General features: G+C 39.6%; 2 protein-coding genes across 5 annotated transcripts; one reads left to right on the top strand and one right to left on the bottom strand.

The window, feature by feature from the left end:
- The first annotated feature begins 44531 nt into the window (after positions 1–44531).
- Positions 44532–57771, top strand: scmh1 (Scm polycomb group protein homolog 1). Of its 4 annotated transcripts, none has more exons than XM_004078282.4 (16): positions 44532–45321; positions 46333–46410; positions 46563–46640; positions 46733–46806; positions 46891–47125; positions 47356–47444; positions 47595–47838; positions 52625–52869; positions 53916–54101; positions 54306–54432; positions 54538–54738; positions 54838–55008; positions 55379–55495; positions 56030–56161; positions 56784–56917; positions 57050–57771. In XM_004078282.4, the coding sequence occupies exons 2-16, from the start codon at positions 46386–46388 to the stop codon at positions 57167–57169; spliced, it is 2178 nt and encodes a 725-aa protein (XP_004078330.1). In that variant the 5' UTR covers positions 44532–45321; positions 46333–46385; the 3' UTR covers positions 57170–57771. The 4 variants fall into 4 exon arrangements, with proteins under 4 accessions (XP_004078330.1, XP_011483918.1, XP_020565942.1 ...); XM_011485616.3 differs by having other exon boundaries at positions 47592–47838; XM_023964364.1 differs by lacking the exon at positions 44532–45321 and adding an exon at positions 45441–45463 and having other exon boundaries at positions 47592–47838.
- Positions 57772–65121: 7350 nt separating this feature from the next.
- On the bottom strand, positions 65122–67480 carry LOC101165342 (cbp/p300-interacting transactivator 3). The gene is made up of 2 exons (XM_023964246.1): positions 67264–67480; positions 65122–66553 (listed from the first exon to the last, which is right to left on the bottom strand). The coding sequence occupies exon 2, from the start codon at positions 66546–66548 to the stop codon at positions 65790–65792; it is 759 nt and encodes a 252-aa protein (XP_023820014.1). The 5' UTR covers positions 66549–66553; positions 67264–67480; the 3' UTR covers positions 65122–65789.
- Positions 67481–72089: the final 4609 nt, after the last annotated feature.

The following is a 72089-nucleotide window of genomic DNA, read 5'->3' as shown; positions in this document are numbered from 1 at the left end:
AACCAATATCAGTAAATAATAATGTTATTTAACCTATCTAAACACCATTACGTGCAGATCAATACATTTTATTCAGGACAAATGAAGTACAAAAATGTTATTATCAAGCACATGCCTCCTTTCTTGCATCTGTTTATAAAAGCTACCAAATATCATTTATTTTTGCCTGTTAGTCTTAAAGTTTATGCAATAACAATACTGTGACGCTTTATCACAGTGCAGATTTTACATACGAGTGAAAAATAACTTGTGTAGAAATATGAATTAAAAGTCAAAAACTAAAATCAAATACAACTTAAAGACCCACTCCAGTCTTTTTTTAATATCTATTTTAATAGTGTTTCAAGTGGTCTTTTATTTTAATTATTATAGTTACAATAAAAAGACAACTGGGACTTAATTATGATTATGCCATCATCAAAACTGTGTTGATTTTTAGGACTTAGTTTCTGTAGAGCAGTAGGTATTTGTTAGAAATTTGGCATTGAGATGCAGGTGGAACATTTGGAGAAACCCTGCCACCCTTCTCGTTCTTATTGCTAAGCCCACTCTGTTTACACACTGTCCCACCAACAAAATGACAATGTTGGTCCTTGTGTAAGATGGCATCTGAGCCAGCCATGTTGCTGAAAATGACCAAACAGAGGAACAGGATGTTCTCGGCACAAAAGGCTTTATTGCAAAGGATTATACCTTTTGCATCTGAATTTTAAAGGCGTCCTCCAGCATTTTTCTTTAATATAAGTGTATAGCGAACAGTATCTAACTTTCACCTAATTTGCAGGTATATGTAAATGCTGAATGAAAAGCAGAAGCTATAACATATGATTCAGTTCATTTGCATTAAGACAGACACGCTTTCAAGGCTGCGAGTAGATTAGAGGGAGATATGCTGTTATTAGAGGCTGCCTCCAGATCCATATGGCACTCCAAAACCAACTTGCAGGCTCGCCTGGGTGATAAAATCTTTATTGAAACGATACCGATATTGAGAAATGCAACCACGGCCGTCATGAAACCAAGGTGTGGCACAGCTGCCGCTGTACATCCCAGTATAAGTGAGATAATGTAGCTAAAAGGCTTCCCCTTTGGCTTACACAACGTTCTGACACCCTCATTGCTGAAACGCATATCGTAGCCTGCGGATTGACGGTGGGGATCCTTTCATACATGCTTTGGTGCTCACGACAATTAGCTGATTCTGGGTGGTTTGGATCTAATTGAAACACAAGGGATTGAGACTGTTGAAAGGTTTGCCTCTCCAGTTTAGATGGAATATTCATTAAAGTGTTGGCAGGACTTATCATGTTCAACAAAACTCTCCAGTGTTTGCTCAGGAGAAAAAAATCCTGCATAGAACAAATGTATGTGAGCAACATCTCGTACAGATAAAACCGGCTGAGCAAATAATGAAAAACTTTATTTTTATTTTTTTTGTATTTTTTGATCAAATGATACTTCATCAGCTGGACAAAACCTCAGATTTACTTTTTCAAGCACCTACTGTTAAAGTAAATCATTGTTTCAACCTTTTTTTTGCTTGTTGCAAAAATAACACATAAAGTAAAAGGATAATACCGGAGAGCATCAAAATATACTATGTGCAAAAATAAAATACATTTTTTTGCAAACTCTTTTTACTTTTTTTGCCTGTCAAATTCACTATTGTGGTTTCATTAAAAGCCCTGAGGTGCTATTTTTTGTCATAATCAGATATGTCAATGATCAGACGGCAAACATAAAGGACATTTCATTAAATGTAGTCTCTGCTTCTGCACAAACCATTCCTGCTTTCCTTGGTGTTGCCTGGACACTGGTTGATGTAAAAGGGTTTTAAGAAAATGTACGCCTATGAACGTTATTCTGTTGCAAAGTCATATTATTTCTCAGCAATACTGCTCCTAAGAAGTGTCTTGCCAAGAGCTTCAGCCTTTGATTTCTTTTCTTTTTTTTTTTTTTACCATTTCACTGTCTGTCATTGTGATTGACACCAGGCTGAAATCACAAAAATCTCCTAACGCTCTCTTTGCTGTCATTCACCTTGTTTCTCCCTTTGACCCAGAAATCAATCTGGGCATGCCATCATGAAGGACTTAGCAGGTTTTAGAATGCATAAAAGGCCAGCGAGCACAGGGGCTTCACAAATGTGTCATTTTGATTGCTGATCTTTGAAAGCGCACACTTTGCTACATGAGAAATATAGTTTCTGGTGAAATGGTAATTTTACATGCACGCACAAAAAACATTACAAATCTGATTTTAACAGAAGGAACAGAGTGCATAACAGTAAAACAACAAAAAAACACTATTTTTAGATGGACTACTTTTCCTTCTTTTCATTTCAGTGGATGGAAAATTGGACTTTACTGTGACTCACAGGCCCTTCTTAACACAAAAGAAGGTATCACATAAAGAACATGGTTGGAAGATGTATTCAAAATCCTTTTCTAGAAAATTCATTTTTTGTTAAAATATTTGTTAATAGCAGCAATTTTTAAAAAAACGAGTGTCCCTCCTGAGTATCAGTGCATGCATTTGTGTAAATCATGTCTTTTGTTTTCTTCTTTAAATCAGGGAACTTAGATCATTTATCTGGAGGGTTTTAAGAAAATGTGGCTTTCATCCAAAAGCATTTCGGTCTTTATTTTACATGAATATAAAGATGTGTGCACATTTGTGCATTTAATATGAATCTGTGCCCGCCTGCGTCTATGTGCATACATGAATGCGCCCCCTTACTGCGGGTGGCAAAAGCTAATATCACATTAGGGATGTAAATTGGCAAAGTGGCTCTTTCTCATTATCACTAATAAGACTATGGCCTTACTGTTTGACCCCCCCTTTTTTTTTCTTCATAGGCCAGTTGGACGATAAAGGGTTGATGGAGAAAGAGAAGGGCAACGTAGCTTTCTCTGATATGGCTCTACTGTTGCCATCAAAGCTCTAAACACAGACATATTTAGCTGATCATCGGTTGTGTATTAATGTCATCCTTTTCCAAATCTTGTGGCATCTTTTAAATGACAAGCACAGTCTGTTTTAGGGTTAATGGTGTTGCATGCCAAAAGCAAAAGCCTGATCTTGTAAAAACCTTCTTTTTTTGCCCATATTTTAACTTTTCCACCTTCTTTTTAGGTAGGCAACATCATTTGAAGTCTTCTCACTACTAATGCCTTGGTCACATGCAACCGTACAGGAGTTGACCCGTGTAGTTTTTGGGTTATCGGGGTCGTAGAAGGTTGTAGAGAGGAGGGGCTGCATCTTAAGAGGAACACAGGTGTGTCTCACAATTCTCCTGTGACTCGTGTGGCCACCTTAAGGAAAGTCATGACCATGAAACATGCGATTGTCAAGCATGAGATGAGTGTATGGAGAATATTAGTAAGGATAATTTAAGTTACACGCATCTATGATGTACGGGTGATGCTGTCATCCGGCGCCCTTTACACAGCACTCCAGTGGCTAGTAAGGTGAGCGCACTACTCCTTACTGACCGCGCAAACAGGGTGTGCAGGTGATACATGAGTGCCTGTAGGATGCCCACACAAATTATGCTCTGGTTGTCTAATTTCTAATAGTCAGGCTACATGCAGAACTTAAGGGTTCGGGGGGTTGGAATTCATAATGGAAATAGCACATTACACCTCCATCTGTAGAAGAAAATGTGCAAATCTGTACCCCGTACAGATTTTTTACTCAAAGGTCTCATAAGGGCAGCTGTGACACTTTGGAAAACAATCTTATGAAAACTACCTAATGAAATTGCTTGATGTTAATCTGTCAGTAGCCGCGGTTACAAGTGCAAAATATCTTGATCAGATTAGAATTCTACCGTGTACATGGGCCCAGAAAAATCTTTTCCGATTATAACAAACGTCTACATGGGCCACACTTTCGGTCGGAAAAAATCATTTGCACATGCGCACTTCTGTTTAAAATACCGGAAGAGGAAATGAGTCGTAAACGAGTTGTACGAGTTGTAAACAAGCTGAGCGATACGAGATGATCTTCTAAACGTGCTTTTATTATTGTAATATTTACTATGAAGCGCCTGTCCGCTCATCATTTTATTTTTAATCCGTGGGGTCGGTGCTTTTTTTTGTTGCGGAATGGAGCTGGAAGAAGGGTCAAGAGAAGGCTAACGCGCGCTAACAACATTTAGTTTTGGATGAACATAAAATCCATGCGGGAAATGCAGCAATTTGCATCTTGGCTGCACATAAGTATGTGGGAATAACATCAGCCTTTATTTGGTCGGGACACGACTAGAAACAAATCCTGGTGATTGTTTGAACGGTTACTAAGGACTGCACGGCATTTCTGCTTTGAAAAGTTCACACACCGCCCCAAAACCGGTGTGTGAGCTGGCAGTCCGAGCTCTGTTCGAGCAGCTTGCTAACCCAGAGCGGCGGGACAGGTCCGAAGTCTCCCACACGTAACAAAACAACAAAACGCACACGTAACAAAGCATCCTTCCCTCCCCTCAGACACAAAGTTATAAGTCTGGCTGCTCTGCTCAGAGACACGGTTGGCTCGGTCCACCGGCACCCGGACCGCGCAGAGTCCAGTCGTCACGCGGCACGAAGCGCTCCTCCCCGGCACCCCCCTTGCGAGGGGTGTAAGAGACGGGAGAGGCGAGGAGCCAGCGGGGCGAGGGCGGGGCGAGGCCGCTGGTCGGTCCTGTTTGAGCTCCAAAGCCTTCTGTGAAGCACCGCAGCGTCTATGCATGACGTTAAACCAGAGCAGTAGTGACACAGGATCGGAATGAACTGTTTACATTCACAACGATCGGATCAACAGTCAGAATAACCCACCTATCTCGATCGGAAATACATTTTGATCCGAACGAGTCTGATCGGGGCAGACTATTCCGAACGGCGTGTTTACATGACAAATTTTTCTTCCTATCAGGCGTTCATCCGGATTATTTTTGTCCATGTAAACACAGCTAGTGAAATGAATGGCAAAATCAAATTCTTTTAAACAATTTCTTTCTTTTTACATGTGTTGCCCAGAATAAAAGGGAATGTCTTTTACAGGATTAACATTATATAATTTAGGCCATTATCTGCTCAGACTGTTTGTTGTGACAATACTAAAACTCTTCATGTTGTTTTTATTTTTTGGTAATTTGTCACCTCACGTCAGCACAACTATTGGAAGCATTTTCCAAGGGTGCTGCCTCAAAAGGAGAAATTCTTCCTTTCCTTTTTTTTCTTATCTCATGTCCCCAGATTTTTCATGAATGTAAACTTAAAGAGGATACCACAACTTCTTACGTTTACAGTAAATTATAAAACATAAATCAGTTCTACTTGAATCCAATTTGTTTTCAACAATGGACAAAACTTCTCTTCAGCAAAAACTCTTTTTTTTCTAACAACACAGTTTTAGTCAATGAATGCAGAAGCTTTTTTTTTCCTCAGCATTTTCCTCCCTCTGTTACTCCCCTCTTCATCTCGTTCTTCTGTCTGTGGACCACATGCACTCAGTAATTACGTTTCAGCCGTTATTCTCCGCTGACATTTCTGTACAGTTAATCATGCTCACTTTGCCATCACGTACAGGTCAAAGTATGCGTGAATGAGAAGAGGGTAAGTATGGGAGAAAAGGAGACGAATGAGAAGAATGAAGGTAAATGATGGCAGCCAGGGTATGGCAGCCTGTGTTGCACTTGGGTGTTTTTTACATGTATCATCATTGTTGTGTGATCTTCTACGACATGTATGTCCAAAAGTGTGGGTTTCACTGCAAAAATCTATGACCAGTCTTATAAAGTGTGAAGGGAGTTGTTGCTCTTATCGGGAGGGTAACAACCCCCTGGCCTCAAATGCCCCCCTCTATACACTTGTTTGTGTGTGTCTGTGTGCAAATGTGCTGCACACCAATCTGGCTGGCATCTGCTCCCTCCTCTTTCCACTACAGGCCGTCTGTTGTCTTTTATTTCTGCTTTAATGACCTATAAAGGGACTGTTACTTTTTAAATAAACCATAAACCAAGGGTCATAAAAGGGGAGTTCAGTGTTGGGCACAGGCCAAGCGCTGAGAGAAATGCGTGTCTCGTGTGTGAATGCTTGGGTGTGGGCATGCAAGCATGTGTGCATGTTGACGTGTATTTCCATTCGAGCTGAACCATCAGCCAGGCACACATCACCATTTGGATTAACTGCATGTCAAACACAACTAAACCAACATAAGTGGTAACCTTGCTTCACATAGAGATGAGTAGGTGGGTGAGGAGCAGGTCCAAGGCTAAAGCTTTTTTACCGAGCCACCGTCTTGCAGCTGTTGGAGTGGGTGTAGAAAGAAGCAAGCCTGGGGCAGCATCAGCAGCTCTTCATACTTTGAATAAACCCCTTTACAAAACTTATATCGCAAAAGACTCTTTTATATTCCCACGACTGACATAGGAATCTCATGAAAGTGCTTAGAAATGCAGAGAAGGGGTTGAAGCCAGTTCAACCAAGCGCTACTGACAGTAATATATGGGTCTTAATAGGTGCATGCTGGTGATATCTGCAGGAGGTGTAATTTCAGTAATGTTTGTGACGGAAAAAAAAAAAGTTTAGAAAACAGTGAGGTGCCTATCTCAGAAGGTCTTTGCACCATGCATATTTACATGTTAGTCGGAGGAATGTGTGGGTGCAAGTCGTAGCTCCTTGTCTCTTTCCTCAACCACCTCCTTAAGCACTGCGATTCCAAAACTGAACATAAAAAAAGAAGGGGGTGGGAGGTTGAGGGGGGGGGGGGATAATTGCCCGCTTTAGCAAAGTGTTACGTTGAAAATGCGTGTCGCTCACACAGAGCTTCAAACGAGCTTGGCGAGGAACAGAGAGCAAATCTTAATACGCCGCGTTTAGGACATCAAACGGGCCGCAATCAACTGCTTCGCAGGAAGGAGGAGGGGCTCTGAGGTGGGAGCAGCAGAGGGTGGGATCATTTCCTTTGACATTCATGCATTTCTTTCCCATAAGGAGAAGTTAAGTTACTTCAAGCATCTATTAAAACTCACTGTCAGCCGAGGTACAAAGTGATGAAGAGCGAGGTGGCTGTGGAAGGTTATGAGGAAGGATGTGAACAGCAATGGACATTGGCGGGTGGCAGAGTGAAATCCTTCACCTCGTGACAGATTTCCTTGAGATGTCATCATCTGTTTGCACTCGATTAAGAAATCCTTTTTGCCATGCAAGTGACAAAAATATTCAAATTCTCCCTGTTTTTTTAATCTCTCACAGGAAACTGGTGATGGATGGAGTCTTACGTGTCACAAAAAATGTAATCTTACGGGCTCAGAAATGATTTCTGACCTGTCCAATACAAACCAAAAGAACACAAAACACTTTGCAAAATGTAAAAGGGAAGAGGTGACAAATCTACTTTGATAAAGGGGCAGATCCATGGAATTTCAAAAATGTTTTTCTGCACACAAAAGTTACATGTCTTAAGGAATAACAGTGTGAAGGAATTTGTTTTATTATTATCATTGTTTAAATGTATTTCTTTAAATGTTAACTCAGATTGACCTTTTTACCTCTTCTGAAAACAGTTCTGTGTGTTTGGTCATCTGCTTATCATGCCCAGCCAGGAACAGGGGGGTTTTACGACACACTGTCCTCAGCTGATAAGTGATACTGTTTGAAGTTAGAATCCAACCAAAAGGGTCATTTGACGACACCCCCTAATGAACTTTTTGTCTTTGTCTTGAATTGTTACCTCCCACTTGTGTTCTTAATAAAAGCAGCACAGGGAGGGGCAGACCTTTGAGAAGAGAAACGTGGTGGACCTTTTCCAACACATTTGCTCCTCTCCCTCGTGCATGAGAAACTTGATTCTTGCTGTGGTCTATTATTTCTAATTGTGTTTTTCTTTAATGTTTAGATGCATTTATCTGACATTCTTTGGTCCTTCGAGCCGGATGACAACATATCTGCGTCCTTGGGGGAGGACCATGCCGATTGAAGTCTGTGCACAGCCCGTGAGACTAGGTCTCCGGAGGAAAGTCCGTCGTAGTGAATTCTACGCCGGCCAATCGACTGGTCTGATCCCTGGGTCCGGATTGACGTTATTCGTTAACCAGTCAGACCACAACGACAAGGCAAGTACAGCGCTTTTTCAGGGGTTCAAGTCCCCGAAGTGGCCCAGAATTCTGAGGGACAGGTTCAAGTCCTGTTGCCTAAAACACGTGTGGGTTTGGAGTCCCGGAAAAGTCCAGAATTCTAAATAAAGGTGTAGGTTCGAGTCCTGCAGCCTAAAACGCGTAAGAGGGTTCAAGTCCCTAAAAGGCCTAGAATAACAACAAAAATAAAATAAAAAAAGTTTTTTTTTGGTGTGAATGTGAGTGCATGTGTGAATGGAGTGAACTTGTTCGAAACAGTGAGCAGCTGGAAACCTTGCGGTGTTAACACAAGGCTGCTTGTTGGAGTAGAACAAGATTTCATCTCATTAGGCTTTAGGTGAAAAGAACCCAGAGTCTAAAACGGGTTTTGCTCCTGGGAGGACCCTAAACGTGTGACCGGATCAGACAATAGGTCTGACCTAGAAGCTTGTTGCACGGGGAGTGAAATTCGGTCCTGAGAGAAATTCTCTGTTGGTTCTGATCACACTCTGTGACTAACGTAAATAAAAAAAAAAAAAATGGGGGAATTCAAATAAAAAAGTTGAATTAAAATGAGATTAAAAATATATGGAAAGAGGTTTATCCAGGTTCAACTACATTCTTGATAAAATGGGATAAAAACTAGGATTTTAAGGGGAATGTACTGGATTAGTTCAAAGGTTACAAATTAAAAACAAAATAAAAAATACAAAAGAAACAAAAAAATAGTGAAGAACAAATTTGTGCAAAACTGTGCTTAAATGAAGCAACGAAAAATAAAGAATGGCATTCAGAAAAGTAAACCTAGAGAAGCATGTCTGATTCCTAAAAAAGAAGAGGATAAATCAGTTGTGAGACTCAGACCCCTGCAACAGCAGGCTGCAGCAGGCTGCAGACCGAGCAGGAGCAGGATGAAAGGGGGGAGAGCAGAAACCAGCTGATTTCTCACCTCCTCCCTACCAGGGGACAAATGCTCCTCTGTTGACGGGTTTTTACCCACCAGTGACTGATTTAAATACACCAGAAAAAGGAAAAATAATGTTAGGAGGAAAAGGGAAAAAACATGAATGGAAAGAAACTTTGGGGGTTGGTTTGGAAGAAGCTGGAGAGTCATCTGAACCCAATGATTGAAGTGCCCAATCCCAGAGCTGGAGAAGATGGCCAGAGGCCTACACTTCTTGTGTTTAGGACCTGGACATTAGAGGATGTTAGGAAGGCAGTGAGGGGAGTTATCTCTCACGGGCAAATGATGAAAGTTCAGAGAGCTTATCATCTGAATGGCATTAAATGTCAGAAAGCATGTATGACTGCTATGAAAGCAGACTGGGCAAAAGTAAAGGAATCCTATGAATGATGACGATCCACCCAGACCTCTTCTACATAACAGTCTAAGAGTTAATTCAAAGTCTTACACTTTTAGGACAAAGAATTAGAGAAGCCTTTCCAATGAGACCTGATTATGGAAAGATTGGTCAAACTAAACAAAAAGATGGAGAGTTAGTGTCTGATTTTAGAGTCAGATTTGAAGAAGTTTTTAAAGCTAACAGTGGACTCAGAGATGATGATAATGATGATGGTGCCTATAGACAGCAGCTGAAACAAGCCTTACTGCAAGCTATGAGACCAGAGATTGCAGACTGGATAAGGAAGCATTACATTGATCTACCAACAGGAGCACTACAACAGTTTATGAATTTTGCTGTTCATGCAGAAAAAGTGATGGTGAATAGAAAGAAATTTAGAAATCAAAGTGTAGATACCTTTTGGCAGGAGGAAAGTAGTGATGTGTTTTTTGGAAGGAATGTGAAGAGAGGAAGAAATCGTGGTCGTGGTAAAGGAAATTTTAGAGGAAGGTCTAGAGGAAGTAGCAACAGAGGGTCAGAGCAAGTTGATGATGGATGTTGGATTTGTGGACAGAGAGATCATTGGGAGAGAGAGATTGTCCTGAAAGGAAGAAATCAGATTGACTAGATGGTAGAAGTAATGTCAAGATTAACAATGAATCTGAACCAGAAATTCAACGAATTTGTGATGAATTTTTAGATCTCACTGAAGTTTGTCTTATGGAAAAGCCAGAAATAACTCTTTATGTTCAGGGACAACCGTTTGTTTTTCTTTGTGATTCAGGGGCTTGTAGAACTGTGATAAGAAGTTATTACAATGATTTTCCTAAGTCAAATAAAACAATACAAATGAGATCTGCAGATGGTCAAATTGAAACTAAACATTTGAGTAAACCAGTTTGTTTTGAAAATCCTGACACTAATGAAACAACAAGCATTCCTGTGGTTTTAGCACCAAACTGTCCTTTTAATCTTTTAGGGAGAGATGTCATGATAAGATTAAAGTTAGGAATTTACCCCACCAGAGAAGGGGGGATGCAAGCACGACGTTGCCCAGATACAGACATCTGTGTGCTAGAAGGCAGAGGTGAACCATACTATTATTGGACTTTAGATCTACCTAAAACTGATCTTGGACAGACTGCAAAAAACTTAATGGAGAAAGCAAAAGCCAGAGTGTCACCCCATGCAGATTTTATGTCTTCAGACATTCTGTATGTCATGTTAAGATGCAAAAAGTCTCCTGGCCCTGACAGGAGATATGATGAAGCAGTGAGTAAACTAGGATTTCAAAAATGTACAATAAATGATTTTTATTGGAAAGATGAAACTAGTTTCTGTACTGTGACAGCAAAAAATTTAATGTATACAGAAAGAGTGACAAATTAGAAACAAATGGCAGATGCAGTTCCATTTATTTCTTGTACTAAAGGTTCACGACAAAAAATGGGAAGAAATGAAAGAACATGTGCAGGAAGTGACTTATACTTTGAACAGGCAGAAACAAAGTGGGGTTTAGCTGTTGTAACTCAAGACAAGGTTCTGAAGGTAGGACCCCTGTGTGGAAATTCCTCAGCACAATCAGCAGAGTTGACAGCTTTAACTGAAGCATGCAAACTTTTTAAAGATAAACCAGTTACAATCTACACTGATAGCCAATATGCATTTGCTACAGTGCATTTATTTTGTCAACAGTGGAAGATCAGAAGGTTTAAAACATCAACAGGAAAACCAATAACGCATGTAGACTTACTGAAGGAATTATTGACTGCTGTAATGTTACCATCTAAAGTGGCAATATGTAAATGCGAGGGACACACACGAAGAACAGATCATATTTCTAAAGGAAATGCCTTTGCAGATGCAACAGAAAAGCAAGCTGCAACAAAAGATGTAGAAATATGCACAAATGAGAATGTGACTGCAGATGCACCCGCTGATGTTTTAAAAGAAATGCAACACAGCGCACTACAATAAGAAAAAGATTTGTGTTTCAAAAAGGGAGCAAAGTTAGAACAAGGTCTTTATGTCAGCACAGAAAGAAAACCTATTTTACCAAAATCCATGTACAAATGGGCAGCAATTTTGAGTCATGGGCTTTGCCATGATTCAACAGGGGGGAGGATGAATTTATTAGAGAAATATTAAACAATTTATGGATTTATTCTCTATTCAAAAAATTTTTGTAAACAATGTGTTACATGTATGCGTCATAATCCCCAAGGCAATGTTACACCTAAGAGAGGAAAATTTCCTGAACGAACTTTTCCTTTCCATACAATCCTTATGGATTTTATTGAATTGAATAAAAGCAAGGGATTGAAATATTGTTTAGTGATTATTGATGCATTTTCCAAATGGGTTGAAATTTTTCCATGTGCAACACAAGATGCTATTACAGTAGCTAAAGCTATTTGTAAAAGAATAATCCCAACTTTTGGCATACCACAAGTGATAAGAAGTGATAATGGTACACATTTTGTAAATCAAGTGATAGACAAAATGGCTCAACATCTTTGTATTGATTTAAAGAGACATTGTAGTTATCACCCACAGAGTGCAGGATTAGTTAAGAAAACTAATAGCACTATCAAATCAAAGTTAAAGAAATGCATGTAAGAGACAAACAGACAGCGGCCTGACTGCATAGACTTAGTTTAACTAAGCATGCGTATCACACGCACAGCAGGTCAACCTTTAACGCCTTTTGAAATGTTGTATGGACGTTCTTATAGGTTACCAGACCTTGATCCTACACAGCAACATTCTCCAGATGATGATGCAAATTTAGTGGATTATTTGAGAAAAATGTTTACCACTAAAGATGTGCAAAGGACAAATCAAGTGCCAGATTCCTTTTTATCTCCACAGGACACTTCACCAGTGCAGGTTGGTGACTGGGTGTTTGTGGAGGCCATAAAAAGGAAATGTTGGTCCAGCCCACGGGGGGAAGGGCCATTCCAAGTCCTGCTGACTACACCAACAGCTGTAAAGATTGCTGAAAGGACGTCTTGGATCCACCTGTCACACTGCAAGAAAAAGCATCTGGGTGAGGCTAATTCCAACTGCTAGGTGGGGAAGTCTGACTACAAAGGGAGGCAGCCGTATAGAAGCTGCTTGTCTCAACGTCAGCGAAGCCGAGACATCCACCTAGTCTTAGGGAAGAAAGCACACCAGAACTCTTTTGCACTACACGGATCCTACACTGTTAGAGGACTTGAGGAGGTGATGTGCTAGTAACCTCTCCCTCCCGAAGATAGGTACATATCCACCATGGCGTGTCCAACTGGGCTAAGAGACAGTTTATTTTGTTTACTGTTCCTGCTATTCCTGACAGGAGCAACCACATGGATTCGATTCTTTTGGAATCATTATCCACCCGCAAGAAGAACCACCAGTGAGGAAAGAAACATTTCTCGACGATGGCTGAGTATTGATGAACATGATGTTTTGAATAGTCCAAAAATGAACATAACTCACCTGTATATGACAAATTCTTGGTATAGGTATGTTATGTTACTGGCTAAGGAAAAGAATAGATCTGATTGCTATGTTTGTTCTGTAATTGAAGCTTCATCCCTACATCCTAATTTACAGGCAAAGCAATTTTCTGAGTGGAAGAGCGACTGTGTTATTGAATATCGTACCAGAGGGTATATTAGTACTGGAGCCGTTACCACTTCAAATGGTACGCTTGTAAGACCGAGTTGCGAGAGTTTGTATCAGTTTAAAAAACGGAAATTGACAAAATCATTAGCTCCATATGCTAGTGTAGAACCAGGAACTGTTTCCACATTGCGTAACTAACGATGGCACAGAGTTTTTAGGAACTTTGCCGATAAAGATGTGTCATGAACTTCTTGTTCCCTTCACAGTCCAGATAATCAATGACAGAGTTTCCCATGGTTATGCTGTTCCCTGCCCCAGAGGATGTTGTGTTGGATCTAATCCAGATTTAATGCCAGGTAACAATGGTACTTATGTGGTTGATCAAATGTTTTGGTTATGTGGGCAGGCCCTCTACCTCAGTCTGCCTAGAGACTGGAGTGGGATTTGTGCTTCTGTAAAGGTCACAGGTCACACTTTCATAGTTTCTGCAGTCCATGAGCCTCACCTGCGCTACAGACGTAACCTTATTGATGTCAAGCCACATGATTCCATTTGGGGATCACATGTACCTGAAGACCATGAACACTGGAATACTGGGGAAAAGGTAACTATGGCATTGTTTCCCTAGGTTGGAAATGCTAAAAATGCCCTCAGAATTGAGACCATTGATTATTGATTAGGATTATTTTTGAACGCTACAATTAAAGCATTTAAAGGCTATAGTGAAGAAATGTCAAGCATGAGACTTATGGTTCTACAGAACAGATTGGTTTTGGACTTATTGGTTGCTCAGGAGGGAGGTGTTTGTAAGATGTTAAATGATACCTGTTGTACATTTATTCCTGACAACACCAATGAAGGTCACAGCATCACTGAAGCATTACATCAACTTGAATAGGTTCAACAGGCAATGCAGGATGACAGGAAACCCCAATCTTGGGATTTCTTCTCCTGGTTTGCTTTTGGTTCCTGGTGGCAACTTTTGTTAAAAATAGTGACACCTATTCTTATGGTACTGATCATATGTTGTGTGTTCACTATGTGCATTTTTTCTTTGTATTCAATCTATGATTTCCAGAGCAGTGAATGGTGGACTACAAAGTGTTCCTATGATTTAAGAATACAACTTGTTATTAAAGGGAGAACAAGATGACTGTAATGATTTTGAAATTGAAATTACTTGAAAAAAAAAAAAAAAACTTCTCATCTGAGTGTAAATTGATAGTGTTATGAAAATGAAGATGTCACAGAAAACTGAAAAGAGATGTGATATTGGATGTGAGATTTTAACATTTATCAATGATAAACAGGAGGGAGTATGTGAAGGAATTTGTTTTATTATTATCATTGTTTAAATGTATTTCTTTAAATGTTAACTCAGATTGACCTTTTTACCTCTTCTGAAAACAGTTCTGTGTGTTTGGTCATCTGCTTATCATGCCCAGCCAGGAACAGGGGGGTTTTACGACACACTGTCCTCAGCTGATAAGTGATACTGTTTGAAGTTAGAATCCAACCAAAAGGGTCATTTGACGACACCCCCTAATGAACTTTTTGTCTTTGTCTTGAATTGTTACCTCCCACTTGTGTTCTTAATAAAAGCAGCACAGGGAGGGGCAGACCTTTGAGAAGAGAAACGTGGTGGACCTTTTCCAACACATTTGCTCCTCTCCCTCGTGCATGAGAAACTTGATTCTTGCTGTGGTCTATTATTTCTAATTGTGTTTTTCTTTAATGTTTAGATGCATTTATCTGACAAACAGTTTACTGGATAAATACTTTCATCTTATATTCACACCAAAGTCAATATGATCATGTCCAGGTATTGTTTTTTTAATAGTCTGTTTTGGACAGGTGTTAAAGCTTACCTGAACTGAACTGCAGACTGAACAACAAACTCTGATCTGCCTATAAGAAAACTTTCAATTGCAAGTGAATCCTGGTGTAGTAAATTACAGCGCGATCACGAATGGTCAAAGGGAAATAAAAGTAAAGAAAGAAGTCATGTGAGTGGCTTTTACTAGTAAAGATAATTAAAAGGGCAACAAAAAAAACTCTTATCATGTAAAAACAATGTATTGATGTATGAGTACAAAAACAATTTTATGTGGGTGTTTTTGTTGTTGTTTATTGTAGGGCTACGTTCTGAAATAACCTGATTGGTGAAATCCATAAAGTAGGATTAATGATGTATTAAAGCTGTGAAACCCCTCTCTCCACACACTTATTACACTTTTATCAGATATACAATAACATTTTCACACTTTTCGCTTTTGTTTAAACTCTCAAACTTCAAAACTTTGCAGAAAAGTAGTCCTAAAATATAGAATGAAAACAAAGATCTGATTGCGATTAAAGATTTATGTTAACATGGCAAACTGAACTCAAAATTACACCAAAAGAATTGTGGAAACAGCGAGATGGCAAAAGGCGATATAGTGGGGGACCACTGTACTTGTCTTGTGTCATCCAGACAAGTTGTGGTTTGATGAAGACACTCCACCTTACATGTGGTCAGGAGATTCCTGGTGTTTCAGTCACAGAAAATCAAAGTAAAGGAAAGCTATAAGCATATTAGACTGACGCTTATCTTACATTTTCTTCTACTTATATGTTTTAGTTGAATTTGTTTCACAAACTCATCGAAATAATACAGTACAGTTTGTCAGTATAGCAAAGAGTTTTGTCTTTTTTTTTTTTTTTACAAAATAAAGATGATAAATACTTCAATTTTTTTAGAAAAATTAGACAAATAATTAATACAAAACATATATATTCAAAGGTTTATAGAGGCTGTGTTGAAACAGCATTTTACAGTTTGTATGGCTCTTCAGTGGCTGTCTGGCTTTTTGGAAAAGCTCTTTCTTGGAGTCAAACCAGCTCTGAACTGGTTCTGGCATCAGCCCAGAAATGCGACCGGGTTTACACTGGTCATGAGTATGTGAGCCAAAATCCCCTATTCTACAAGTACAAAAGGGGGTTTTTGGCACAACGCTGCATACCTCCTGGGTGCTTGAAGAGGGAAACATCTGAACAACTGAAACTGCAACAAAACTTGTTGTACAGAACAAATTTACTGTTTGATCAAAACTTGTCGGGTTGTAGTCGTCATTAGAGCTATTGTGTGAGCTTATTGAAGAGCAATGTAATGTTGTAAAACCATAATTAGCAGCTATCAATAGTGTTTTCCGGTTTTCAAAATCTTTTAAATAAAAGATTTAGTTTTTCATGAAAACTTGAACAGCTTTAAGTTTTCAGTGTTAGACAAAGGCAAAAACATTTATTGTAAATGACATGACCTTTTTGATCAAGACGTTTTTCCTCTTTAAGATTTTCCAATCTGTTTTTCAGTCATAGTCTTCATTGTGTCTGAAATATGTGTATTTAACTTGACAAAGCCATGGAACGGCCTTGCTCACAACACAAGATTCATAACATTTTGCATCAAATAATGACACTGTCTTGAGGAGCTGCGATGTAAGATCAAAAACAATAATTAATGAATTATAGTGCTTTATTTGACTTTTTTAACCAAACAAAGTATTAGACCTGGTGCAGCTCAAGTGGTCTTTTAAATTGTGTTGTCGTCATATCCTCGGAGATGCCTTTTTAGCATAACTCGGGTGACAAATCTGTACTTAGAAGAGATTCTCTGACATTCTCTGACATTGACATCTGGCCATTTCCATATAGGGAGTTGTCACAACATTGATAAACATCTTTGTCCCTTCGTGATCCTCAAAAGCACTCAAGCAGCAGAACTCTCCTAACCATGTCAAAGCTTTTTTTTTCTTTTATCACTCATTTATCATTGGAAAAATATCAAAAAATTTAAATTCATATGAAAATCCCAAAGAATATCTATATTGCATTGCTGTGTACTACTTTTTAAGCTGCTAAAAAAAGCACCCTTTTTTTTTAGCATTGCAACACTGAGAAACAATTTGTTGCAAGCTGTTGTTCAAAATGCATTTGATATTGAAGAGAAAATGCTTTTCTGTGGGTGCTTACTTCAGGGTAACAGTTTTTTATTTTGGCAAACTGCAGTAGATTGACAGGCTGGAAAGATGAGGTACTTTGATCCCCCTCGCACTCAAAGCTGCACCCATTCTTGTGTTCAACTTTAACATTACAAAGATCCTTGTCTCCAATCACCTCTTCAGACGCGTCATCTCTCAGCAACTTGCCTTGTATTTCTCCATCACGGTTCCCTTCATTTTGTCGAACTACTTGATGCCTTTCTCTCTTAATATTAATTTACCTGTGATCTTTCACTGCTTTGAGGCTGCCCTCTCTTTTTTTCCCCTTCCATGTCTTCTGCACTTCTTTTGTCCTTGATTACCTAGTGAGCTCCTGGCTGTGTCTCCCTGCCACTGGGTAATGGACTATTTGCATGCAAATGGTAGTGCCTGGAAAGATTAGACAGGGTGGAGTGGATGGAAGAGAAAGTAAGGGAGGAAGAAAGCGAGGACGGCAAGGGGAAAGGCAGATTTTACTGAGGCATGGAAGGAAAGGTGGAAAAAGAATCTAAAAAGCAGAGGAAAAACAAAGAATCTTAGCAATATTTTTGGTTCTATAGGTCTGTATGATTTACATCATGCAGTAAATGTTGCTTTTTATGCACATGATTTTCTGTGCAGATGTGTGAGTATATGTATAAGATGCTCAAAGAGTGTGGAAAACTTTGCATGTCTTTGCCTCAGTATTTGCATGTTTATGTGCGCCTAACTAGCTAAGATCCAAACTCTGGGAAGATAGAGCACTGCAGCATCTCTATTTCTGAAAAATTAAAGCAGGAGACCAAAGGTTTTTTGTCTGGAGAGAGAAGCCCAGACCTCGTTGCCTCCTCCCCCTCCTCCGACTCCTCCAAATAAATAAGAATTTTTGATTACAGTAATCAGGGCCATTAATAATGCAGACGCTGTGATGATGCAGAGGAGATGAAAGATGGCTCTTCTCAACCTTTCTGTGTTAGAAGCAAGGGGAGATTGCTGCTAGCTAGCCAGACACACATATGCACAAATGCACACATGCAGATACTCACCAACAAGTATATGTGGAGACCAAAGCCACAATCTGCAAAGAAGATAAAGTTTTAGGGCTATTTTCATTTGACTCCTAATTATTTTTAGCATCGTGGTTCTGACTTGTTTTGCGGAGTAGAAGCATTTTATTTCAATCGTTTTTTGTTTTTTTTCAAAGCACGTTAGAAACAAAGAGCTACAGTAATAGCTCTTTATTTTCTATGTTCTTTCACACAGAGAATTGGAGATAGAAGACTTGTGAATTGGATTTGCAGCATCTGATTGTTCTGTTTAGCACTTTTTGAATGGTTCCTCTCGCGCCTACATCTCACATACACACAAAGAATCCGAGCATGTTACATACCTTAGCTTCAGCGCTCTGTCTCTGCTGTGCACACACACACTCCTCTCACTCCGTATACCTCCCTTTCCCTGAGGGTGAGTTGGCAGAGGACCAGCAGCTAGGGGAGAATGCATAAAGAGCTATTGTGGCTGTTGTCATTAATCAGGCCCGTATGGTTTCTGACAGCAGCATGCGAGGAAGCAAGACTGTCTCTCATATAGTGTCTCTGTACCCTCGCTCTTCTCCATTAGCTTACTCCAGCCAGACAGTCAGTCTCCACTTACAAAATGCTGAAGTGTAAAAGCACACAATAGTGAAAGAGAACAGGGGTTTGAGGCGATGCAGGCTGTGGAGAGAGGTGTGTAACACCAGGGTGGCATGTACTGGATGCCTCGTCACCCCAGAAGTACCCCAAATTCACACTGGAGCCACCCTCGGGGTGATTCAGCGGTGAGCGGGTTAAGCACAGAGCAGTGGGAGCAACTTATTCTGACTCCTTAAGTGTCCACATGTTGACCTGGCCTTGTGCAAGACATGCCTCTATGTGGGTTCAAGTCAACAGCCAAGCACTTGTGCGCATGTGTGTTCATCACAGATCCACCGAGAGCAAGTCAAAGACGGCGTCTGCTACAGGTGTGAGCGCCGAACATCTGGCTGGCACATTTCAAACACTCAGAAAGGCAGGCGGGATGGGGCAAAGCCGCAGCGAAGAGCCGTACCACAGTCATTAGACAGCAGAAGACTTGAGGGCAGGGATTGGGACCACAGAACCAAAACATACACCTGCTCCTTTCGCATCTGTCTGCCCACAAACAAGTATTCTTGCACTGCAAGTTTGTAATTTTGGAAACTAGCAAACTCTGGGAGCTGTTAAAGTGGTTTATCAGGAGTGAAAAGGGAAATGCCGTCTTCCATTTATTACACATAGTTTCTTTAGCAAAATCCACCTTGCTACAAGGATAAATAAAAGTCCTGTGGAAGTAGAAGTCCAAAATAAAAGTTAACATAAAATTGAAGACATTCATGGACTATCTGACTGCTTGAAAATATTACATTGACATGATGTAAGCTACATCTTAAAAAAAGAAAAAAGTCACAAACACATTTGTTTTTTTATTATATTTTACTATTGTAGATACATTTAGAAATTCAAATTTAAAAAGGACATTGCATGTATTGCATGTTAGGGACATTTAAAAGAATTCCCTTTTTTCTTTCACAGTTTATGCATGCAGGCTAACTAGCAGTGGACTTAACTTGACCTGTATTAAAATAATGTTAAATCATCTCTGAGGATTAATGGGATCCAGGGAAGGGAGTTTTTACATGCATGATAAAATAGCTTCTACTGGATTTAATGTGTTCATAACCATACTGGCTCCTGTAAATAAGGGGTGTCCAAACTTTTTACAAAGAGGACCAGATTTGGTGAGGGGAAAATATGTGCCGGACAACCAATTGGTCAACATTCATTTAACCTCTTATCATAACATTAAATGCAAATTAACTACTTAAGAAAAATGTTATTGCAGTGGGATACCTTTCACTTCTTCATATAAAACAGAAATGCATCTAAATACATTTTAAACCAAAATTACTGGGAATTTCATATTTCAAGAAAAAAAAAAATCTGTTTTAGGAAACAAATATTAAATCTGGGTTCATGTGAATTGTTACATTTATTCACTAATAAATGCTCGCTGTAAGCTTCCAAAAACTAAAACCATGTGAACAGGAAAATAACACAGAAAGTTATCTTATTCAGAGGTACAAATCACTAGTGTTTAGATTAAAAAAAACACATTCTGTTCTTCTCGTTTGGCCCTTAAGGCTCTGAAGGTCAGGTAGCTGCAGGTTGTTGCCACAGGTTTAGAATGGCTTATGATGGACTTATAATGACTGATGAAGCCACTCAGATAAGCGGTGAAACATTTCAAAATGAAGAATTTTTTAAATCCAGTTGCCATGACTCAACCTCAAGAAATGAATGACCTTGGAAGAATTTTAGGCAGGCCGCTCAGCAGTGCGTTTACCTGTTTACACCTCCTCGTGGACAGTTTAGCCCAATTACCTCACCTGTTCCGTGACCTACTTAAAGAATCAGGTGTGTGCTCTAAGCCCCCTGGCATCCATTTGCACGAGTGCTGCATTTGTCGCCGCACCCTCATCCACCTGCGGGCTCCGTTAGGGGGTAGTTTTATACTTTTCAATGGAGATCTTGTTTAATTGTATCTGAACTTATGCCAAACTTTACATCTGGAAAATAAAGCATTTTCTACAGCATCAGTTGTCTGACTGAAATGGCTTTTGATAAAACTTAGCCAATCACAAACAGTTCTTAGAAGGTGCTGGGGGCCCCATATTGTTGATTTTTATGACAGCCTGCAGGCTGGTAGAAATTTGAAGCTGGGCTGCATTTGGCCAACGAGCCAGACTTTGGACATGCCTGCTGTAAATCAACAAGTCAAATATGCTCAATGTGCGCTGGATTCACATAAAAAAATGAAGGATGACGCTAAAACCCATTTTCTTTTTTTTTTCTGGTTACATTGCTTCTGCTGAAACTATGGATGCCTTTATGGACATGATAGAAAAAACACAGAAATGAACACAGTTAACAAAAAAATATAGATGAATATTTACACTATTTGTTTCTTTATTTAACTCATTGATTCACTTTTTGCATTGGGTGCCAGAAAATTAATTTCAGGCTTTTATAAACTAAATTAATAATATTATGTGTGAATAATTTGAACATCAAAACTAGAAAATTGATTAGAATAACAAAATAAACACAATATGCAGAAAACACACGAAGTAAATAAAAAATAATGTGAAATTATTTTAAAAAATTATACTATTGCAAAAAAACCTGTGAATTAGTAAAAAGTTAAATGAAAGCAGTTGAAAATTAGAGCAGAAATATCAATTTCTCTCACACTGTATGCAATAATTATTTAAAAAAAGTCCATTTATTTTCGAGCTTTGTAGATTTGGTCCTCCTCAGACAGGTTGGTACATGCTTGGACTCCTGATGCTCGCTTCTGTCGGATCTTTCATAAAGTTAAGACTCAAAGAAGCTCCCAGTTCACCAGAATGCCTAACTGGGTTTGGCTCACACCAGCTTCAATTGTGATTCAGGCTGAACATCCACCCGGTTTATTATCTGCTTTCATTTGACAGAGTCATTCTCTCTGACAGCAGTCGCTCCACCTTGACCCAGCATGAATGTGCAGGTCCTGGGTTCCTCTTGAAGCATGTCATCGGATCGGCGCCTGCAGATGTCACAGTAGCTACCTCTGTCGTAGAGTAAGACAGTCTTTCAAGCCCCCCTCCTGTCTTTGTTTCTCACCCCTTCTTTATTTCTACTTTTGGTCACCTTCACATGCATCCTGTCAGAATCCGCCCCTCGCTCTCTCCTCTATTTTTTTACACTCCTCTGACTGACATGTTAGTCAAATCTGCCTATTATGTGCTTCGTTGGTCATGCATCGCTTTTTACATCTGGCATAAAGCAATCAATGACAATGAAATGAGAGCATATGAAAGGAAGGTAAAAAAAAAAAGTTGTCACAGAGAAAAGGAGTCTGGTGGTTTGGTGTCTTTTCAAAAGACGCATTGAGGAGCCATCAAAAGTGAAATGGGTTGTTTTTCTGAATGCTTCGTCATCGTTGGTGTGCAGGGTAAAACAGAAGGCTTGTTACAATAATTATACATTCTGCTGTATGGCCTATCATTTGGAACAAAAGATGGGAGCATTTCTCTCAACAAGAGCAGACCACTACTGTTTTTTCATAAAAGAAAAAAAACTATTTTTTTTTTGGTGGTGTCAATGCTAGAGCATTTTATACTGCAAGACATAATATGGTCAAAATGTTTGTAGTATATTGTAAGACTAGGTGTCATTTGACATTGACAGTATTTACATTATGCATGTCTTTCACTGTTTTCCTCCTGGAGATGTATATAACTGTACTTTGATTTAAACCTTTGAGGGTTTATTGTCTTTTTTTAATCTAATATGGCATAAAATGGTGCAAAACGGACCGAAAAAGGAAACAAATGTACATTTTAGAAAACTACTAAGTGAATAGGTTGCATGGTGGCGCAGTGGTTAGCGCTGTTGCCTCAAGTCACGCCCGAGGGACCTGAAACAGAACACCAATGGGGGAACTTTCTATGTGGAGTTTGCAAGTCCTCCCCGTGCATGTGTAGATCCAAAAACAAGTTTCATAGGTTAATTGGTTTCTCTAAATTGTCACTAGGTGTGAATGTGAGAGTGCATGGATGTGTGGTTTGTGGCACTGCGACAGACTGGTGACCTGTCCAGGATGTCCCCTGCCTTCGCCCACAAGTAGGCTCCGGCAGCCCCATGACCTGGAAAGGGAAGAATCGGGTTTAGAAGATGAATGAATGAATGAACTAAGCTAATAACCATAAATGTTTTCTGTACTAAAGAAAGAAAGGACAGGGCAGACTCTGTTGGGTAAAACCTTAATTTCCTTTTGAGTTTATCACAATGCGACAGATCCTTCACCAGACTGTGTTGAAGAATACAGTTTTCCTTTTTCCATTTATTTGTTTTGACACAAACATCAGAGCTGGTGATTTAAAGACACATGAAAAGGAATGGATTTGTGCTAGAAAGTGTCAAGCAGCAATTTTACATGATTTGAATCAATCAATCAATTGCTGAACTTTACTTTTGTGCCTTTCAAAACATTGCCAACATTTTCTGTTGGACATGTTTTCGTTTCTTCATTTATACTTAATTTCTTTAACGAAAGACCTTGCCATAAAGTGAACATTCGGTTTAATTACTTGTATCATTTTTGGTAAAGCATGCTGATAAATGGTAGACCCCCTCCAAGCTTTGGAAAAAATCTCTAACTCTAACTAAGTAGTGGTCCCTGAACTCACCGGTGGGTTAGCCAACCACATCTGCTATTTACAACGGTGCAGAAATGAAACCAACCCTTCCATTATTATTCTTTTCATTCAAAATGTAACATGAAAGTTTCAAAAAGTTTTTAGCTTTGAAATTTTTGGTATAAAACAATCATACCAAGAGTTATGACATAATATTATTATTAATAATAGTAATAAACTTTGTTTATATAGCACCTTTCATGGTAAAAATCACAGGGTGCTTCACAATAAGTCAAGTCAATTCAGCTCTGTTGTCAAATATACTGTATATACATGATATACAGCAAAGATGAAATTTCTCTCCTTTCAACACAATAAAACACAAAGTAAAACACACAAGAGTAAAAACAGAATTAGGAAAAAGCTATTTAAAAAAGACGTTTTTTGTTAGCTGCTTTACAGAGTGGGTCTACGGATCTGAGACTGAAAGGAAGGGAGTTCCAGAGGGATGGAGCCGCTGCTGCAAAGCTCCATCACCTTTAAGTTTTAGCTGGGTTCTCTTAACAGCAAGCAGACCCTGGTCACATGATCTCAGGGGCCTGCTGGGAGTGTATGGCTGCACAATGTCTTTTATATAGACCGGTGCTTGGTTGTTAAGAGCTCTATATGTTAAAATATATTTTAAAATGGACATGGAATCGGAGCCAGTGCAGCAGGATTAGTAATGGGGTGCCATGTGAATACCTGGAAGATTTGTTTCAGCAGAGTTCTGGACAACCTGGACCCGTTCGAGAGATTATTTTACTTAGACATCATTTTTTACGTAGTGATACCATTTTGGAATAATTCTTGAAACTTTTTAGGCTACATAATCCAGTGGAGCTTCGCCTGGTTTATTAGACATTTTTTACATTGTATTGACCTTGTTTTTGCTTTGTATGTGTATTTATACTTTTTTTTTGTCCCCGCATGTTTTATCTTTTGTTATAAAACATAAAAGCACAAAAACAAGAAAACATCAAATTTGGATATTTTTGCAGTAAAAAAAAACAACAACACATTTTGCCACTCGGAATAGAGGTTTATGTGTTTAAGGTATATTGTGAAATAACTGTGCAGTTAGCTTTACTGCCAGTAATAGGTTTCTGTTTTGTTATCCTCTTGCCCTTACTTATTTCCGGTCTATCACCATTTTTGCGTTGTCACATTTAATTTCAGATTTTGCTTTTGGTTCCCTTTTGTTTCTGTTAACTTATTAAATCTAGTTTCTGGCAAGCTTTTCCACACCTTCTGCATATTTATTTTAAAATAAATGTGATGAATAAAGTTTGAGCGAGAACCTACGCTGAAATAATTGTCACCCCATTGGCTTAAATATCTCAAATTGTAATTACTTTAGGTTCTAACATCTTATTTTAAGGTTGTCCATGTGTAGTTGTAATTGTTCTGGTTCCCATATCTGCTGAATGGAATTGTAAAGTATTCTTTCTATAATACTTGAGCAGAATAAAGCACAAAAGCACTTGGTGCTGAAGTGTTTTTCACATGGCGCCTCAATAAAATATGATACAAAGGTATTTTGGTCGTTTTCAGTATTGCATATTCAGGATATTTGTAATGTTTATTATTTGAAATGTGGTTGCCACATTCTTTACTGCATATTCCTCTTACTATCAAACTCCTAAAGGTGCCATTAGCTCTCAGTTTTTATGTCAGGTGAGGAGTAAGGTTGTGTGAATTCTAATTTTAATTTCTGGGATGCCAATGAGCAAATTGCTGGAGGCATAAGAGCAATTCTGGTTCATGCAGTGTTGCAACTTTTGGAAATATAGAGCTTTGATTGTGGCTATAGTTGCCTGTGATGGAAGTGAGCTGTGAAAACTATAATTAGTGTCAGCTCACACAGCCAGACTTGACACCACACACTGTGAGATGCAATAGCTCTCCCTCTTGAGCACACACAAACACACATACGCACATCATGGAGGAACGCTCTTTCCCAATCCGTTTCATTTTTTTTCTTCCCAGTTCTTCAGTCTTCACATCACACCCACATTCTCTCTCTGTGTCACACACACACACACACACACACAAACATATATGCAGATTCAAGCTGGGATGTGTTGCGGTGAGTGACCAATCACACAGGCAACAGAAGGAGTCTGGACAAAGAGGTTGTCACTCCACATCCAGCACATGGACTCTGTGGCGCTTTTGCCAGCACAGAAATGGCAGGACTTGTATCTGTCTATGTGACAGTGGGTGTGATTCCCCAATAAAGAAAAAAAAAATGTGTGTGTCTGTCTGTGTATGTGTGTACTTGTGCATTCCTCGCCTTTTATCTGGGTATTGCCTCAGAGCAATTCAAAGCCTGTCACTCAATCTGCAGGACTGGAAGTAAGAGTGAGAGGCAACTAAAGTTATAGGGCTGCAGGAAAAGGAAAAAGATGGACCATACAGCAAGAGGGAGAAAAGGAGAGATTAGCAATTAGGAGCAAGAGAAGGACAGGGAGAGGCTCAGAGGGAGGACAAGTGAAGGAAAAAGAGAGATGATGATATACGGAGAGCAGCACAGGCAGTTTGCTCCTTTGGGTGTGTAGGTTAGGGCAGCCCGCGGGCACAGTTGGCATGCAGCTGGGCACTCTGTCGCTCAGTCCCCACGGCAGCCCGTGTTCACACTGCTTTCCCTCTGAGAGCAGAGGTCGAAGGAAAAGTGGAGTGTGTGTGTCTGTGTGTGTGTGTGTGGAGGGGGAAAAATGTTTGTGTGGCTGCTGCCTCATCAGAAATGCCAGCACTGCTACACATATCTGTTTATGGGCTCATTGCTCAGTCCTGTTATTGTTCAGAGGGACCATTTGCAGTCACACTTGCATAATGATAATAATAGGTTGACTTGGAGTGGTTGTGAAAGTGTGTCTGTAATTGTGTGTGTCTTGACGCCATGTGTTTATGTGAGCATCAGCGGCTTCTTTTTGCCAACATTGATTCACTCTCCTCTGGCCTCGTGTGCCGCGCTGCTGTCACCTGCACCTACATTGATCTCAACAAGCCCCTCCCATTTCCACTCCACCGCCCCAGGTTCCTGCCCTACATCGCTCTTGCACAGCAGTCAACCCACACATGTGCCCAGCCATGACCTTGTGGATAGACCGCAAACTGCAGGGGCACGGCCCTCTTAAGCCATCCGCTGAACAAAAGGTGGTGATTGCATCACAAGTTTTTCTGACAAAAACCTACGGCCCCAACCCATCATAAGCCCGGTTGCCAGATACAGAACCCTAATTTGAGTTCTTTCCCTTTTTGTCTAATTTTAAAGAGCTGGGATCATTGTAACCACAGTTTTATTTATTTATTCTTTTATTTAACTGCAGGGTGGTGAAGCATTTGTTTTTGTTTGCAGTTTTATATCCGCATTGTTTCAGCATCCGTACCCACATTTGTGTCAAGACGCTCCAGAAACAGATAAACGTGTGCCACGCAACATTCCTGCCATCTGACTAACCCCATTCTTGCCATAACCTGGCAATTAAACACTGTTACCTCCCACCACAAAGCCGAGGCCCGTGGTGAACTAAGAGCACGGAAAGCCCATTAAAAGAGAAAGAGCATGCCAGCTTCTTAATCGAAACACATGTAAGCCATTAAGAGTACACTTTGAATTCCTTTCTGTGAGTTAAAGGCAGACGAAGAGCCAGAGACAGACATCAAGTTAGAGAGCACAAAATTTGGATTCACTTTAAATCTCACTTTAAAGAGCCTGAAAGTCATCTTAAAAAGAAAAAGATTAAAGTAAAATAGACAGTGACTAAAACCCAGGGAAAGTACAAGGAAACTTTGGTTTGAGACTAGTGGGTCAGATGATAACTGTGATTCCACATTGCTGGGGTTTAACATCTTCAATCCCCCCTCCCCCTGTTGCATCGTTCAAATGGTTTGGCTGAGGCTTCTTTGAATTTGGCCCCTATGGCGGCAGCCCGGCTGGCAGCCAGAGAAACACTTTTTCCTGTTTGGAAGTGGCGGGGATCACAGAAGGGACCACTTCTGAGACTCTCTGCACTGCCTTTCAGTCTTCTGGGTTAGCAGATCGCCAGGATCTGTTTTGGTGCTAGCTTCTTTAAAAGGCTTATGAGCTCTCGCTATTGGACTTGTTGGAGAGTAACGATTAATCGACTTAATCGATGAATCGATTTATATGCTTACAATCCAACCAGATCGATCTGTCAGAGGCAAGTTGTTATTCAAATTGACCTATACCCTAATCAAATAATTTCAAAAGGAAATAAATGGATTATGATCAATATTGGAAAATACACTTTGGATTGAGGCATGGTAGGTTTATTTTTCTATTACGTCAAGTGTCCTCACAGACAACATGAGATTGGAGCAGAAAATTATCGAGCCATCATTTCAGTCCAACGTGTGGAAACACTTTGAATTTAGCAAAGATATGGGACCATACAGTGTGGTAGAATAATGTTCTAATAATGTTTTTGGTTAAAGATGTCCTGAATCAATTTCAGTCAGTCAATTGAATCAAATCGAATTGTTCAAAAGGAACTGATATCAACTAAGAATCGCATCAGCAACCACAAATTACGATATGAATCGAAAAACGTTAAAATGAATCGTTACACTCTTACTCATTTGTAAAATAAAAATGGGTTTGTGGTTTCTCTTGGTCTGTTTGGTTCTTGCCCTCAACCCCCTTGCTGGCATTTGAATTCTGTCTTGTGGTTGTCCCAAGTGAAAGCCACATCCTACAAACATCTCTACAGCTAGAAACGGAAAGACAACTCACTGCATTTCCTGTTGTTGGCCACATGTATCAATCATTTAAAAATCAGGGTTTGGGTAAGTATGTGAGACACAGTTACCTCGTGAATTTTAGTTTGTGGCACAAACTTCCTGTCATGACAGAGTTGATGCTACAAGTTTTTCCTCCTCCTCCATTTTTTCTGATAAAATCCCTTTTAAACAAGGGGTACACACACCCTCCTCCAAATTGGAAACACACATCTGTTTCCTGATAAACCCAGCTTCTTCATAGCTGTTTTCTTCTCTCTTTAAAAAAAATGTTTTATTTCTTTCTTTTTTGTTCTTAGTAGTTGCTTTCCGTTCATCGCTCTCTCAACTTATTTCTCCATTGCTGTTAAAACATCCATTCAGATGCTTCACTTTATCTCTGCACTGCCTCAATTTCTTTGCTACCCTTTCTCCTTGTCTTCTGTTCATCTTTTTTAGTCACGTTTTCCCACCTCAATAACTCTCACCCTGGCTTCTGGGTTGACCGGCCTTGCAGCCTGGAATAGATGTGGGATGATTGACCATTCACAGCAGAGGATTCCCATTTCTCCCCCCCTCCCCTCACCGCTCTGCGAGGATCTTTTCAAAGTGGAGCTGTACGGCAAGTGTGTGCACACGTGTGTGTGTGCACATTCGTGAATACTACAGTACATTGATTTTCTTCTGAATGGGTATGTGGGTGTATGCGATGGTGTGGAGATACAGTATTTGATGGTATTCTAACAGCATTAAACATCAGCTTTTTGAAAGGATTTTTGCTTGCAATTACTGAAGAGTCTCCCTCTTTGAACTGTAAAAATACAAAATAATGATTTCCAAGTCAAATCCATTTCAAGATTAATGTTACATTTAAAGATTATTGATTTGGATTTGAGACAAAACCCTTTGTGATTCCACATGGCTGCACATTAGTGAAGGATGATGGCTTTTGAAACAGAATATTACTTCCTGCTCCCAAATCTTTCATTCGCTAATGATGTTCTCCAGGAATGTTTTTGATTCACTTGTGGGGATTTTTGAATTGTTCTCATCAAGCTCTGCATGCTTCTTTCGTCACACTTAATTACTTAATTTCTTTGAAATTTCATTTCAAACATATATGTACTGGAGATGTATTTTAACATTATGTATTATTCCTGTCAATGCCAATTTGGTATTTGTGTTTTTTGTGCTATGAGCTGCATTTGCTTCACTCGTTTTAAAGCACGTACATTAAGTAAAATGCAGCAGGAGAGATGCAAAAAATTACTTAGAATCGTATCCTCATGTCTGATCCTTAAGACTTAATCCACACATAGCTGAGGGACTCACTTAAGTGACCATAGATGAGGAAATGTAATAATAAATTTCACTCGGCTGTAGATGCTTTTCTGTGATGATGTTTTAAATTTTTGTGTCAATAACTGTCCTCGAGTCAACTACTAAAGCTGTTGTTGCTTTGTGTATTATTTATCTCATACATTCAGCAAGCAGATAAGTAGAAAAATCTAAAGTTGGAGAGATTAAATCTTAATAAACCGATTTTCATACACTTGTGTGAGGACTCTTACTCCATGCACTGATGGTAATTTCATTGGAAAACCATTAGCCCCATCGACACAGCCTTTAACAGTTTTCTTGCCTTCAGTGTCCTAAGCACACTGCATAAAGAGGCCCTTTAGAAATTAGTAAAAAGTGTTACCCCATTGACAGATTTTCTTTAAATAAGCGGAAAAAAATAAATTGCCAATGGGAAAAGGAAATTGGTCTTATCAAGAATTTTTATTTTGAGACTTTTATTTTGAGATTGAGAAAAATTCTAAGACATGTTTACTCTCCCTAATATTACTTTGCTATTGAAAAAGCAAAGTAAGACAGATTTCCTTTTTTTTAAATGGTCCTTTTATTTTCTTAATATTAAGTTTTTGCAGGGCAGAAAGTCCTAATCCAAAGAAAACCCCTACTAAAACAAAAGAATATCAAAAGAAACAACAGTTTCATCAAATTTGAAAAGGTACGCGAATGTAAAATTAAAACCTGTTGCACAATATGTTTAAATAGCCAAAATTTTTACCGCATCCAAGAGGTTTTTATCTTAACTGAACTCTGATAAACAGTTTTGTCCTCTAAAAAAGAGGGAACTGCTTGAGACTCTCCTGCTTCTTCAGTTAACATCTTGATAAAAGCAACCAAAACAGAAGGATAGTTCTTAATTAAATTACCACTAATGCATCCATCTGTATTTTTTCCAAAGTTACAAGTAGAAAATAAATTTTTATTTTTATTGTCTGTGTTATTTTTTATTTTATTTTATTTCCCTCTCAATGGTTGGATTTGTACATGGTGTCAATCAAACTGTTTCTCTGAGGTTGTTGGGGGCTTTGAGTCCTTTTTGGCACAATCCAACACTCCTTTTATTAAAAAAGAAAAGTACAATTTCAGTTTGGCCCATGTACAACAACCCCACATACACTGGACACTGTAAAGATGAAATTTTGTTTCTAGTGCACATATTTGTAATTGATAGTGTCTCAAAGCATGTCATGTCCGTCATGGAATGAAAAACATTTTCTAATAATTAAAGAAACACAAAACAATGCCCATGTATAAAAAATCAGATTTTAGACAGATGCTAACTTCTGTAGACATTGAAAATGGGTGAGTAAATGTAATCTGAGGGATCAGGTTTTCTATATGTATGAAAAGTTTTTTATAGCACACAGATCTGTGCAGTATACGTGTGCATATGTGCATATGTGTGCAGTGTGTCCACAGGCAGACACACAGGAGCCTGAGGAGTGGTGGATATTACAGAGGAGTGGACCACAGAGGGACCAGGCCCACAGCCAACAGACAGGCCCTACTCATAAATTCTCTCCACACTGACGCCTCTCCCCTCTGCCTCTGTGTCTCCCTGCCTTCATCACTTCGCCTTTTCTCTTTTCTCCTCTCCGTGTGAGTTCATCTGCTTTGTCATGCTCTCTGGCTTTGTACTCTTTGCCTGCTAATCAGAGTTAACCAAAGACATGCTACAATTTTTGAAACACATAGAATTACAGTTGTCTCATGTCAGCATTTTGTAGCCAGCTACTTGAAGGCCTGGACCTTTGAACTAATTCACTGACAGATGTTCCATATACAACTGTGGCATTGAAACCCACATTATAACACTCAAATGTGCTTAAATGATCCATATAACCCATTTCCAGAAATGTGGAAAAATACTTAATCAATTACACGTTCAAAGTCGTGAGAAAAACAAGTTTTGCTGCTCTGGATGGTACGACAATACAGGTGGAGGCTTTAAAATTCTGGGTCAATGACTCATTAGCTACAGTCAAATCAAATCTAAAAGTGGGAACATGCTTTTAATGTGAAATTTTGAATATCTCAGACCAAGAAACCTCTACACCTGTATAGACCCTGTCCTCACGAAGGGAAAACAAAGTGTATAATATCAGAAGCCTCCTGACTACCAGCAATGCAAATGTGTCCTCTATAGAGGACATTTCTAAACCTTAATATCTCCCAACCCCTGCATTCTGTTGAATTACCTCCTTTTAGTGTCTACAGAGGACATTGGGGGCTTTTCAGTGACACCAAACGTGAAGGGATGCAGCCCAGGGAATTGTAGTTTTTGGTGGATTCAAAACAAATTTGGCTGGACAAATCTTCTTTGGTAGTCAGAAGGATAAAAATCCAGTTTAGTCATGCTGCATGCAAAAAAATGTTACCATTCTGGTGAGCAGATTAACAAATGGAATTCAATGAAACAAAAAGAGAATTCTGATTAAAAATATGAAAAATAAACATCAAAGTGATCATCTGTTCAGTATACAAGTCACTGTTGATGTTTGGGAGAGAAGTACCATAAGCCTCTATTTTATGGTGCTGACTGTCTTTTATTTTTGTGGAAAACCCTGAGCGTTTTAGCAGGATGATGTCAGACCTCATTTTGCACATCTTACAAAATATGTTTTCAATTTCAAGACGCATTGCTGGTATCTTAAATTTGATGTCTAAATGTCTTTGTGTAGGTCTTAAAGACCCACCCCAATTAAAATGGTGTTTTTGGAGTTTTTAACATGTCTTTGTTGTATTTTTCTCATGATGGAGGACATATATAAAGAAAATTAAAATTAAGATTGCATTTCTGAGTATTTCTTTATTTAAATCGCTGTGAATCAGGAAAAGATGAAAAAATGCAGTTGCAGATGTGACATGGAAGTTACAATGGCAAGCCATAAGCTTCCTGCTTCAAACTATTCTGATACATCTATTTGCAGATAAATAAATCCATATACGTCTTGGTTTTCCTCGTCTGAGCTGGCATCTGCCTCAAACTGTACTGCTGGTTAGCTCCAATATTGCATTTTTGTTGCACAGCTAATATTAGGTGGGGGCTGTGAGGGTCTGTAAACTTGCAGGATTGCAGATAAAGTGTATGATGGAAATGGGGGCAGGCTTACTCAGTGCAAACAACACATAGGCCAATATTCTAATGCTCTGCATGAACTAGATCCTAAAAAACAGCACAGCTTTCTTTTTTTTTTTTTTTTGCCTAAAAATGGCATAATCAGAATTAAAAGGTCATTGGAAATACATTTAAAACAGATCAAAAGACAATCGGAGTGGGACTTTAAAATGATTCAAAGTTAATTGTATATACCGGTATATTATTATATAAAAATATTTAGGTTGATGTTAAACAACAAAAACAATACCACTCTTATTAGTTGTCAGTATAATTCTTTATTTCATTTAATTTATTTGAGAGCTTTAAAAACATTAAAGATTAACAGGAAATAGTCAACTGTCTTCTGAATCTACCATCAGTTTTTCCTTCCTTTCAGTATCCCCCTTGTTTTTACTGTTTCTGTCTGCAAGACTCTCCCTCTTTTATTTCTTTTTTAACTTACTAAGGAATGTTTTTTCTTCTGTGCATTTCTGCCACGTATTTTACGGACGTTCCTACAAATGGTGCCTTACAATGACTGACCTTGGTGTAATTCAAAACCCTCTTGATGGACTCCGGTTTGTTCTGATTTCACCTCTGCCTCACTTTGACCTTGTGCAACGTCCATTTGCGTGTATTTCCTTGAGTCCATAAGCCCCTAAAAGCTTGCCTCTGACCACAAAAAAGAAGCAAACATTAGTTTAGAAGTGTTTCCAAAAAAAAGGGAAAAAAACTGAAGGTTACAAGATTTACTTTACAAGTCGTGACTGTCCTCTATTTTGTCGCATTATCATAAGTGTATGCTGACTAATCATTGATGAGCTTTGATCTCAAAAGCTGATTAAGTTGTTTTATTTTTGGTCCAGTATCTTACGAGTGGGAATGTACTTATTTTTTTATGTAAATATTCTATATTTCGGATCAAATAAAGTTTTTCTTAACCAAATTTTCATTAAAAAAGACACTGTAATACACACTGACCAAAATAAAACCAAATATGATTTTTGAAAAAGGAAGAAAAATCCAAAATGCAAAAATATAATTACTGAAACTGTCATGCAATAAATGATCAACAATAAAAAGATGTTTGGGATTTGACCACAAAGATGAGAAAGCCTACGAGGGAATCCACAGATACACAAAATTAAAACGTAACTCAAAAATTAAAGGCTTTTTTAAAGCACAGAAAAACACACAGACTGAATTGAACATGTTTCGTCATCTTTTTTGCCCTTTTTCCTACAAGCTTGTTTTTTTTCCAAACTGGTTCCAATTTAAAAAATAAAGCTATCTTAATGTTGTCAGGCTGCACTTTCAGTCTATATGAACATAGTCTAAAATTTGACAAGTTTAAAATAAATTTAAATTCATAACTCGCTATTACAGATTTTCTTAATTTATTGAGCATAATTAGACAAATTAAATTATTTAATGTCTAATATATCTTTTATTTCACTGAATCTCCCTCACATGGATAATTCAAAAGCAACAGTTCTTGTATGATTCCTGATCATTTTTGTTTTACAATTTGAAACACACTTTATAACACAAACAGGGAAGTTGTGCTTGAACAACGTTTTTCTTATATGTAAACTTCATGCAAATATTAATATGAGTCCTGAAAATATAGCTTAGGAATAGGTCCCTAATTAAATCCTAAAACAAAGGTCAAAGGCCTTTATTGTTCTTCTAAAGCTCCGATAGTTTGTTTTTCCAAAGCCAGGCTAACCACATTTTTGTGTTTGTCAGTTTTTATAATTTACATACCAAACAAAAATGATATCACCTGATGGTTCCCAAAGTGTGGGATGCCGATGCTGATAAGATGACAGGATGGCATAGGTCAACCCCCTCGCTATTCTCCCTCGAATGCCAGCAGGCACAGAGGACACCCAATTAAAGGTCTTTGATTTGCTAGTAAATACGGCCAACAAGCTTTAAATCAAGGAGTTAAACAGAATCAGAGCACGAGCGGGAGAGGAAGAGTCAAGGGAAGTGGCGGAGGCGAAGGGAGGAACTGAGGCTGGGCAAGTTCGGGTGGAGGAGGAAAACTTGGAAGAAAAAAGGGAAACAGAAACATGGAAAAAGAGAGGGAGATTTGAGAGACAGAAGGAAAAGGCAGTATTAATATTCACAAACTCCCAGTGCTTCCTAAATATTTTATTACTTCCAGCTGTTTGATGTTAAGGAGACTCACCAGAGAGCCCCCCCCCCCCCCCCCCCCCCAACTCAGACACACACATGCACACACCAAAAACCCACACAAATAAAAATGGATTTGTTTGCACATCATCACAAAGCCACCCTGACAAGCCCACATTCAAGTGAATGTGGAGACACTCTGGAAAAACCACAAACTCACCTTCACACAACTGGAGCATACTCCGAGATAACTAAACCAGTCTAAACACCCATTACACCGAACACGGCATGTATGTGTAAACTAGAATATACACAACAATACCGTGCATGACTGTTTCCCACACCAGACACCGTGGACTTCATACATTGTTGTACATAACTGCGACACACAAAAGTACAAAACGGACACGCGTGCATAAATGCAATCAATTCAGGGTACATCGATCATAATCTGCCTTTCACACTCATTCATTTATATACTGGCTTATTTATTCATTTGTGTATTCATTCTTCATCGCACTGACTTTCTTTTTATTTGCAAGCTGTTTTCCGAGGGGAGCGCAGAAGAACATTCATCTTCTGATGAGAGCAGTCATTAATTCAGAACAGGCCCATCCTTGCTTCTCTTTATCTGTCAGTCTCTTTCTTTTCCCTCTGTCCATCAGACTGGATCTCACGCACTGTCTCTACCCGAAAGTCCATTTTCTCTAACAGTCTGCCTCAAATTCCCTTCATTTCTATTTTTTTATATTCTATATTTTTTGCATCCCTACAAAGAAGACTAAATGTGGCAATGATGAAATTAATCATTTTTAGAGACTGCTTGTGGTTGGAAAAAGGACATTATGAGTTGGGTTTATGCAGTTTGGTTATTAAACTGAGACAAATATATACACTTTTTTTATTTATGCGGATTTCAGAGGTGCACTTCAAAATGTCGACGTTCCACAACCTTGTTCTTTGTTTCTAAAGTCTTGAAACTATGTCGCTGAGTGCACAAAGATTTGTAGAATTAACTGTGACACCTGGCCCAACAGACGGTAGGCAGAAAACCTTTTTGACTCTTTTTCTTTTAATTATTTATTGTACATTCCCTTTCACATTGTTAATCCCCTTTGGCCTCTGGGATCAGGCTCACTAGAAAACCAAACTACGCAATCAAATCAGTTTTTACTATAATCTACTGGTACAACTTTATTAAAATAATAAACATGTCAGACTTTGTTTTACCTCTATGACGAGATTCAACATTTAAAACAACTGGCTGCTGTAATTTTTTTAAATCTTTTTTTTAATTTTGGATACTGTATTAGATCTATAATTGAAAACCTTGAGATCTAAAAGCCTTATAAGTTTTAGCAACTTTGTTCCTTCTCCTATTTGCCCATTTATTGGAAAATGGGGATGTAGTAACCACAAATCTGGGCAAGAAAATAACACCCATGAGGCTAAAAAAACAACTATATATTTACCCAGTGGGCCGCACAGTGGATCAGTGGTTAGCAATGACCCTGGTTCAAGTCCCTGCTTGGACCTTTTTTGCATAGAGTTTGCATGTTCTCCGCGTACATGCATGAGTTTTTATGGGCACTCTGGCTTCCTGTTGTGCAACTACATGCTTCATAGGCTGACTGGTGAATCTGAATTACCCCTAGGTGTGCACATGATTGTGCGAGTGTGTAGCACTGCAAAAGACTGGCAACCAAAAGCTACTGGGTTGGCTCCAGCAGCCCAATACCCCGAAAGAGATTCAGGTAGTCTTGAGGATGGATGGACGAACGGACAGATGGATGGATGGTTGAATAAATCCTCCTAAACTATACAACAGTTACACACCTTGTCCATCTCTTATGCAGATCGTTACCAACCATTGACTGTAAGGCTTCTTTCAGGAAACTACAGTGCAATTGAGTTAAAAGGATAAAAGTAAATAGTAAGTCAAAATTACTCTGTATGTAAAAGGAGACATTTTGGGGGAGTTGTGCACTTCACAATGGCTTATTTTAATATGAAGATGTTCAGGACTCCTAATTAATTTTAACTATTTTATTCATCAAAGAATATAAAGAATACAAGAACATCTTTATACAAGCACAGCTTACTGATGTAGTTCCATTTTTTTAAAACTAATCTTCTCCGCCTCTTGTAATTGTTTCCATTTAAATCCTGATTTTAATGTTTTGTTTTAGATTCATGACTGGCTCAGAAAAGTTAGCAGAACTAACTTTCACCTTTCTTTTTGCTGTTCTGAAAACGTTCATGTACGTTCCGACTCATATTCCCGTCTCCTCTCTGCCTCCACGGTTTGCTTCTGATCCATCTAACCCCCCCCCCCCCCCCCCCCCCCCAACCCACCCCCAACCCACCCCCAAGTTCCCAAGCCTGTTAATCAGCAGATTGTTAATGAAGGACCGAGTTCAAAGCAGAGACAGTGGAAAAGACAGGAAGAACAGGCACAGAGTGATGAGAAAGGGAGGAGTTTGGACCAACTGTCTGTTTGTCAAAACATGTCCACCCGTCTGTCTCTTTGCCTGTTATCTTCTCTGATGTGAGTCCCTCACTGGGCTCTCCATGAGGACCACAACACAGCAGTTGCTCCACAGGCTTCCCTTTCATGTTCTATTAAATTTGAGCGAGAAAGGAACAGACAGACAGTAAGGAGAGAGATTAATTACATGTTTCAATAATGGAGATTAATTAGTATTATTTAAAAATTGACAGTATCAACCAGCATTTGTTAGATGTTGTGAAACTCTTGCTGCAAATGGGAATCTCTTGTGTCACTGCTGCATTTTTAAGCTTCATGATCTTAATCATACATACCTCTACACCAGTATTTTTCTTTTGCAATACCTTAAAAAATCTCATCCATGGGTGATGATGGATCACACCTCCTTTAATCAAATGTACAAAAGAGGCAAAGCCAAATTTCTTAGCTTTAACACCTAAAAAGGCTAAAGCAAGGTATTGTTTTGCACGGAATCATTCTTCATTTTTAAACTTATAAGAGGCACCACTGCACAAAATAAGCATTTTTGAATGCAATGAATTGCAAATTATGACTTTTTTTTCAAACAGTAAAGACATTTTTACTCTAAACTACTACAGTTATTACAGTAACAGTGTCACTTAATGTTTGTTTAGACTTCAGTCCAAGGTAAATGTGGAATAATACAAAAAAAGAACTATTATCACCAATACTGTATTTTAATTGTTAAATAATCCGTTTTCATTGGATTCATGGCCAATTTAAACATTTCCTGAAGGGAGTCCTTGAAAATGAATGCTCACTCTCAATGGACCTGCTTTGTATATAAAAAGAGGTTAAACATTTTTAAAATATTGCTTCACACAGAGTTCTGAACAAGAAAAAACAAAAAAAAAAAAAAAACCTTCTGAGAAAAATAAAAAAATGCATTTAAAGCTGCATGGTAGAAATATCTGTTGGAAATGAGAAATGACTTTTAAAGACTCTCAAATTATTTTCTAGCATCAGGATAAATTTGAAAAAGATCTTGTTTAATTCCTTTGGAGCAGCACAGCAGGCATGCTTACAAACTTCACCGGGGAATGTAGAAGCAACCAACCTGCTGTTTCTTAACAACAACCTTATGATTATACTACAGTGCTCTGTTCCACAGGCTTGTTTGCTGTACATCAGACTAATCAATCTTTGCTGCTGCAGAAGGACTCGTTTAGCATTTTTGGTGCTGCCGAAGTTCATCCTATGTCTTTTGAGAGGAATCAAGGTTTATTCATTTAAGGGAAGTCTTGCTATATACTTAAAGGAAATTAGACACACTTGCAATCAATGAGTCCTACAATCTTTGAAAAACTAGTCTTTGCTCTCCAGACAGACAAAAAAAAACAGGAGGGACTTGACAGAACATGAACTTGAAAATCTGTTCACCACAAGAAGACTTCCTTCTTTTTGAACATCATAACATTTCCTGAAATGTATCAAAAAATGCACGTGAGAGCAGACCAAAGATGAAACTAAAACTAATCAAAATAAAGTGTACTCTTAAAAGATATGTTCCTGAGACTTTTATTCTTTTTGAGTCAAAACGACAATGAAGAAAAAAGCGAAGTGTGCCCCTTTTCTTCCTTTGTACTCTTGGATGTAAATAGGCACTCAGCAGTGGAATCAAAGTTACATACAAAATGATGCTTATAGTTTAATATAACTCATGCACAAAAAATAGAATAAGCTTATTTCTGTCATTTAAAAAAAAAATTAAGTTATTTAACTTCTGCTGTCTGCACAGAACATAAGGAACAGGTCATGTGACAAAAAAATGATCATGCAAGAAAGAGACTGAAACTCATTAAAATCAAGTTTCCTTTATTGCATGTCATTTGTTTGGCAATTTACTACAATAAAACAATACGACAAAAAATGTTTGTTTTAGGCTTAGTCTATCCTTTTTTGCAAGTGTACAAAAAGCGCATTTTTGTGGATTTGTTTTTGGTGGCCAAACAGTATCTCTAAAACCAGCTTGATAAAATCTTCAGACAACTCTACACTGCAGTCCAACGTCTCTGTTTTTAGCAGCTGACTGCTGACTAGTTGCAGCAACACAGCATTGCAGAAGTTCAAATTCTCTGTGTGTGGCTAAAAATTCAGATTTCTAATATTTAACAAGCAGGACTATCCTTTAAAGCCGCTTTATTGATCTTAAAAGAGTTGTCTTTTTTTCCACATAAACTCCATATTAAGTCCTTGATGTGCTCTTACGCCTTGAATCTGATATAGACATGAGGTCTTTTATGCTAAGCATCATCAACAATGTTAAGTAGCTGAACTTCCTTTCATTTCAGCTTCGTGCATAGGGTAAGTTTGTGTAAGTTTGTCAGACGCACGAAAGTAGCAAAATTCCCGGATGAACTCTCACAAGACTGAGATGATAGAAGTGAAGAAAAACTAAACAGCGGGCATCCGCCTCATACTTGGCTCTACAGGGTGCATTTGTGCGTGCGGGTCCATGCGTGCATGTTAGTCTGTGTGTATTTTAAGGGTGTTTGTGTATCTTTTCTCCATCAGGACCCCCAGATCAAAACCGCAGCCCACTCTCCCTCCCCATGTCTCTCTGTTTCTTCATCTCCCCACCCCCTCTCTCATTAAAAACTGCAGGCCCTGGCTTCTAATTAAATCCCACTTGAAAAGTCTTAAAGTCAGGCTCAGATTGATTCAATTTGCATTTCTGAACAGAGAACATTGCCTAAAAGGATTAATAAATTGGACGAAAAAAATGCCTTCTTTCTTTGCCATGCCGTCAGAGCTTGTAAGACAACATCCAAAGAGAAATATCCACCCTCAACAAACGTCTATCCAACATATGCTTTTGCTCTCTCTGCAGCATGTCCCTCTTAGGATGCCAGCAGAGATGAGAGGTGTGTATCAGGACTGTGTGTCTGTGCATGCATGTTCTTGTCTATGGCGAAGGATGAGGGCATGAGTCCTCTGAGCCTCAGTTAGGAAGGAACACACACAGTCTGCCTTTCTCTGTCTGCACGTGTGTGTCTAAGCATTTGTCTGTGAGAGGGGTGACTTTGTTGCAGCGAGCCAATGTGCTGGAAGTGACAAGCAGGCGCAGTGGGAAAAGATCTTCGCTGCTCAGACTATATGAGCAGAAACAGGCTGCGGTGGTGGAGCCATGCCATTGGCGAGGGAACGTTTACAGCAACATGTCTGGAAATCAAGAAACACATGCCAGCTATGAGAGCCATATTCACTCAAATGAAAAGAGCAAAGGCAATTCATTCCGAACAGACAGAGTCTGACACCGCTGGTGAAAGAAGACGGCAGCAACTGGAGGTTTCATTGACAAAAATGAAAAGTCAAATAATCTGAATTTTTTTTTGTGCCTTTTTTTAAACTAAAATTCATCTTGATTTTTTCCCCCCAAGAATTTCTTCGTAAAACGTCTCTGGAACATTTTTTTAAACAAATTAAAAGTTGCAATTTACATCTGGAATCTGAATCTGCTGGATTTTGAGCAAAAGAACAAAAGTAACTCTGGATACACGTCTGAGCAATTCTACTTTTCTTGTCTGTATAACACATATCACGTGGTGTTTTGCCTTTGTCTTGTAAAAGCAGTTCTAAACCTACCATGCCGCTTCAAAAAAGTGCATTTTGCAAAACAAATCTTCACTCGGAGCAAACATGATTTGTGTCACGTTTCTTTAACACAAAGAAAGAGAGATTTATAGAGAGCAGACTGCTGAATGGAAAACACTGTCACTATTATTTGCTAGTCAAACCAGCTTGTATTATGGTTGATGCACTTTCATAGACATCCGGTGGCTCAGTGGTTGAAGCCGTTTTTTTTTTCTTTTTTCTCTTTAATAAAGAAGCCACATGGAGACCCGGACAATTAGACTTGTTCTCAATATGCAGTGGGCATGGCACGACACTTGGTTTGTCTATAATTACAGCAATGCGGTCAGAGATATTACAATTTGATTAGTTACTAAATGTGTCTGACACAGACCTCTTTAAAAACGAAGCTAAGTACTTTTCCACAATCAAAGACACATTTTATGACGAAAAAATACTCCAATATAAAGCCTAATCGGGGTAAAAAATAAAAGTTTGAGAGATTATGAATGATAGTGACAGCTAGAGATGATGATAATAGCTGCTGTCCTGTGGTGAAAGGAGGGCTCGAGGAAGGGAGAGCATCCCTGTCAGAGAGTTGGGTCTGTGTTTTAGCAAAGACAACAGTGACCCCTAGTGATGCTCACTGATATATTTTCAAAAAAATAAAATGTACAAAACCCTTGATTCGTATGGATGCACCAGTGTGTAAACATTTTTGGTATGTATAGACTGCATTTGGCATAAGTGGGTTTCTGTACAAATAATGGAGTCATGTGAAATCTCTTTATAATTGCATATTCATAAGTGTTTTATACCATGTGTTCATAAATGCACGCGCATAGAGTGTGATGGTGCCTGTTGCAGCGTTAGTGCCTAGCAAAATGGGGCTTCCTTTGAAGCAATGAAGGCTGACAAGCGTGAAACAGGTCCAAGCAGGCACGTGGGCGCTGCCAATTAACTCTTTTCACCGTGTGAAACCAAACATAATTGCCTTGTGTGCATGGGGCCAATAGGCCGTGGTCTGCCCAGCGTAGGCTAAAATGGGCATTAGTGGTTCTGCCAGGTGACCATTACACACAACTGAATTGCTGGGTGTCTCTTCAAATCACATAGTTACAGTTGCTACCCTGATCTAATTGGCATGATATTCCCAAATGGCCCCTAATTATAATTTTTCACACCATCACAGTTTATCAGGGACATCTTTATAGATATTGTACTGTTCTACCTTTGGAACACTGCAATGGCAAAGCGGCTTTTTTTCTAAAATGCTTTGGCTCTAATTTACCTCCAGTTTTGTTATATGTAAACATCATATTTGGGAAAGTGGACAGGAAATCCGATTTTTACCTCCTATTTTTTGTTCATTTTCATCACGGTTATCTTTGGAGAAAAAAAGGCTGGGAATTGTGTTTGATATGTTATGCTATAGACATGCTACAAACTGAAGAAACCATGCTGATTGTGGGGGTAAAGCTATTTGATTACCAGATCTGCACCGAGGTGAAGGCAACAATACAAAAATACCGTCTTAATAGGAGACATAAATCTTCAGTCTTTAATTTGTTATAAGAGGGAATATAAATTAGTTCAAAAAATTCTACTGTCAACTTTTTTCTGAATATTTGTTAATCGCGTAACGTGTGGAATTGTGCATCTAACCCAGAACTATTCAATGCAATGGTTAAATAAAATTTAAAAATAGGCATAAATAAGTTTGAATTTAGTTCATTAAGACTAATAGTTTTTTTATTGCTAAAGAACTCATGAACCTAATCTTTACAAAATGACAACCCAAAAAATTCTTAGAGTTGCATTAAAATAAATCCTGAAGTTTGGTACAAAACGATTATTATTTTCTATAATTGGCAAATATTGATAAACCACTTACTTTTTTAGAGGATGAAAGGTTGAGGAATTTGACTCTTGGGTCTTTGCAAATGCTAGAATTACCGTCATAAAATTTGAGTTGCTGCTCCTTTAAATTAGTGCTTTTAAAAAAACATTCACATATGTAAATACACTATGTACAACATACACGTATGCATTTAAATGTACAAATTTAGAGGTAAAAAAGTGGATACAAGTGCAGAGTTTTACTCAGTGAAACTGGTTTTATTTCACATAAACAGACAGATCTTGTCCATTAAATTTTGCTCTGGGAAAGAAACTTTTTCTGTCTACTTCTCTTGGTTCTATACACCAACCTAAAATCTCATTCAGATGGTTGCTGGGATGAGAGAAGTCCCGATTTTGTGTTCAGCTCTGCTGAGGAAGTGGGAGGTAGTGATGTCCTCCGTGGCTGAGCGGAGCACCCTGTGATTTTCTAGGCCATGTTGATCACTCTCTGCATATCTCTCCTGTCTGCTGCTGAAGTCCCCGCCTGCATATCACGCTGTGTAGCTGTACATAGGGATGTTCCCTATAGTGGCTCTATAGATTTGTCACCAACAGCTCTGGTTCTTCCTTCCCAACACCCTCATGAAGTGGAGTTGTTGCTTGGCCTATTTTTTTCTGCAGCCGTGGTATAAGCAGTTAAGAAAAGGTTGTCTGAGAGCTGCACGATCTTTTCATGCAGTCTCTGTTGATGCAGAGAGAGGCTGGGTCCATGCCTCCCCTCTTGAAGTACAGAATGATCCTTCATATGTTGTCATTTCAGTGGCACACCAACAATCTGCAAACCTTCATCCCTGGAGTTGGAGACATCGTCTTGGAAAAGCCTGACCACGGTGGTGTCATTCAAAACTTAACGACAAAAGTAGTTGAGATGGGTTGGAGGATGTTGATCTCTGTAAAGGGTGAAGAGGAAAAGATTAAATACCAGGGGTATCCAATTCCAGGCCTCAAGGCCGGTCTCCTACAAGTTTTACAACCAAACCTGCCATTGAAGCTTCTTATTGGCTAAACCCAAATGATCCAGGTAAACAGCAGCACACGAGGTAAGATTTCTGGAAAAGTAGAAGGGGGCTGGCCCCTTGAAGCCTGGAGTTGGACACCCCTGTGATTTATAAAGCGAACCAGCTGTGGATCTGAGGATAGACGAGAAGTGGAGGTCAAGTTTGACAGGTCATGCCTGATCAGTCAGAGAGTCCTTAATCCACTAGCAGATGAACAAGGAGAAGCCCAGATGCAGACGTTTCTGCACCAAAATTACAGGAAAGATGTGATTGCAGGCTGAGATGACATCTAGAAAAACCAACCTCCCAAAGCTCCCACAATGCTCCAGATAATGCATCACAGTGTGGTGAGCTGTGGTAATTGTATTAAAGGTAGTCTGGTTTGCTCTGCAGCAAACAAAAAATGGTCCAGAGCAGGTGATGAACAGTTTTTTTTTTTTAAAAAAACCTTGTGAGCCCTGGAACAGTGCACCAGGTGTGTAATTGTTCAGACAGTCCAATGATATCTTTTTAGACCAGCATGATGGATGAGGTTTTGAGGCAGGTTTTACTGTGTTGCATTTCTTTAAAAAAAAAAAAATTAAAACAAATAAAAAGTTGTGGGCAAAACTCAGTTTTCCCCAAATCTCCAGTATATTTAAAATTTTTACATTTAATATTTTGTTACACGGTTAGATTAAACTCGTGTAATTTTCTTAATCTGGTGGGTGGGATTGTGTACTTTTGTCTTCGAGTTGAGTTTTTTTTTTAAGAATGTGCTTGTAATACTGTTTAATGTCGCTAGGGGGTGTCGTTCCCCACCTCTCCAATACTAGTCTCGCCCGACTGAGAGACTGACCAGAAATCCCCCCCCCCCCCCTTCTAATCGGATGAAAAAAATAAATGGCGGACGAGCGCGTAAACATAAGACACAAATAAACACGTTACAAAGCAAGGTAAACATAATCGATTAGACCAAGAAAGGCATGACAGGTGTCTGGCTGCAATGTAAGCCTGGCCTGCCGCTAAACTCTCCATGCTGTTTCGCTCAGGGTTTCCTAATGCTAATGTTTGTAATCAGGTCAACGAGCTAGCATGCGACCTAGCATGCTAAACTAGCATACAGGGCGCATTTGCGTATGTTTGTGTGCATGTTGAACGTAAAAGGCGTGCATGCCGCGTTTCCTCAGTGCCTTTTTATATTTCATATTTGAAGGTCCCCCTTAAAGAAAAATAATAATAATGTTACTGTTATCCCACAGCCTTCACTTAAATTAATATTTCATGTAAATATAATCCGTCGAGGGCGGAGGAGGGGTCGCGTGCGCTTGAGTTGCTTTGTGTGTTATGAATGGGGCTCCAAAACATCCAGGAACTTGAACCTTGCATGACGGTTTTCAATAACTGCGTTTTATGTAAATGTCGCAAAGAGTGGACGTTTTTATTTGTCTTATTTGAAAGGCGAGTGTAGCAGGGGGAGGACGGGGTACCTGCCCGGGCGCTCTCGTGCTAGTAGTAGTAGTAATCTATTCGTTACAATCCGTGCTGCTTAGTTAGGAAAACGAGGAGCGGGTCGCTTTAATTTGGACGCCGTCCCCCCTTGACGGTGGAAAAAGGCGCACTTCTGTGTTCATCCCAAAAGAAAGAATGGTGGAAAACGGTTATGAAGTTTTAAGGTAAGCCTTTTATTATTATTATCATCATCTTCCTCATCTCTTAGTTATTAATGAGCCATTTTTTATATCTCAATTCATCTCCGCCTCGTGTTTTCAAGAAAACAAATCACGCAACAGACCTCGTTATTTTTAGGCAATTAAGGTAACCTTTTTTTAATTATAAATTTACTGAAATATTTTGCAGATGATCCACCAAGTGTCTGTGTTTTTCATTTTCACCCCTTTTTCTAAGTTATTTTCTTTCTTGTCAGCGCTGTTCGCTAATTATTATTATTATAAGTGTTGGATTGTTTGAACATTTTCCAGCAGTAAAAACTGAGTTTTAAAGGTCAGAGTTGAATTAGACTCATTAGGCACATCAGTCTGATCCAGTGACATGTTTGGGTCAGAGGTTGGTGTCAAAACAAGCTCTAGAAATATGACAGGAAAGATGAGCATTTTACATCAGTTTCATGTGCAATTATACACAGAAAATAAATGTAACTATCAACCTATTTGATTGTCTGTGTGGGTATCTTTATTTCAATGTTTACTAAATCTGCACTTAAAACGATTCTTCTTTTTCATATCGTACGTAAGTTCAGAAGAATCACTTTGTCCTTTAAAATAGTTATTAAAACTTGTTAGATTTGCTCTTTTTAAACACAAATATTTCCTTTTTGTTGTGACAGTTCTTAGCATTTGCATTTACTCCTGCTTTGCCCTTTTTTCAGTCAGTCTGTAAAAGTTTCTATTGTCTGTATAATAGATTGCAGATAGTTTCACAAGTTTTTTTTTTGTTTGTGTTTAAGAATATTTGTGCACTAAGAAACACATATTGGTTCAAATTTTTCTTGATTTCTTTAAAGTTAAAAAAGTAGAATATCATCTGAAAGATAAAAAAAAAAAGCCATATGTTTTTAAAACTACAAGTTTGTAACTTCCAGGTGACATTTGGGTTGTTTACGTCTGTCCTGTTGTCATACAGATGTTTGCTCTGTCCAATTAGTCACGAAGCATTTTGTGTTTTAGTTTTTCTTAAGATCGGAGGCCGCTGGCGTTTTGTCGGTCAGTTTGGTTGGAGCATGAAGAAACCTGTGCCACAGAAAGGTCAGACTCTCATGTTAGCTGCTTCCTTTTCCTGGTTCCTTCTGAGCAAAGAAGACTTTCCAGCCGACCTCTGACGTCTCCCTTTGAGCACTGATGGAGTCGATAAATAAGAAAGTATTTGTGGCTTATCGTGTCTGTCTTTGCCTGTTCAGCCACCGAGTGGAAAGATACCCAAAAGATCAAGCATGCGCGGAGTGGGCGACCCTCCCGAGTGCCCTCACAGTACCAGGGTGAGCGGCCATAAGCGGGCACTTGTTTAGATTACATTTAACGTAAAAAGAAAACGAACGGATCAAAAAAATATGTTTAACTCTGTTTTCAGCGGAGCATTTTTGTTGGGAGAAATACCTGAAAGAGACAGGAGCTATTCCAGCCCCCCCATCGTGTTTCAGACAGGTAAGCAGGCGTTTCTTGGTTAAAGCTCAGTTTTTCCCCCCGCTTTTGCTAAACTGCTGTCGCATGTCTGTCGCCACCAACCAGAGCCTCACACCCCCGGCTAACGAGTTCAAGGCCGGGATGAAGCTGGAGGCCCAGGACCCGCGCAACACCACATCCACCTGCATCGCCACTGTGGTGGGGCTGACGGGTTCGCGCCTGCGGCTGCGCTTGGATGGCTCTGACAACAAGAATGACTTCTGGCGCCTGGTGGATTCCTCGGAGATCCAGCCAATAGGCAGCTGTGAAAAGAGCGGAGGCATGCTGCAGCCACCACTGGGTAAGAGGGTATTTGGGTTCACTCAAACAAGAGCTTTCCCCTCATCACTGATAAAACAGAGTTCATTTTCTGCTCTTGTTAGTAACAATTGTAGTCCTCTAGAGGTCACTGCACGCACACTTACTGCATCCATTGAAGGCAAAAAGCCTTTTTACTTCACCCACTTTTTCATTGCTATCAGCAAGCTCGTCATCATGATTGAACCCATCCTAAAATGTATTCCTTTACAGGTTTTCGTCTGAATGCATCCTCTTGGCCCATGTTTCTGCTGAAGACTCTAAATGGCGCTGAAATGGCTCCCCCTCGCATTTTCCATAAGGTACCTTTACAAAACTTGGGTCCTCCAAAAATGTTATATATATATATAAATAATATATTGTGGTCTGTGTTGCACAACAGAGATCCAAAAGTGTGTTAGCTACTGCATGACGCATGCTTGTATCGTTGATTTTCTGAAACTCCCCAGCAGCAGCCTCCAGCTCCAGAACAGAACTCCTTCAAAGTGGGCATGAAGCTGGAGGCCGTGGACCGCAAAAATCCACACTACATCTGCCCGGCCACAGTGGGCGCTTTGCGCGGTGTCGAGGTGCTGGTCACCTTTGATGGATGGCGTGGAGCCTTTGATTACTACTGTCGCTACGACTCCAGAGACATCTTCCCGGTTGGCTGGTGTACCCTCACTGGAGACAACCTTCAGCCCCCCGGCACCAAAGGTAGGCATCCTAAGAGATACGTCCATCTGTGGTGCAGCACATCAGATAAACCTTTAGGGTTTCGTTTTTCCTTAGATTTTATAGATGTAGTCAGACAGTTACTCCTTATAGCTGGGAAGAAACCTTTTAGCTTTATAGCTCGTCTGTGCAGTCAGACATTTATCTTAGGTGACCTCAACCAAAGGAGTCACTCAGGCCTTATTTACATCCTTATGTGACATGTATTTCTTTATTATAAAGATTTTGTATTCTTTTTATTAGCTTGATAACGTAATTTTTTAGGAAAAAAAACAGGTTCGTAAGATTCTGTGGCTCTAAAGAAATGTCTTTGACTAAATTAAATACAAATGTAAAACCTCTGGATGAAGGATTTTAACGTAATCCAAAATAAAATTACAATTAATTAATTAAAATTAATCCTAATTTTAGAAGAATTCTGCACTTTAGTGTTCTTAAATGCAGTTAATGACTGTAAATCCTAATAGGTAGTAAAACCTTAGCATTACATTAGTGTAAATCTGCTTCAAGACGTTTTATTGTGATTTTTCCTAAATATTATATTTAATGTAAGCTGTAGGAAATCTTACTCTTCAGTTTTGATATGTCTGATTTGTTGATTTTTATTTTCCTTGTCTTAAACAACTGCTTATTCTTAGTTGGATGGACGTTTAAGGCTGTGTCTGAATTCCCTCACCACTCACTATTTTGAACATTATAAAGGGCGTCCGAATCTACTATTCTAAAATCCAGTCCCTTGGAATTTTCCCAAAGATGTTTACTAGATTGACAAATATAGACCACAATGCACTGCGTTTGAACGAGATGCCATTGGGAAAAAAAATGTATGTAAATGTATTTTTTTAATAAATCATCCAGGTTTTCATCATCACAGCACTAGATTCACATTTTACAAATTCAATAGTCTTTGTAAAATGTTCATATTAGGTTTTTACACCAGCAAATGGGTGACGGTATATTTGGGGGGGGGGGAACTAAAACAGTGAGCATGTGTCTGAATTGCATTAAAATCTAGGACACTGGATAATCCCAAACTATTTGGACGTAGTCTAAATGTATTTATGAGAAACCGTAGCTTATTAGTGAGAAATAGAACTGTGTGAGAGGATTCCCATTGTGCTCATTGGTCAGGTGGAGCTAAATCTCATTTATCTGCACAAAGTTCAGCTCCTACTCATCTTCTTTCACATAACAAATACTGTAAGCTGGAGTTTTAGCTACCTGTAAGGATTTAAGTTGCTTTTGGATGCTTTTTTTTGGGTTTTACTCATGCAGCTGTGTCTATTCAACTATTGACTTCAATACAACAATTGAAAACAATCTTCACGTACCACTCGGGGATGTTTATCCTACACAAGCACGACTTTGACATTTAAACAAATCCTTAACTTGGGTTCCAACCTCGCCATTCTGCTGGAGCGCTCTTTAACGTCTCTCTTGGATGAAACCTGTTGGCTCACTTTCTATCAGCTACAAACAGATCAGCTGCTGTGCAGCCATAAGCTGCCATTTCTCCACTCCTTATGTCCTACTTGGAAAATCCTCATCACGTCTGCAAGTGATGGGTTTTACATTCACGCCTCTTGGATCATTTCAATTAATAATTGTTCTTACAGACTTACAACATTCTTATTTAGAAGTGCTTTTATTATTTTCCTTGAGCATTTTGGTTAAAGTTTAATATTTTGCAGATTTCTTTCTGCTTTTCGTCTGCAGCTCTGTGTTTACATTACATCTGAAAATAAACACTGCAGTAATTTTTTCTTGGTTTATCTTAAAATGCGTAAGTTGGGCTATTTCACGTTTTTAGTTTGAAGCAGAAAGAGAGAAAACATTCAAGCAAGAAGTGGAAACGGGGATTATCTTTTACTGAGGTCCATCATCCTCATTTGTAAAATCCAAAGGAGTGAAAGGAAGGAGGAAAGTAGGGAGGCAGGTCTTGTCTTTGGATCCTGCGAGTGTTTTATGAAGCTCTGGCGCTCGCCCAGTTGGCAGAGTGGGTCATGACGTGGTTAAAGCAAGCCTGGGTGCCCCTCCACAGGCCTCCTTTTGGCATCCCGTCTCCCTGAGTCTGATTAAACACCCTGGAAAGAGTCACGCAGCGCGGACAGACGGAGGGAAGCGCAGAAAAAGACAGGCGGCTGTCCTGAAAGGTGGATTATTGACATTGTTGTTAAGCTGTGGGAGGAGGGAAAGGGGGGAGAACAGGAGAAGAGGAGGAGTGGGAGAGGAAGACAGAGAGGGTGAATCTGAGGACAGTGGAGCAGACTTCTGATTTTCATTCGAGGCGCAGGGTGAGTAAAATGAATGATATTTGAAAAGGCGCCGGTGGCTGAGGAGACATGAAAAGCTCCACAGAAGTGGCGGTGGTGTAATAGGAAGCTGGCAGCTTTGTGAACTCCATGAACTCCGTGCACTCAATGAAGGAGACGGAAAACAGGAGGACGCTTGTTATGTTATATGCTCTGCTGTATTTACAAGCCCCGCCATTGATTGTAACCTCCAGCTCTGCACACCTTTAAACATGTTATCACGGTTTTGTCCGCTACATTCAGAATCAATCGGGTATCTTTTTTTTTTTTTTTTTTTAAAGTCCCCCGGTGAAAAGCAGCAGCCGCCCGCAGTCTAAGCTTTGCATTGATTGGTGTGCCAGTGTGAAAGTGTTTAATAAATACAACCCCACAGGCCAGGACCTGTTCTAATGAATGCAACTGCACTTCTAGTAAATCTGTCTTTGGCCTGTTCTGGGGCAAATAGCAGCACAGTTTATTCTGTAGGCTTGCAGGTGCAATTAAACACCAACATTTTGTGATGCTTTCTGCACTGCATCTGTGGAATTTCAACAACAGGCGTAATCAAAAGTTCTGTTTCATGCCTTAAAGTTTGTGTCTGTTGTTTTATGTCTGTCACTGTTCGGTTGGATTGTTTCGTTTGGCTTTATTTAAGCCTGCAACGCCAGTTTAGGCTCATCTCTGCCTTCTCCTCAAACCCAACTTTCCATGTATCCACTAACAGCTGAATGAGCCTGAACTGCCGCGCTTCCATTAATGGAAAGGCAAACACAATCTGCTGAAGCCATTAACAACCTGCTGTGCTGTGTGGTTTCAGCCATCAGGTTCTAACTGCACACATTTGAGAGAAAAACAGTGCGGAGAATAATTTACAATCATTCACATAAAAAAAAATAATCTCAAATTAGCTTTAAAAAAACACATTTTAAAGGAAGTGTTTTACTTTGGTTGATTATTTTTGAGATTTAAAGTGAATCCCCATGTTTCCCTGTTAGGATCCTCTATATACTGTTGGTTTAGAGGGAAAAAACAAATTATAAGTGTTTTTGGATGATCACATGTTTCTACCTCAAACCTAATAGTTCGTGCTGAGGCTTTGTACTGTATTTTCCGGACTATAAGTCGCCCTTTTTTTCATAGTTTGGCAAGGGGTGCGACTTATACTCCGCAGCGACTTATATTAGAAATAAATTGAAATAAATACATTGTTAACCCTCCTTTTATGTTCATTTATGAGGAACAGAGATGATGTTCCTGGCTAAATTTGATGTATGAGGTATGTTAAGTGTTAAGAGTATGTTAAGTGACTCAGAGAATCAGCAAACTTTTTTATACAGTAAGATCTTGAAGGCTAACAACATAATATTCTATTTTCCAATGATTTCATAGATTCAGAAATGCAATAAAAGTGAAAACTGTTTCTACAAATACAGGATGAAAACAGAGTATTAGTTGGCCAATGATGCTTCATGAAAAGAATAAATAAATAAGTATGACAAAGAATTACTGTGAAATTATTAGATAAACAGTCTGTTATGATTGTGTCATATAAGGTTGTGAAAGTCAAAATGCGACTTATAGTCCAGTGCGACTTATCTGTGTTTTTTTTCTACTTTATAATGCATTTTTGGGCTGGTGCGACTTATAGTCCGGAAAATACGGTATTTCTTTGCGTTTTGGCCAATTGAAAAAGGAAAATGTATAATTGTGTTGTTGTTTTTTTGACAGTGATATTAGATTCAATGTCTGTTTACTTGTTTCAGAACTAATTAATGTGATGCAAATTTCGCAATACTCTTGCATTTTCTTTGTTTGTTCTTAATTTTTGGATTTTAATCCATGCCTATTTTGAGATACGAATGTTTCCCAAATTTTGTTGTGCAAAAAGTAAAAATGTTAACTTTTGTGTTGTAAATCTGTATTCTAAAAGGAATCCTGATCACATAAATAGTTTTATTATTTATCATAAAACCAAGTTACCATCATTGTAAAGTTTGCACTCCATTTATTTATTTCCTTATGTCAGGAAAAGTAATTCTACCGATTTTAAAAACCAAAACGGAAGTTTATCATCCATGGATTTCTTCATGCTTTCACTTTGAAAGAGAAACTGTAAGAAAAACGTATGATGCAGAAAAATATTCACACACTTTTGGAGTCTGTACTTTAGATATGTACGGCAATCAAATTCTCTGAGAAATGCCGTTAAAAACTTTTTTTTTTTTTAAGGTTCAACTAATAAAACTTCCTGAATGTTTAGACTTTCACATCTAGTCTAAACACACTGACTTGCAGATATTGTGAGTTATTCTTTTGGTTACTTAAAGAGCTAAAGTTTCATTGAATATGTGTGTGAACTGCAGTAGAAGAGTCAGGGTCCCGTGTCAGAACGACAACTTTAAGATTGTTCAATTTGTTTGTGTTTTTAAATTAATGACACGCATCAAACCTTGACTGGCGTTCCTGGCCATTTTCAGTGGTGCTGCCTAGGAGCCCCGAGACACCAACAGACGGAGGTGTGGAGAACGCAGCCATGAATCCCACCCTCCCGGTGGGCAGACCTCCAGGTCAGAGAGGACGTAAGCCGGGTCGCAGGAAAACCAAGGTGACGGCGCCCTGGGGTCAGAAGGCATCTGACCTGGAAGCGCTGAGCATCCAGCCTGGCAAAAGTCTGGAGCCTGTTAAGATCTCCAAGAAGCGGGGGCCGAAGCCGGGCAGCAAGGTAGGCATAAGGATCGAGTTTTCTGGTCTGGAAAGACATTTCATTTTATCACTCACAAAAAGCTTTTTATCTTTGGTCGATCAAGAGCTCAAGAGCAAACATTGAAATCAGTACTTAGGATTTTTTCTTGGGGTGGCACTCACAAAAGAAATCAACATTAAGAATAACCGTAGATCAAGAAAATACATCATGATGTATTTTATTGTAATTTTGTAAAGTTTCAGTTCAAAAGGTAAGTATAAAGATGACAAATGTTGAGCTTAAAAATGGTTTTGATTTTTTGTTGTTGTTGAGCATTTCTATTTAAGCGCAATTTAAGCTATTTAAGCTGGAACAACAACAAGCGCCAATAAAAACTGTTTTTTTGTAAAAATAAATTTGAAATTGCATTCTGAGTATGTCTTTATTTAAATCGTTGTGAATCATGGGCAGACAAAAAAAATGGCGTCTGAAAAAGGTTGTGTTTGTGAGTCCCTGCTCCGCTCCATTCTGATTCATCTACTGTCAGACAAACAGATCCATGTACGTCTGTATTTTCCATGTCTGAGCTGGAATCCGGCTCCAATATTGCTTACTTTTGTTGCACCAGTAGTGTTAGGTTGGGGCTGTGAGGGGCTGTAAGCTAGTGGGAGAGACTAAACAGATGGATGACAGGAACAGTCCCCCCCACAACTCAGCAACGAATTTCTAATGAACTACTGCCGCTCTGCAGAAACTATGTCCTAGAGAACAACAAAAAAAAATTTTTAAATTTGGGCTAAAACGGCATAATCAAAATCAAAAGAAAGCTGGAAACACTTTTATAATAGATCAAAAGATGACCAAGAGATATTTGTTTCTCCTGTGAGCCTCAGTAAAAACCCGGATAGTCGTAGATTTTGGACACCAAGCTTAAATCTCATTGTTGGAATCAAGTTTAGGAAGAATAAAAGCACTGATCCAATATTCAGTATTGGGAAAGACAATAACTGGAATTTCTGTTGTACTTCAGGACTTTAGTAGCTGAGTTCCCTTTCAAGGAGATCACTGCTGTCTTGTGTTTGCAGATGGGTTGGGCTAAAAGAGCCAGCTGGTTGGAACAGGCCACGGCTGGTCCGGGCCGGCCGGTGACCGGACTCGGACGAACCAGAGGAAGACTGCCGGCTAACTGGGTACAGAGGATAGCCCTGCAGCAGGCCCAGAGTGAACCCATCAAGATCCCAAAGAAAAGAGGGCCCAAGCCTGGCAGCAAGGTAGCTGTCTCAAAAAAGAATACACAAACACTCTTGCTAGTATTATAAAAACCTGTCTTTGTTTACTGTCTTACTGTACTCCTAATGGAAAATCATGGGATTTCCAGATTATTTGAGACTATTTGTTATCTTTTAATATAACACCTGGGTGATACGTTATGACGGAAGGAGCTTTAAGGTCTTTGTGTGTATATACTTGTGCAGAGAAAACCCAAACTGGTGCCTAATCCAGCCCCAACCTCCCCCACCAGCAGCACTCCAGAGCCGGACACCAGCACTGTGCCCCTGGACAACGCCACAATCCCCAACTCTGCTCTGCAGGCTCCCACAGGTAAACGCCATCCACAGACGTGGACGGGAATACTAATCGTCCAAAGCTGATTCACTGGACGTTGTCTTATATTAGTACTGATAGTTTTTGTGTTTTCTCTTAAAGTGTGTGTGTACCTCAACAAGTACGGCAAGGTGGGGCCCCATCTGGACCAGAGGCGCATCCTGCAGCTTCCCGACCACTTTGGTCCAGGCCGAGCCTCATCGGTGCTCCAGCAGTGCGTTCAGGCTTGTGTAGACTCCGCCCACAATCAAGCGACAGTCTTTTCCTGCCTGAAGTCTGGACAGGGAGGTGAAGTCGTATCAGGTAATGCGGATGATTGTGCTGTTGGTGTGGCACGGCACGTGGCGTTGCCCAGGCGACGCGGTTCAGCCTCCTTTTCCGTTGATCGTGTACCTTGTCCAGCCTTCTTTGACCAGCGGCAGCACACCCTGACCCTGCCGACGGTCAGCAGTGTCACCTACGTCCTCCGCTTCCTGGAAAAACTCTGCCACAACCTTCACTGTGATGCCCTCTTTGGGAGCCAGCCTGTAGCCAGAGGAAGTCTGCACTACAACAGCCACTCGTACAGCGCAGGTCAGAGCAGCTGTTGCAGACGCTCACATCTGTGTTTACAGCCAGCCAAGCCTTTAAGCGCCATAGCGATTTGTTTCAGTTGTTGTGCAGGGGAGGCGCTCGAACAGAGTACACCATTGCATTGTCTTCATCTTAAAGTGGTGGTTTTAGACTTTGCATCACTTTCCCTCTCAGTTTTAGCCTGGTTAATTTTCTCATGGGCTTCGTTTAGGGAAGAGCTGACAAACTAAAAAAAGCTTTTTAGGTTTTATTAAATGAGAAAACCATCTGTTCCACTTTAAAGTTTGTGGTTCCACTCATGCGTTGCATCATATATACATACACTTCTTGCTGTGTTGACTCTTTTTTTTGTTTTGTTTTCTTTTTAAAGAGCGTAAGAGTTTTGGAGACCGTCTGACGGCAGAACGAAGCACCAAGCACTTCCTTCAGGATTTCAACAGCCCTCTATCTCAGAAAATAGCTAAACTCCCCAGACTCTCCACTGATGGTATGATATCCTAGAGACTCTGGAACGCTCACTTTTCCCACTCTCGTGTAAAGCTTTACTTTTCTGTTAAAGGAAAGGTGCACCTCTCTGCATTTCAAATGAAACATCTTGACCCAGCTGCTAATGTTCTCCAACTTTTCCCCCTCAGATGGGTTTCTACATAATTAGTGTAAGAATTGTAGAATGATTAAAAAAGAGCGTTCTATTTTCGATGCAGCACCACTTTAATGAAAACCCTTAAGACGTTCATTGTTAATCTTTTAATAATGGAATAAATGCAAGCTCTCTTTAATAAGGTGTGTGAATTTTTAGAAGAGGAGGTTAATTATGCATTCAATGTCCTTCGATTGAATTGGTGCAGTTTTTATAGGTTTATTGTATTAAAAGGGTGAGGTTCTGCTCACAAGTGCCTTGGTGAAGATTAGCATTCACTGTGATCTACCATGACCATGTCTGTGAAGTGGTTAGAGCCACTTCCTATTATTAGTGGATCTTATTTTTATCCTGATTTGTGTTTTGCTGCTTTGTTTACAGGCGAGTCTTTCTCTGTGAACAAGCAAACGGCTGCAGAGCACTTAAAGAAGAGTCCCCTTTTTCCAAATTCTCCGACGCTGTCCCCTGTCCTCAGATTGTCCTCAAAGGTGCTGCATCATAGCAACTCTACAGGTAGAAATCGCCGGTTTCATGTACACTTTAGTCCAGGAGCAGAGTTTGATGTGGGCTTCTGCTCAGCTGCTGCTAGTGTGACTCATCAGTCTAGTGAGGGGAAATTTATAGCTTAATGGTTCGTGTCCCATCTGCATTACTTCAGGTTTTACCTTCTCTATGTAATGTTAATTAAGTTGTTTTCTGTTGAAAAAACCTTTTCTCCTGCTGTTTTCTCTCTCCATCATGGTGAAAATCCTGTTCTTCTGATTTCTGTTCATCCGTAGATCAATGATACAAAATGTTTGTTAGTTTTTGTCATTAACATTGGAACAGAACAATAAATTAGGTGACTATTTTTGATGTAACGATGTTAAAAACCAGCAAAGATTCTTAATTTCAGCCCTTAAATAGCCACTAAAACAGTTGTATTCATGTTTTTATTTATTTATAATACAGCAGCTCCAAACTTTTGGCTGGAAACTAAAGTGTTTTAAGTAGTTTGATCATTTACCCTTACAAATATTAAAATCTTTAAAACTGAGGAAATGTTTTTCCCTCGCGTGAATATGTTTTTGTATTGCGTTTATAATGTAAGTTTCTGACAAATTCTTCTTTTGTTTGGTTTGATTTGTTGGACCAGGATCCGGTAGTTTTAGGGAAAGCCCCAAGCCCAGCAACCAGGATGCAAACCTGTGGACTGTAGAAGAAGTCATGCAGTATATTAGAGACATTGACCCGGTGCTGGCTCCACATGCTGACCTCTTCAGAAAACACGTATGTATCAACCATAACAACTGTTACCATAATAAAATTGGTTGATCGTTCTCGACTTTCATTTTTTGGTCATAATTTGTTAGTCGGACATTTCTGCTGAAAGTAAAAAAAAACAATGTTCCTGTGTTACAGGAGATCGATGGCAAAGCCCTCCTGTTGCTGCGCAGCGACATGATCATGAAATACATGGGTTTGAAGCTTGGCCCTGCGCTCAAACTCATCTTCCACATCGACAAGCTCAAAAAAGCTTGATCCGCTGGTCATCTTCTAACAAAGAGGCTTTCTTCTGCACTCAGTGTTTTTGGGTCCGTTTTCTATTCTCATGGAATGAAGAATGGGCTTTTTTGTGTGTAGCACAATTCAGCTGCAAGGCAGCATGGGATATGTAGTAAGTACCCCTTATCCTTTTTTTAATTTTAGGTTTATTTTGAAGACTCGTGTGGCCAATTCAACTAATAATACGTGTTACAGCATTTTATGCCGTTACATTTAATAAATGCATTTTGTGTTTTGTACCTTTTTAAAAATATTGACTCGTATTTTTCGATGTTTTGTGTTGGGATGGAGAAAAGAAGACACTACATTCATCCCAGTAATTGGGAGTTCTGATTAGTCTGACTTTAAGGCTCTATTTTGAAACAACCAGATCAACTCTTGTGACAGCACTGTTTCATTGAAGAAAAACATATTTTATTTTGAAAATACTGCCAGGTGTTGCTCTTTTTTTAATGTTAATGTTTTTGTACATTTATGTTTGTATTTGTACTTTTTATATTTGATACTATATTATTAGACTCATTGAGGACAGCCTTTTTGTCCCTAACTCTTAATAAATATATAATATTTCAAACATTCATCTTTTTTGTTTTTATTTCACACAGCCAACAGTTTATAAGTTAGTCACTAATGAAAGTTATAGTTTTTTCATGTAAAGATTTAGCGCTGTGCAGTTTATGAACCTGAAAATGTAAAAGTTGTATCTAGTTTGTTAGTTTTTAGAGTCGCCACCAGGGTGCAGCATCGAGCTGTTTTGCTTTCAGTGCCTCGTTTCTGACACGTGATGTCATGGACGCCCTTCTTTCCATCTGTTGGTTTCAGCATGACATATGGTTTATATAAATATATATATTTATGCACACTACATTCAGTTTGTGGTAGTTTCCATAATCAGTGGAATCATTGCTTCATTAACTCTCTACATGTGTAAAATCTGTACGTTTTTCCTCTTTTTTTTTGTTTGTTTGAGGGTGTTAGAGGCACTGGAGGCCCTACATTTTGAAAATACTTCTTCCTCTAAATATATTTAAAGATCCTGAAGGTTTAGCTGAACACACGACTCATCTCTTCGTCAGCAACATGGTTCCTCATATGAGTTGTCTGAATAGTTGGGAAAGAGCTGATTTCTAAACCAACTGAAATGTCACCTATTTACCAAGCTAGAAGACATTATTCATCTAAATGGTTCTAAAATGTGTAGCATTCAGTTATGGAACAGTTCTCAAGTCCTTGAATAATGGGCAACACAGTGACTTAAAGGTTTCTTCAGAAGTTACTCTTTTTTTTGTGCAAAACTTTTCTCTTAGAACTTTCAATTATTTTTACTTTATGTTCTTTCATACATAAAATGCCTCGTCTTATAGTGGATTCCGAATGGAGCTTTTATTTTATTTTTATGCATTTATAGTCTAAGTCATGTTTTCTCTATGCATGACACGTGATCCAAAGGGATTCTACTGAGAAATGCATTTCAACATGACAGAGACTGGACTTTGCACAAACAAAACCCCACCAACTGCCAAAAATAAACGCCACGTATTGAGCCAATGGGGAAGTGTGAATTTGTGTGTTTTAAGCAGCCTGTTTGCTCTAGCAAAACAAAAAAAACAACAACACACACATCTTATTTAATCGTTTGGTCAAACTTCACGTGTTTCAAGCTGTTCATAGACCGTGCACGGCAGCACGTGCTCAATAGAATGAAAACAAGATTACGACCTTCCACCAAAATGGATTCAGAAACAGGTTTGTTCATGTAGACGTACACAAAACACACATTTGACACCTCACCTGCTCAAAGACAAAACCACACCCAGACGACACATACTAGCAGCCAACCACACGTCAGCAAGCCAAAAGCCGTGGCATGTCAGCATTTACAAAGATCAAGACCGCACAGGTGTAAATGATACTGCAGGTAAAACAAAACAGTGAAAAGTAAGACTCTATAAACTACATATGCTATATAAACTATAAGCTATAGTGAATTTTGTACTGTTCACAATGTCTGAGCCGCTTGTGTACTTTAACCTGGTGAGAGCACACCTGAAATTCAGTTACTCTGTTGTGTGTGTGAAACTGAAACACTATTACGACGGCGTCGGCATCCATTCCTGTTCAAGCAGCTCATGTTTTAACATCGCAATCTCACACCATGACACTTCCAACACTGTGCTTCATAATGGATTTGTGTTCAAACGGACCTAAAGAAAACAGGAGCTATTTGTAATGTCCTGCAGAAATTGTAGTGATTTATAATTAATTTGATGTTTAATTTTAAAGCATTCCATTGATTATTTGTTTCTTGTGTTTACAGGAAATGACTTGAAATTCAAGATGTTTATCCTTGTCACATGCTTATCATACATTTTAAACAGTTTCATAAAAAGTCACATTTCAAGTGTAAGGGAGCATTCCTTTTTTATGTCTACGTGATATTATTGTTCCTTTTTATTTCTGGCAAATGTTGTTGCTATTGTTGCTGTTGTCGTTGCACAACTGCATTATTGTGGATGTGGGTAAAGAGTCAGGCAAAGCAACTCAGCACAAATGAGAAAAGTTAAACCACACCCTCTGAGTCAAAACAGGAAAGCACACCACATAATGTGGAGAAGAGTGACCAAACCCACTACAGCAAGTGACATGAATGCAGTTCAGTGTCCATGTTGAGCAGATGACGCGCACAATCTGTGCTGTTTGCTACGCCTGGGCACATGTGACCGGCTCAGAGCTCATGGCTTTCCTGTACTTGTTGATGTGCAATAGTGGGCTGTGTGTTGTGCGCAAATCCAATGCTATTTATAGAAATACCAGCTCCTTGTGCCGCATCTTGTGTTTGCGAAGGATGATTTCTTATCAGATTCTAACACTGCAATTTTAACCAACTGCTGGATTTGCAGGGTGTACATGGTGACATGCTCAAATTTGGGAAAATCCTACCCTTTATGTTTACCATTAAAGCTGTGTAAATGCCCTCATTTCTCCATCGGGTACCTTACACATGAGAAATATAGTTTCAGTATGCATGAAAGGAAGTCTTGTGGGCTTGCTGATCTGTCATCTGAGTGAGAAAAAAACAACATTCTCAGGTCTTTACTTTCACAAAGGTTTTTTTTTGCAGAGCAATCATGGCATGATGCTAATTTTTTTGGGCACATTGACGAAACACATGCAAATACAAGGTGTTCAGATTTCCCAGCATGCCTTGAGGCAGGTACGTTTGACTTCATGTGGGTAAAACCCCCTTAAATGTTGTTGTTGTAGTTGGTTTTGCATCAGTCATCACATTTATGCTGCATTATTTTAGTGCCGTGAACCAAATTTCAGTTCCTTCAGTGATCAAGCCGAACACATTTTTTAATTTACAATTCAGATACTGAGTGGTTTGATGTGAGGTACCAGAGTAGGAGGTTGTTCTGGTTGTGAGTGGTCAGTCTTCAAAGGCTTTTATATAACTAGAGTAGGAATAGGACACTAAAAGAAAGTGGCTCACATGGATGCCTGAATACCTGTTTTCCAACCTGAAGTCTGATTCCTTTGTTCCTTTGTGTTGGTGTCTTTTAACACATTCTTTTATCACTTTTCTGACTATTGAGGATATATACATATATATATATAAAAATAGGCTTAAAATTGCATTTCTGATTTTTCTTTATTCAAATCATTACAAATCAGAGCAGACTAAAAAAAAAAGGCTGTTCTAAAAACCCTGTAGTAGTGACATGGGTACTACAATAGGCAGGCCACAAGCTCCTTGCTCCACTCTCCATGATGCATCCTTGTGCAGACAAATAGATCCATCTTCGCCTTTGTTTTTTCCTCATCCTGGCTGCCATCTGGCTCAAAACTGTACGTTTGGATAGCTCCAATATTGCTCGTCATTTTAGTTTTACCGTGAATGTTAGGTTTGGGTTGTGAGGGGCTGTAAGCTGGTGGGAGAGAGTGTAAACAAAGGGATGATGGGAAACGAAGCTTACTCCGCACCAACTCTCTCGCTTACAACTCAGAGGCGACGTTTTGATGAACCGACACAGGTTTTTTAAATGTTGCCTATAAACGGCATAATCATGATTAGAAGACCACTGGGGATGCTTTTAAATTAGATCTAAAGATGATCGGAGTGGGAATTTAAGGTTGAGAAATTATCTGCAAACAACATTCCATGCCAACCCCCTACCTGAAGATTTTGTTGATTATCATAGGTCAAATTATTTAGAAAGAAAGCTATTGGTCACCTGACAAGTTGATTATTTTATACCAATGAATCCAAAAACGTGCTGTAACAGTTTTTAAAAATACAATTAAGGGATAACTCCTGACAATCAGGAAGACTGCTCAGAACTCCACCCCTGCTCATGACCTGCTGCTCAGTCTTTGGTAGCATGTCCTCGCCGCTGTCACCACAAGATTAACATGCAAGCTTAAAGCCGTGTTCACAAAGACATTGTGTACAGAGCATAAACTGTGCTAATGCCGTTCCTCCCTTCAAATCCAGTGAATGTGACTCCTCTGGGCCCAGACCAAATCATTTCCCAGCTGGCGTTTAACAGGTCAAATGCAATTGTGAGAAGCTGCAGGAGACCAACACAACAATGTGAACTTCATTACTACCCACGAAGAGAAAACTTTGCAACAAAAAGTAAGACGACGGCTAAAAGGCATGTTTTTCAATCTTTTTCCAAGCAGAAGAGCTGCAGTTATTCTGTCAGCTCTTAAATAACCTCTATGGTCTGTACTTCTTTAGTTTACCCCACTTGAATCCCAACTTACATGAGCTTTTTTTTTTTTTTTACTGTAATTTGAAGTATACAAGTCATAGAAGTAAGTAAAGAAAAAACAAAGCAGACAGGCTTTACAGCGCGCTGGCAACAGCGTTAACTTTCTGCAAGTGTTGTGGAGAAAATCACACAACCCTTAAATATTTACCACCTTTTATGCTATTGAGACACATTGATGTGTTTGAGGCAGCCCGACTGAAAAGTGTCAGCTGTGTGCAGGAAAATAAATTATTTACACACCCTCCCTTTGACTTCAAAGAGCTGGCAAACCACTCAGATCCAGATTTTTTTTTTTGGGGGGGGGGGGGGGGGGGGGGGGGGGGGGGGGGTCAAAGGAGGAATTGCTAGTCACTAGGCAACCTTGTGTTACCTGCCCCGACATGCCAGAATCAGCCGCCGTCTACCTCTAGAGGCTGCAGCAGCAGCACACATTTTTAAAGCCTCTGTTTTGAAATTAACCCGCAAAATGTCACCGAGGAGCAGCAAAGCTGTGAAGCTGTGAAGCTCGGCTGGAGGGAAGTTTTAAAGTGGTGTAGGTCTTAATGCGCAGCTAAAGGAGCAGCATCCAGTGAGAAGCCATGTCTCGTGGGGACACAGAGCGACTGTTCGTCTATTAAATCAGGAAGTTCGGCTTGAGCAACATGCTCATTGTACGAACCGTGCCCTGTGGGGGCTGCTGTTTGTTTACCCCCTGCTAGCACAAGACACGCGCACACGCTGATGAGGCCAACACAAAGGATGCAAGAAAAAGAAAAAAGAATCCTGACTACCTTGGTAAAGAAGCAAGCTGAGACATGTTTCTTTCAAATCAAACGCATGTATACACCAATTTCTTATGTTTTCTTGTGTCTGAGAAACTGTTGTGTTTACTGTTGTGAAATGACAGTTACTTAGTTTAGTCATGCCGTTTTGAAATGATTTTACGGCCTCTCTACTCTTGACTTTCCTTTCGCTGCTCATTTACGATTCTAATGCATCTACAGAAACCTGAAACAAAAAAGTTGAAACAGTATAAACCTCTCTACGCTGATATCGAGACATCCCCTACAAGCCCTTTTGATGGTGCTGTGAGCAAACTCTGTGTATGTGAATGTGAAGGCCTGCTCATGCGTGACAACAGCAAATGACCACCAATCCGTCAAAAGAGCCTGGGCCAGAGATTAGCACGAGCTCAGGCTTGGCACCAGCTGGACAAGAGCCTGGAAGGAGAAAAGTAGATAGTACTTGAGGCAAAAAAAAATAAAAATAAAAAGCGGTTGATCTAGGACTGCATGGTGGATTGCTTCGTACACCCTACTTGTCTTGTTTTTTAAAGCTTCAACAGAATCCTATGAGTGCTGTGGGAAAGCCCGTGTAGAAACCCCCAAGATGTAAATGAAAAAAAAAAATCCCTCAAGTGAATTTCTCAGAACGGACTTGAGAAATCCATATTGTTTTTCTACGACTGACTCTCCTTTGCTTCCTCTGTGAGAATGTGGCTTTTGGTGTCTGACATGTGCGGAGAAACCGGCACAGGAAGCGTTGTGCTGAGCGGTTGCTTTGGGTGGGCAAAAAAAAATGAGAAAGCAAGAAAAAAAAAACCAAGTAACTGTAAACATCTCTTGAGTGTCCCACCCTGCTTAGCGTGTGTCTAGACTGGACTCGTACAGTCATAACAGGGGATTGGGAGAGCAAACAAGGCTGTTTGGCGTAGTTAACCATTAGTGTATGGAGTAACAGTCTCAAAGCAAAACCTCGACATTTAATTGGGGTAAAACAAGGAGCTCACAGAGCAGCGTACAATTACAAGATATACGAGGAGACAGAGTTGATTGTGCGCCAGAATGCTGAACGTGCCACACACCAGAAGATCATCTCACCAGATTGGCACAGAGCAAAGGACCTGCAACCGTCACAAGGCACGGTGCCAAGGCCGTTGGCCTACTTATGAGCCATTCTCTTGTCAGCGTCAAGCCAAGAAAAGCAAACACACAAATACATCCCCTTAAACTAGCGCTTGGTATGCGATAGGAAACGTTTGAGCAAATGTGTTTCAGTTTGGATCATCAATGATCATGCGACTGCACTTCAGCGCATCAGCCATCAGCACAAGTGGACAACGGAGCCAAGGGAGCTGCTTTAAGAGGCAGGCTGGCTGAAAAAGTGAGCAATCAGCTAACACTATTTTTACCACACTGCGCTCATTGCCTCCACCCTTTTTTACACATGATGCTGCTAAAGATGCCCGTGTTGACAATATGGAGATGACATTCCCCACATGACCTCAATCAAGCATTTTCACAGCCTGGAGGCACAAAACAATTTAACAAACTCAGCCACCGCTGAGGAACTCTTCATCCTCGTTTCATAAACAAAAGCAGTTCTAATAGAGAGGTCCTTTTTCTGTTGGTAAAACTATTTTAGATCAGATATTATGAGTCAGTAACACTTTGTAGACCATTTACAGTGCTGCAAAAGCGAATATTGGTAAAATGTTGTTTTTTTTCCTAGCCTAAGCTGTAAATATTTGGATTACATTAGTCCTTCTTATCTCCTTTCATGTCAAACGAATGTCATTTGCTCAGCTAATATTTGACAAACTGTAAATCTAATTTGCATATCACATCCTGACGCGTCAGATCTGATATAAGCTGACGAGTAATGCACCGTTTCTGCAAACCAGCAGAGAACGGTAATTAACACCTTTATGTCAATCCCTCTCTCAGCAGAGGCACAAAGCTTTCAGAGTGGAAAGGTTGACTGCCAGCAGAACTGAATGAGATCTCAAAAAGGGTAAAAAAAAAAAATCATAAATATTGCAGCTGGTTAAACATCACTCCACGCTTACAAAGAGAACCGAAGTTTCCTTTCACCTGCAGATTAGGCACAAGCCGGCTCTTCGCCGCCTGAGGGAAAAGCTATGCAATGAATGGAAAAGCAGGTCACACTTCTATCCAAGCTCTTCTTTTTTATTGATCCTCAATCCTCCCCCCCCACCCCTTCACAATGACCCCCTTCCTCCCCTCCAATCTTGACCACAAACAAATGGCACAACATAAACAACCAATAAATAAAAAATCTGCATGATTAAGGCAGTTCTACATCTCCATTAGAACACAACAGTGCGGAAATGTCCGAGTTATACAACTTCATACAGTAAAGCAGTAGATCTTTTTTTTTTTTTTGAGAAGAAACACATCTAAAAAAGGCAACACTTTAGGAAAAAGTGAACCATTTTTGTTTGGATGACTTTGTGATAAAAAATAAAAACTAAAAGAAAACAAGGCTAGTTCAGATAGGACTGTTATTTGAGCTCATTTCAATACTAACCCAAACAGAATTGGGGGGGGGGGGGGGCTTGTTAGCAGAGAACTTGTATATATACGATTTCTCCCCAAAGCTACTCTCAGAAAAGATAACAAAACCACTTAGATCCCAAAACACATGAGGTGGCTCTTCCTTATATCAGTTTTCTTGGATAGGAATAAATAAATACACCTTTTGACTGTAAAACTGTCCAGACTTAGAGGCTACATAGTGTCATAGAATTATTCAGCGTAGCTTTTAACAGTTTCAGCATTTCTTTATTACATTCGTTTCCAGGAACTATGAGAAAAGGAACTTGGCCACAAAAAGACGCAGGAGACTCGAGCATTTTGTGCGTTCACTCTGGAGATCCGGAGTTCTTCTCTGTGCACTCTGCTCTCCAACTTTCACTCCGTTGTACAGGTCCCTGCTCTCGACGTAAAAGCCAAAAAGAGATCATCTCTTCCTCCATCCTGGATTTGTGACCCTCTTCTTCTTGGTTTGTCCCCCCATTTTACAAAATAAAAGTCCTTTTAGCAACTGACTGTGCTGGGTTGCTGTTTGCTGACAAAGTCTGAGATAAAGTCAAACTCGTTCTGGCCCAGGAAGAGTTCTGGCAGCTCCTGGACCCTGTCCAAGCCCAGCTCCATGACCAGTGACGTCAGGACATCTTCGTCAATCATGTCTGCATCCATGCCGTTCAAGGCCAGAGCTGGACCGGCCATGTGCTGCATGCTGGCTAGCTGAGCCTGGCTCATGCGATACTGGGTTGTTTGTCCCATGTGGTTCACGCTCATAGGAGCCAGTGGATGTCCATGATACTGCGTGTTGAGTTTCTGCAACTGCATGCTAGCCATGAGTTGCTGAGATGTTAGCCCCCCATTCATGAACTGCTGCTGCTGCTGCTGTTGCTGCTGGGGGTGCTGGGCTTGCTGCTGGTGCTGCTGTGGATGAATGTGATGCTGCTGCTGTTGAGGGTGGTGCTGTTGCTGAGGCTGCCCGTTGTACATCATGTTGTTGGAGGTCATCTGATGGTGTCCCATCTGAGCTCCGTTCAGCTGTCCATTCATGGGCCCGCCCACCATTCCTTGCCGCTGCCTCATGGCATTCTCCATGTTGGCCTGAGCGCCTCCATAGTGCATCATCTGCCCATTGGGCATCGCCCGCATGCCCTGCTGGTTGGCGTGCTGCTGGTGACCTGCCTGCAGGCTGCCATTCATGCCCATCCTATAACCGTGGAGACTGGCGCCTGCTGAGCTGTGATTCATGGGCATCATCAGATGATCTGCCATGCCTCCTGTGTGTCCAGAAGAAACACAATTAGGTCAATGTCCAACTTCTGCAGAAAAAACATATTTACCAGGGTGAGCTGTCTTCTTTAGTAAACTTCAATAAAATAAAATATAGAAAGTTTGAAACGTTGTTTTCTCTCTTCGTGCTGCTGAAATCGTCTTTGGAACCAAACATCTGCAGGGTTGTGATACCTCCTGGCGAACACTAGAAACCCTCGCCAGTGTGTTGAGTCTTCCTGAACCCTCCCCTCATTGTGCCAGAGCATGAACGCCCAGCGTGAGATTACAGGTTCCATGCATGCATTGTTTGTGTACATTTTGACGCGTAAATTTACGCACGGCGAGAAATGACCAACCACCCCCTCTCCCCTCCCAAATAAATAAATAAAAATTAAACATCCGCCAGCATCCTGGAAATGTACCCGCGGCGGTTCCCTGACAGCTGAGGCAGAAATATCCAACATTTTCCGCTGCAACAAAGAACACTGACATCATGCAACATCAACCCCGCAGCTGAATTCCAACAATTGAATCCACACTCCCGATTTTACTTATTAAATAAACGGGATCGTTTGGATTCGGTGGTGTCCCCGCAGGACGATGAGTGGGATTTTTTTAAAGCAAGGTTCCGCAAACAATGGAGCAGCAGCAGGAGCCCCTGAGACCACCGCGGAGCAATACGTCTCCAAAAAAAAAGGCAACCAAAATCACTCACCCGTGTCGTTTTTACAAAGTTACGCGACTTTGCTTCACCTCGCGCTTTCTCCACACAAACGTCCTCCACGGAGGGGTGAAGCTCCTCTGAATTAGGGTTTATATTCCACGGGGGTCTGCTTCATGCTCAGGCGGGGACGGTGCGCACTACGACCGCCGCGTCAGATCTTGAAACGACTGCCTATTTTCTGGGTCAACTCAGGGATTATGTACATCTAAAAAGCTCTGAGGAAGGCAGTCAGGGAGGGGTGGAGCTTCGGCCCTGCCTCTCCTTTGTTCCTATTGGCCCTACTTAATACAATTGTGCATGGGCGTAAAGGAAAAGGGGCCGTTGGAGGGTTGGAGCGCAAAGTTAATTTTAATTACTTGTTTCAAAATAGAACATTTGAAACGTATCCAAATATGTCAGCATGACTAATACATTTTTTTCTCATGGAGTAGACATTTTGCCAGATTGTCTGAATACACTCATGTTCTCATTGCACATGCATTACAAGGTTATTACCTTGGAATTTGCACTTGCAAAGTCGCTGTGATACCTGTCTGCAAATGCAGCCCACCAGTCTGCAGTCCTCTGTGATTCCTTGTAAGCAACGCAGTGGAATGTGGCCTCTCCAGCTGCAAGTGCAGCTCCTGCTGTGCATGTGTGCTTATTCACCTTATTTACTTGTGGAACCGTGCATGTATCTCCATGCGTGTGTGTGTGTGTGTGTGTGTGTACATCTGTGTGCACCCACTGTTCACTCTTGTCTAGATTGGCCACTTCAGGACAATGACTTCTTACCCATTAATGAATGCATCCACTTTGGGGGAGCAAGCTGATCTATTGTCAGAGTACCAGGCAGTTGTGATTGTGAGACATTGTCCAAAAGCAAATGTTTAAAAGTCACTCCCTGTTGAGAAAACTTTTGAAAAAAGAAAAAAAAAACTGAGCTAGTCAGTCAGCGCAAACAAAACCCAGAATCAACAGAAGTTTGTGCTGGGATCAGCAATCTTTTTGTAGAACCAAGAGAGTGCACGACTGCACAAGCTCGAGGTAATATAACAGTGAAGCACTTTAGAATGCATTAAAACAGCCTTTATTTTCATCCCAGGGCCAATCTTCCTAATGGCGTGCCTTGCATCTGGAGCTCACCAATCAAATCCCAGCATCTGCTTAAAATACAGAGATATTTGCATAAAACCCCAATCAGCCATGATTATGGCTGAAAATATAGAATATAATTATGCTTCCATTCCAGCTTGTGTTTTTTTTTTATTAGGTAAAATGTCTGTTAGTCTGTCCTTTTAAAACTCTTTCTTTTTTAGATTTATTCTCATGTCTGGCTGTGCTCACTGCTATAGGGGAAAGTCGTCGCAAACCTTCTTTAGGCTTTTATTGATTTTCATCCTTACTTTAGTGTGTGCATGTGGGGCTGCATGTCAGCAAGAAAGAACACACAAGAGTTCATGTGACTGTGTGTGTAGGTGCAATAGGCTTTAAGTATTTAAAGCTAATCTGCACCACACTGTAAAGCATGCATTATGCTCTTCTGGGTTTGCAGGAGCAAAAGACTTCAGACCTGTAAGATATTAACTCACCCAGACAAAACAAAGCAAGGAAATATGCAGAATGTAGTTGTCAGTTTAGGCAGTCGAGAAACTGATTGTTTGGCTAGCAATGCTGGATTTCCTTTTTAGCATAAAATAAATATTAGTAAATAATTGGGAAAGAGGAGTTCTTTTCTACCGTCATCCCTAAAACTCTATAACCATGGAGTCCAAGTCGAGAAGTTTATGTTTGTTTTTTTGAAAGCACTTTTTTTTAGAACAAACTTCAATGGTGCAAAAAGTTAACAAAATTCCACATTATTAAACGTCTTTTTTATTTCTTCTTAGGTAAGGCGATTAGGTAATTTAACGTAAAAGTGCACATGTAACTTTGGAGCCACCTTTTTTTTAAATTAATTTTTGTTTTTTCTTCCTAAAGTCCCTCTCTGATCATCCGTCTATCCGTCTGTACGGTTTTGAGCCAGATGCCAACTAAGACGAGGAAAACAAAGACGTACGTGGATTGATTTGTCTGCCAGGGGATTTATCAGAATGGAGCGGAGCAGGGGGCTTGTGGCCTGCCCAGTGTATTATCATACTGTATTTTTTGTCTGCTCCTGTTTTACAATAGTTTGAATAAAGAAATACTAAGATAAGCAATTTTAGGCTTAATTATTTTATGTCCTCCATCGTCAGCAAAATGCTTGCAACTTTATAAATAATCTTAATGTTTGGTTTTTTGTAAATTACACTTTCAAACTATTAAATAAAAGAGTGACTTTAGTCCTGTCAGGAGTTTTTGTTGTGGTTTTTGTAATCCAGATTGAGAAAGATGTAAGAATATTATTGCACTCAATTGAATTTCTAAAGAGTAGCTCTGACAGCTAATGATATGTGCATTTATCCATTTTTTCACACATATATGGAGGTCAAATCTGACCAGAGGAATGCAGACTCAGATTGAGTTGAAATGTGGTTTGATGTGTAAAACATCAGTTATGATTACATTTCCTGTAGATGTCCCAATTTGCATGTCAATCTACCATGACTTGTGAACAAGCCTCATAGATGTTAAATTTCCTCCAGATAACACAGCACCTGATTCCCTAAACGAAGAAGAAAGTCCACCATTTTTGACTGAATAGTATGACCTCAGACTTGAAGGAGCCAATTCTCATTCCAACTGGTTCAAACTTGTAGCAAACATCCAAGGTGCCTTCTGGAAATTTTCACTCGACGAAGGGACCATTAACGGAGAGACGGAATTTTGTGCTGATGTACCGTAAAAAACATTTCTTACCCCCACCTCATTCCCTTTTCTATCCATAAAAATGCTTAGAACTATTAATGGACAATGTCCGATGAATTGTGTATTATCAGTTATTAGCGGAGAATGCAGAAGCCAACACCATCCCCTTCTTATTGTCGAACACTCCAGAAAGAAATATGTATTCAATCATCTTTTATTAAATTTCTCTGTTTATTTTTGGTTCTTTTTTTTCTACACAAAGCATGCTACTTGATATGTTGGACAGCACTTTGTCAGAGATAAAGTTCACCTCTTACCACTTCTTTTTTGTGTGCCAAAAACAAATCGAAATTTTGAAGAGAAATCACCCATTTGGGGTCTGGAATATAAAAGTTTGTTTCAAAGAAAAATTTTTTAAAGTTTAAACAGTTCAGCTGTTCTTTATGTCTTATTTTCTCCTTTTAGATCCTTGTCCCCCTTTCTCCTCTCCTTCAAAATGACCAAATTAACCAAATAGGTAAAAGTAAACTATAAAATCACTGGTCTTTTCTACCGTCTTGCTGTTGTAATAAACCGTGGAATAAGGTATGGCAACCTATGTTTTTTATTTTTATTATTTGTGAAGAAAATGTTAATAACACAAACTTGCGTTTAGGCTAGCACACAGATATAGAACATTTGGGTTATGTGTCCGAAACTTCTTTTTTAGGTGTGGTATAACTTATTTTAATCCACATCCAGCTGCTAATCATAATGGAGTATTTACCCGGACCATGGTATTTTGGTCATTGATTAAGTGCAGCCCTCAACTGAGTCCTGGCTCCAGATGTTTCTGTTTTACTTCTGATAATGTGAGCTAAATTTCTGATCTGGTTGCAAAGACCCTTATAGAGGTACCAACACCATGTGATGAATATCCCATTGGACACAGGACTTCTCCAAGTCTTCAAAAATACTTTAACAAACTCATCAAGACAGTAAAGATCTGGTTGAATTTTTTTATCAATGTTTTAGTTAGTTGCTTGTTTTTTGTTTTTACTTTTTGGCAGGTGTATTACACTTTTGTTAAAACCATTTTCACAAATCAGTCTGTAATTGTAATCTTAGTTTATATTAGTCAACCTCCCATGAGGCAGTGATACGGTCAGGTGGAGGACTCCTCCAACCACTCACCTATTCTCAGCCAACTCTACCAGAGTGGTAAGGGGATTAAGGGGAGCAAATTGGCTGCTTACCTAGGCCTTCACACATTAGATATGTCTGCGTTTTAAGACATCTCCACCAGTATTAGCAACTCTTTTTTCCTTTTATAGAGTCATCCAATAGGATTGGAGAAAACCAGCTCCAACTTCCATTACCCCTTTGTCAGATGTCAAGGAAATCTACAGCCGGACTTCAGAGGCCAGTGTTCACTTCTCTTTAACTTTCATGGGAGCCTTTGCTCCAAATCCCTTTAAAGCAAAGGCAGCACTGAAATGTATTAAAGTGAAAGCTGCACAGGGGGAATTGCCTGCTAAATGATGCAGTGACTACTAATTTCCCCGGTTCCCTGCTTGTTGAAAAAAAGGAAATTGCAAAAGCAAAACAACAAAATGATGGAACAAGATGTTACTTTGGCAGCCTGTTAAGTCCTCAATATAGGCCACATAGTCTGAAAATAAGTGCTCTTTTAATCATTTGCATTATAATTTTTTCTCAACCTAACTATGTCCTGCAGGCTGCATTTTAGACCACAGTTCTGATAGCCATGACCTTCTGGGATAATTAGGATACTTTGATATATTTTAATGGACTGCAGAGGTAAGCCTTCATAGCACAGAGTGAGCCACTAACTGTCTCAAAGAAAGGTATAAATGATCGTTCTGGATGTGTGTGCTTATTTGGGCGTAATAGCTTTGCTTTAGAGTCTGGTACTGAGGTATTTAAATCTTTAAACTGATGTTACTGCTACAAAAAGAAGTTTATTCCTTTTGATTTGTTGTTTTTGTACAAAAAAGACAATTTAATACTTTAGTTGCATTTCTAAAACTTTAACAAATTGGAGATAT

Source organism: Oryzias latipes, chromosome 16 (assembly GCF_002234675.1).
Source record: "Oryzias latipes chromosome 16, ASM223467v1".
Lineage (NCBI taxonomy): Eukaryota > Metazoa > Chordata > Actinopteri > Beloniformes > Adrianichthyidae > Oryzias > Oryzias latipes.
Note: the sequence above shows the minus strand (reverse complement) of the source record. Positions and strands in the feature narration are given on the sequence as shown.

What these genes read in the sequence shown, in the direction of transcription:
- scmh1 (XM_011485616.3), top strand. Translation starts at nt 46,386, where the DNA reads ATGAAGAAACCTGTGCCACAGAAAG. An exon ending in CATGCTGCAGCCACCACTGG is followed by an intron (nt 47,126 to 47,355) that starts GTAAGAGGGTAT and finishes ATTCCTTTACAG; the next exon opens with GTTTTCGTCTGAATGCATCC. An exon ending in TGCTCTGCAGGCTCCCACAG is followed by an intron (nt 54,433 to 54,537) that starts GTAAACGCCATC and finishes TTTCTCTTAAAG; the next exon opens with TGTGTGTGTACCTCAACAAG.
- LOC101165342 (XM_023964246.1), bottom strand. Translation starts at nt 66,548, where the DNA reads ATGGCAGATCATCTGATGATGCCCATGAATCACAGCTCAGCAGGCGCC.